Source organism: Lygodium microphyllum, chromosome 28 (genome assembly GCF_053477565.2).
Source record: "Lygodium microphyllum isolate KBCC chromosome 28, Lygodium_microphyllum_v1.1.10, whole genome shotgun sequence".
Classification (NCBI taxonomy): domain Eukaryota; kingdom Viridiplantae; phylum Streptophyta; class Polypodiopsida; order Schizaeales; family Lygodiaceae; genus Lygodium; species Lygodium microphyllum.
This window is the reverse complement of record NC_141162.1, coordinates 67,440,219-67,512,307: the sequence shown is the minus strand read 5'-3', so window position 1 is coordinate 67,512,307 and position 72,089 is coordinate 67,440,219. Positions and strand designations below refer to the sequence as shown.

The 72,089-nt window shown below is 38.1% G+C and overlaps 1 protein-coding gene across 2 annotated transcripts; it reads left to right on the top strand.

Moving 5' to 3' along the window:
- Positions 1-33,901: 33,901 nt before the first annotated feature.
- Positions 33,902-41,517, top strand: LOC148011563 (homocysteine S-methyltransferase 2-like). 2 transcript variants are annotated; one of them, XM_087670982.1, is made up of 7 exons: positions 33,902-34,344; positions 35,294-35,350; positions 35,446-35,666; positions 35,734-35,875; positions 36,081-36,284; positions 40,773-40,844; positions 41,135-41,517. In XM_087670982.1, the coding sequence occupies exons 1-7, from the start codon at positions 34,174-34,176 to the stop codon at positions 41,291-41,293; spliced, it is 1,026 nt and encodes a 341-aa protein (XP_087527108.1). In that variant the 5' UTR covers positions 33,902-34,173; the 3' UTR covers positions 41,294-41,517. The 2 variants fall into 2 exon arrangements, with proteins under 2 accessions (XP_087527108.1, XP_087527109.1); XM_087670983.1 differs by having other exon boundaries at positions 33,905-34,344; positions 35,746-35,875.
- Positions 41,518-72,089: the final 30,572 nt, after the last annotated feature.

Here is a 72,089-nt window from a genome sequence, read left to right as displayed (position 1 = left end):
TTGCTGCTGATTTACCACCTGGTTTACCATCTACACGTCCTGAAGACCATAAAATAGATTTAATCCCAGGTTCTCAACCACCATGTAAAGCACCTTATAGACACAATCAGATTGAACAAAAATAAATCCAAGCACAAGTTGAAGAATTGTTGAATCGAGGACTCATTAGGCCCAGTAGTTCTCATTTTGGTGCACATGTCCTATTAGTTAAGAAGAAAAATAATACCTATAGGATGTGCATTGATTATCGCTCCCTAAACAAAATCATTGTTAAAAATGGATATATGATCCCTAGGGTAGACGACCTCATGGATAAACTACAAGGAGCCACTATTTTTAGTAAGATAGATCTCAAATCTGGATATCATCAAGTACGTTTGGATACACCTAACATTTTTTAAGACTACATTTAGAAATCACTTTGGTCATTATGAATTTCTTCTTATGCCTTTCAATTTGACCAATCCACCATCTACATTCAATCGTATAATGAATTGTATATTTTTGAAGAATTAGAATTGTGTGATTGTTTTCTTTGATGATATTTTAGTTTTCAGTAAGGATGAGAATGAGCATTGTGAACATCTATCCTTAGTTTTCAAATTGTTGAAAGAGAATCAATTATATGCTAACCCTGACAAGAGTGAATTTTTCCAGACCCAAATTGAATACTTAGGTCACATTGTTTATTCTCTTGGTATTCGCGTTGTTCCTAAAAAGATAGAGGCAATTTTGAATTGGCTAATCCTTAAAAATGTACATGAGTTATGTTCTTTCTTAGGCCTTGCTAGCTTTTATAGAAAATTTGTGAGAAAATTTTCATTGCTTGCATTGTCTTTGACAAAATTGTTAAAAAAATGTTTTGTGTATCAATGGTCTGACAACCACCAAAAGTCTTTTGATTTGTTGAAACATGCTTTAACACATGCACTTATCTTGCAATTACTTAATTTTAATCGACCATTCTTTCTAATAATCATTGATGCTAGCGGATCGAGAATAGGAGCTGTCCTCATGCAAGATTCACATTCCATGGTCTATTCTAGTTGTAAACTTAAACCTTTTGAATTGAAGTATTCCACCTATGATAAAGAATTGTTAGCTGTAGTTCAAGCTTTACATCAATGAAAACACTATCTGATGGGATCCAAATTTATGATTAAAACTAACTAGCAAAGTAACAAACATCTCCTTAGCTAGCCACAAATTTCTGACCATCATTAAATGGACTGTTTTCATTCAAAGTTTTCATCCACTTATCCAATATCAGTCAAGAAAAGAAAATGTTGTTGTCTATGCCTTGAGTAGAAGACCAAGTATCCATGATATTTCCATTCTATTGTTTGACTCCCTTACTCCTATGAAGAATACCTATGACCATGACCCCAATTTTCAAGCTGATTGGAACAAATTAGTTACTAATAACTAGATTCCAATTGTTTTTTTGTCTTATTCTGATGGATTTATATTTTATGAGAAAAGATTGTGTGTCACTGTTCAATTTAGATCATTTGTGTTGCACAAAATTCATTATCCTCCATATCAAGGTCATAGAGATATTATTTTCACTTTAAGAACATTAGTAGAAGATTTTTACTGGTCGCAAATGGAATCTGATGTTTCTAACTTTGTTTTTGAGTGTTTAATTTGCCAAAGAGTCAAGCGACATCGTGGTGAGCAATATGGTTTGTTAATGCCTTTACCAATTCCTGACCATCCATGGGAACATATTTCAATGGATTTTATAATTGGTTTACCTAATATACAAGCTAATCATGATATGATTTGGACTATAGTAGATCGATTTAGTAAACAAGCATATTCTCTACCATGCGAGAAAACACTAAATGTATCTCAAGCTACACAATTGTTATTAAAGATTGTTTTCACTAATCATGGTTTGCCAAAAGTTATTATTTCTGATCATGATTCTAGATTTTGTAATAATTTTTGGACTACTTTGTTTGCTAATTTGGGTACTAAGATTGATTTCTCATATGCATTCCATCTTGAAACCAATGGGCAAACAGAAGCTACTAATATTACAATTCTAGATCTTTTGCATGCATACACAATTTCAAAATCACAAACATGGGACACACATTTGCATCTACTTCAATTTGCATACAATAATACAAAACACACAGCTATACATAAAGCACCTTTTGAAATTATTTATGGACATAGATTGCCTACACCTATCACATCATTATCGAATAAAGTTAAAGCTGCTGATGATATTGCCAATATGCATGCTACTATTTTTACTGAAGTTAAAGACATGATTATGAAAGACCACCAATCATACACTAAACAAGCTAATAAGAAAAAACAAGCCATGAGTTTTAATGTTGGTGATTATGTTTGGTTATGCATTAAAAAGAGAAGATTGCAAAGTGTTGAGTAATACCATGTTGTTAAATTAGCATCTAGGTTTTATGGACCTTTCAAAATAATTCACAAGATCAATGACAATGCATTTAAATTAGAACTGCCCAAACATTAGAAGATCTATAATACTTTTCATATCAATTTGCTACGACCTTTTAGAGGTCAATTACCTGTCCACCTTGTCTATCAAAATCCTCCTTTGATGGAAGAAGAAATTGAAATCCTTGAACCAGAAAATATTCTAGACATTGACTTTATGACCACTAGAACTAGTCGTAAATATTCTAGATATTTGGTTAAGTTTAAAAATCATCATATTGAAGAGGCCCAATGGATGTACACACACTACCTAAGTGCTTACCCCTCACTGCTCGCTCCACATTGAGCTAATAGTAATTGAGAACAATTGATATCCCACCTTGGGGGTATGATGCCAAGAGGCATATTCTATGGTGGATTTTGTGATTATATTTATTTTTAGGGGCTTGTACACAAGGTGGATTCCTTGTGCGAGAAGTTGACATGGACACCTATCCTTTTCGAGCGTCAGATTAATTTAATGTGCATGTGTGTGATTCTGTAAAAATACATATTCAATCAATAAGCGTTTACAAGTTTAGAGTGCACACTCGAATAAAATTAAGGTCTAGACAGAGTTCCAACCTATTTAATTATTTTGTAGAAGACTGTTAGGTATTCACTTTTGTTGGGTTTTATCTAATTATTTTCTAACAATTGTGACTGCTTCAATTGATGTGTAGACCAGGCGGTGGTGGCGTTGGGTAGCATCGGGCAATGACATGATTCCAAATGCCTACAAGAATTACTATTTTTTATGGTCGCACGTATTATCACTAAAGAAGTGGCGCCAATATTTATTTAAGTGTGTTTATTTATTAAAGCGCTTGACAAAAAAATTATTATCTTGTATGTGCATAGGTGCTCGATTAAATATTTTATTATTTGATATTTGTATTTGGGAATAGTTCACCGACTTTTGGATGCTCAAACGCCTTACTCTATATTTGGGCAAAAACATGCTATTTGTAAAGTGGACTATTTTTTTAAGATTAAAGATAAATAAATCTATAAATACATATCTTGTGAAGTGCTCACACAAGGCATGGGGGGAGATTGCACCCAATTTGTCTTTTTGTCTTATGTCGTGCAAATTCCCTTTTGGCTTTTATGAAGGTTTGTAGAGTTCTTTGTTCCTGGGGACCTTCCGACATTCGCCACGCATGCATACAGCATCCGATCTGCGCACCACAAATGAATTATAATTTTACTAAGAGAAATTTTATTATATGTCTATAATCTATTCAATACATTATTTGAAGCTTTGCCTTGGGGATCTTGAACCGACCAAAAAGCTCCTAAGACCTATGTGGCACAAGGAGAAGTAGTTTGATATTCAAGAAATAAATTATATATATTATTTAGAGCTTTGACTTAGGGATCCCAAACCAACTAGAAAGCTCCCAAGACCTATGTGGCACAAGGAGAAATCCCAAGACCTATGTGACACAAGGAGAAGTAGTTTGATATTCGAGAAATAAAGATTTTTCTTGAAGGGTGAGTGTGGTTATATTTATTCTCTCTCTCTCTCTCTCTCTCTCTCTCTCTCTCTCTCTCTCTCTCTCTCTCTCTCTCTCTCTCTCTCTCTCTCTCTCTCTCTCTCTCTCTCTCTCTCTCTCTCTCTCTCTCTCTCTCAATTCAACACACATGCATACACACTCCCTATATTTTAATTGAGCACACATACTCTCTTTCTCTTTTTTAATTGAACATAGGATATGATCATGGAAAGGGCAAAGGTTAATCTTTGAAAAAAAATGTGTATGTGTGTGTGTATTCTCTTTTCATATTTATGATTTTTTTTCCAAATTAGATATATGAATTGAATTGATATTTGAACATGTGCATGCAATGTGCACATAGTCTAAGAACATCCACATATGTACATACACTATAAAAAAAGAGTTGAAACTCTTTCTTTATTGAACACATGGGATGAGACAATATTTTTAATGGTCAAACATGTTCATGCAATGCATATATACTCTAGAACCATACACAAATGCACATACTATAAAAAGACATGAACAATATATGCACACAAACACATGTATGCATGCACATACATATGCAAAGACATACACACATATATGCATATATGCACACATGTATACATATATGTAGACATGCTCATATACACACAAATATATATGAGAGAAAAAATAGAGAGAGAGAGAGAGAGAAAGAGAGGACATACATTTGTGAGACCACATAAATAGACACACTTATACATACATACATACACATATGCACATATATATGTGTGCGTGCGTGCGTGTGTGTGTGTGTGTGTGCGTGCACATAAAGCATAGAAAAACAAGAACATGCAAAAAGAAAAAAGTATGTGTGTACACACATGTGTATCATTCATACACACATCCACACACATACCCACATACACATTGATTATGTATTAATCATTAACTTTATTAAGTAAATTATGCTTAACTTATATGTATAGTTAATATTTATATTACATATTAACACTTAATTATTATGTATAGTTATCATTTATTTATTATTTAAACTAATTATAATTACTTTATATATGATAATTATTTATATATATAATTATCACTATTATTAATATTATATATTTAAATAATTAATAGATATAATATTTAATAATAATAATGATTCATATGATATAATTGTATATTAATTCAATAATATATGTACTAATTATAGCTAAATATGTTTATACAATTGACTACATATTAATTCATAACTATTACAATGTTAATTAAAAATAGATAACATATATGTATATAATAAATAATAAAAACATATATATGTATTATGCTTTTACATTAATATACAACTATAACCTATAATATTAATTAATATATTATTATTAAGTATATGTATACTAATCTTTTATGTATTATTTGTATTAATGATAATGGTAATACAAGTACTATAATTATTAATAATTTCATGTAATCGATTGAATATTATTTAATAATTATTTATACATCAATTGATTATAAATAAAAGATATATAATTATATTTCAAGTAATGTATTATACATATATAATTATGTAGATATATTATTGATTATCGATTATGAGAGAGAGAGAGAGAGAGAGAGAGAGAGAGAGAGAGAGAGAGAGAGAGAGAGAGAGAGAGAGAGAGAGAGAGAGAGAGAGAGAGAGAGAGAGAGAGAGAGAGAGAGAGAGAGAGAGAGAAGAAAAGAAGAAGAAGAAGAAGACATAATCCTCAATATAGTTTATGGATTATCAAATTTATATGATCTTATTGGCTTAGTGTGTGAAGATAATATACATGCTATGATAGGCTCAATGTAAATAGAAATCACCATTTAATGTATTTGTCTTTGAGAAACTTTGAGAAATGGTCATAAGGTTTCATTGAGAATATAGTTTAGGCTTCATCTCATTAATGTTGGTCTTTTGCTTCATATACATTAGTCAGTGCTACATCCCCATATATTGCATTTTCATGCATCCAACATTATATTGGTCTAAGTTGCTAAAGCTTTTGAAGTTTGAATTATGTTTATCATATCAGCTTCACATGAACCTTCTTACCACATGAAATGTGCTTTCAAACACTAGTACGAAGCATTGGAAGGTCTACACACAAAGCACCATAAGAATCTAGGTATAAGCACCTAGTGTATTATTTTGGCTATGGCAAAATGAACTTTTGAACCTCCCAAATGTCTCCTAAGTCTATAGCATTATCCAAATCTATAAATTCGAATTTGAGACATCCTTTCTCTCTTTCTTTTTCTCTTTAAAACTTGATTTCACTTAATTTCTCTCTCCCCCCACACAATTGTGTGTGCGCGCGCGTGTGCATGCATGCATAAGTAGGAGCACATGGGGAAGTGTGTGGGCTAGTTGGCCACTAGCAATGCTTTCTCTCTCCCCCCCCCCCCCCCCCACACACACTCAGTTCTGTGTGTGCATGCACACATGCATACATAGGAGCACATGGGAAAGTGTGTGGACTAACTGGCTCCCAACAATGTGACTAGTGGGTAGTGGCACATAGCAATGCTTATGGTGCATAGTGGAGAAAATTGGGGGAGGGAGGAAGGAGAGAGAAAATATAAGAAAAAACAAAAAGAGAGAAAAGGGGGGAGAGAGAGAGAGAGAGAGAGGATAAAGTGAAATCAAAAAGAGAAAGAGAAAAGAAGAGAGGGGAGGAGAAGAGAGAAAACATTTAAAATGAGAGAGAGAGAGAGAGAGAGAGAGAGAGAGAGAGAGAGAGAGAGAAGAGTAAAAAGAAAAGAGAGAGGAAAGAAGAGAAAATAGGGGAAGAGAGGGGGAGAAGAGGCAAAAAAGATGAAGCGAAAAAAGAATATATAGAGAGAAAATAAGGGGGAGAGAGAGAGAGTGAGTGAGAGTGAGGATGAAGATAAAAAAGAAAAGAAGAATTTAAAAAAAAAACACACACACACACACACAAGATGAAGAAAATAAAGAAAGAGAGAAAAGATGAGAAAATAGGGGGAGGGGAAAGAGGGGGGAAAGAGGAAGAGTTGTAAGGGAGAGAAAGAGGAAGAAAAATCCTAAGATTCTAAACTCTTTTACATGGGAGAATTCACTTCTTTTGCGATAGTTCTTCATGGGAATTTCGCTATCACAAACCAACCTAGTGTTCCTTCTATGCAAAGTGCACAAGAAATGCCAATACACAATTATTTCATACACATATAATGAGCACTTGCACAAACAAAGAGGCTAAGCATACTTAATGAGCTTACGCTTCCTATAAAGACTATATTGGTGGCTTATATGCAATGTATCACTCAAAATAGAGTCTTTTATGCATATTTTCACAAAACTCCATCTCTAGTGGAATTGATCATGTCTAAGTTAGAAGAGCAAGATAAATCAATAGTAGTTACTAGTTTTATTAATAATGAATTCATATTTCTTGTTTAATTATTTTAGGAGTTTAAAATTTTATGTTTGTTAACTCATGCACATTGAATCGATTGTGGTATTCATCTATACATGACCAAGATTGTGTAGGATGCATTGTTGTGGCTACATTATGTTCATTAAGACTTTCATACACTCCATGCATTGGAGTATTTGCATCCTAACTCAATAAACCATATCTAAAACTTGGGCTTTTGTAATGAATTTATCATAATGCATCATGGATGCATGCATAGTGCTTACCTAAAGGATAAGTGTCATACAAATAATAAATAGTCCTTACAAGTATGCTATACATGAGTCAAATATGTCAAATCACATGAAAGCATAAATGATGCTTATAAAGAGGGTTATGTACGTGCCAAAGACCTTTTAATCATAGATCTAAAGATCAACACAAATACTTTAGGAGTTTTTTTTTGGTAATGCATTTGTCACCTTATGGCTATATATCTTAATGGGATTTCATCCAAACACCATCCAAAGGATGGTAGGTGCTTCTAAGACCGTGTGCAACAGTTGTGGGAGGAATTGATCTTATGACCACCAGCTGGAACTCACACACCCACCTCTACCAAGTGGGCAAGGTCTCATTGGCAAAACTACTTGAGGAGTTAAAGGTTGTACTTGTAGACATTGTGGATGAAGATGGGCCATTGGGTGGATGTACTAAGACTTAAATGTTGGTATGAGATTCTTGTCCTTTATCACTTGAATTCTAGTAAGATTGGTAACTAAGCTTTCACATTTATCATAGAATATGTTTCTTCTTTATATTCTTTAAGTGACTAAAACATATTATGCTCTCTTTCTTTTTTTACCTTGGAATGGCTAAAACATATTGTGTTTGAAAAGCAATTACTCTTGAACCATGACTAAGTAAAGAAACAAAGTTTATCTCTATGATTCCCACTTTATGTGAGCATAACTATGGAATACCTTTTTGATAGTTTAATTGTATAATGCTAGAATTACAAAGTGGTATTGATTTAACTAAAGATTCATTATTGCTTTTGGAATGCACTAATTTATAATTCACAATTATATGAAAAGATTGATAGAAACTATTCCATAATGGAGTGTCGTTTCAAACACTACATGTACAATATTCCCATAGTTTCATAGTGATGTGAAAAAGGTTGATAGAAACAATTGCATAATGGAGTGTCATTTCATATACTACATGTATGATATTCCCATTGTGCAAAATCCAAATATAGTGGAAAAGTCATGAGGTAAAGGGACCATTAGTGTGTTATTTAACAATCCCCTAGTGGATCTTTTTGTTTAGGTGCATTATATGATATGTTTTAATAGTCAAAATATTTATAATATATTGCATTTAAACTAAAAATTGTCAAATATCTCAACATCTTATCAAACAGGCTAATTATGAGAGAAGGATCCACAAAAAGGTGACAATGAGGGGCCAATAGCATGACACTCCACATAGATTGTTTTAAGGATTTACAAAATGCAATTTTTTTGAAAAACTACATTGCTTAATTATTCAACTCACATTAACACTATATGTAGCAGATAAAATATTGTGTAATAGCTTCAAATGGCAAAAAATGATGCATCTTTTGTGTAAAAAACTTACTACTTGAGGTGTTTCTTTTAATGGTGTCAAATTATTGGCCTATTTAGCATATATGGTTGCATTAAGGAATGGGGGAAGAGCACTATGAGTGTTTGCTAAAACACTAAAATTGAAAGTAATGTGTTATATGATGAGATGTATATCAAGAATACTCACATTAGAAATACCATAGCATATCACATATTATTATTTTCCTTTTTTGCATATAGAACCTTTCTACTTATTATGGCCTTATAAACATCTTTGAGACATATGTAGTTCTATATCCATACTATATTATTATTTAAACTATAGCTTCGATTACCCAAGCACCAAAATGATCGCATGCCTAGCTACCAAACTTGATTGGAAATTCCCTCCATTTCAAATTCTTCCTAAAAAAGACAATCAATGCAACACACACACACACACACATACATATCTCTCTCTCTCTCTCTCTCTCTCTCTCTCTCTCTCTCTCTCTCTCTCTCTCTCTCTCTCTCTCTCTCTCTCTCTCTCTCTCTCTCTCTCTCTCTCTCTCTCTCTCTCTCTCTCTCTCTCTCTCTCTCTCTCTCTCTCTCTCTCTCTCTCCCCCCCCACGTCAATCCCATGCCACTGTCATCCATCTGTCTCACACCACTATCCCCACCCTTGCACTGCCACCATCATTCACCTTGTAGCCCTAGCCCTCATGCCACCTGCCCTCATCCTCTAATCTCACAACCGGGCACTATCCATCTACTAAGGGGACTCTCTCTCTCTCTCCCCACGTCAATCCCACGCCACTGTCATCCATCTGTCTCACACCACTATCCCCACCCTTGCACTGCCACCATCATTCACCTTGTAGCCCTAGCCCTCATGCCACCTGCCCTCATCCTCTCATCTCACAATCGGGCACTATCCATCTACTAAGGGGAGAGAGAGAGAGAGAGAGAGAGAGAGAGAGAGAGAGATTTGATACACATAAACACATGCATGCACACACACATAGAGGGAGGGAGGGATATTCGGGTTGGGGGTTGTAGAGAGAAAGAATAAAAAATCAAGAGAGAGAATAAATTTTTAAAAGAGATTATAAAAATTTTGGGGAGAGAGAAAGAGGGAGAATATATATATATATATATATATATATATATATATATCATCATAGCCCAAATAAAAGTCTCATGTGATTATGACCATTAGTGAAGAAGAATATAAAACACGTGCATATCTAAATACATTTAACAAGCAATTAGTAAGAGCATGCAAATATGCTTAAAAACATAAAAAAGACAAACAAACATCATATGCTAATTCAAAATAAATTAGAAAATTTAAAGCTAGATATTTTCATTATTGTATACTAAATAGAAAAGCACAAACTGTTGTTAGATTGGATTAGGATTGCATTGACATATCCAATCTAAGAACATGATTGCATTGACATATCCAAAAGCTGCATCTTTTTAATATATTAAAGAAAGGTTAGGTTTGGTATTTCCAAACCAACCTCCTTGCTCCCAAGTCTATGTGGCACAATAGAAAGAAGACCAAATATAATAATAAATAAAAAAATATTTAAAAACCAAGATGAATAGATGATTTTCATAAAAAGAAGACAATATCCATTATCTATTAACAACGATATATCCTAGAATGCATATATACTTTCTTGCTTCGTTTGCAATCTTCCCCATGTCAATTGTCGAATCTTTTTTTTTTCAATTTTCAATTCAAGAGTGACCATGCCTATTTTTTCTTTTCTTGAAAAAACACATGTATCCCCCCTCTCTCATTCTTCACAATAGCATGCACACAACACCACGCACACACTCGCACTTACACACACGCACATGCACACACACACTCACACACACACACTCTCTCTCTCTCTCTCTCTCTCTCTCTCTCTCTCTCTCTCTCTCTCACTCTCTCTCACTCTCTCTCTCTCTCTCTCTCTCTCTCTCTCTCTCTCTCTCTCTCTCTCTCTCTCTCTCTCTCTCTCTCTCTCTCTCAGAGGAACAGAGTCATCAAACAGGAGATATGGCATATTTATATACAGAGGACATGGGTCAGCCCTGCACAGCCACTGCCATCGAAGATGGCACATTATTATACACAGTTCTTGAGCATATCAGAGCAAGGATTCATAGAGATTCCGAGATATATGCAGATCTATATGCCACATCGATTGAGAGTTCTTATTGGACAGCTCAGGGTATCATCACATCAGCTTATGATTGAGAGTGGCAGAGCCAGTGGCATCCCACGGGAGGAGAGGATATGCCCCCTTTGCAGATCAGAGGTGGAGAGTGAGGAGCATTTTGTTCTCAGATGCCCGGCATACTCAGAGTTGAGATCTAGATACACATTGAGCAGCTCACTTCAGGGATGTATGACTGATATGGATCAGAGATCATTTGGCCGTTTTCTGGAAGAGGCATGGCACATCAAAGAGCAGAGCACACAGCGGGTCCCAGTCAGAGAGGGGCCCACCCAGACGACTATTACACAGTTCTTTCAGACAGACAGAGTGAGAGCTACTGTACCAGCCTCCAGCCAGCCCTCCGGGCTCACACTACAGCAGGCTGAGGACCAGCATACCCGACGCCGCACGAGGATCCGTGGGTTTCGGACCCCACAGCCACACCGACAGGAGATCCAGAGGATTCTTGATCTACATCGACAGCAGACTGAGATCCGACGACACTCGACACATTGGATCTCAGATCTCCAGTTTGCTCTTTCTCCACCGCCGATGTACCACATCCTGCATCCAGGAGGGATCACCTGCTATTAGCGACTTCGACGACTGCTACTACATCCCAGGATAGTATATCTCCCTGCATCTGTTACATATACACATCGCACCACTTTATCACAGCCGACAGTTGTTCCCTTATCACAGCCGACATTTGTTCCCCTTTTGTAGCCATTATCTGGAGTACCAGAGCTACATACACACATACGCATACACGACACTTATCACACTCACATCACCGTATTTTCAGTTTCCAGTTTTTAGCTTTTCATTCAACACTTTTATTTTGGATAGCTGGACCTCATCAGTTGTATCACAGTTTGTCTCATAGGCCAGTTTTGGTCTTTAGAAGACGTTAATATAACTTTCTTTCTTTCTCTCTCTCTCTCTCTCTCTCTCTCTCTCTCTCTCTCTCTCTCTCTCTCTCTCTCTCTCTCTCTCTCTCTCTCTCTCTCTCTCTCTCTCTCTCTCTCCACATAATGTAGCTCTTCATGCAAATTTGGAGTAAATCTTTGCTACACATAGCGATATCTCTCTTGAGGACATCTCCATAGAAAATCAAAAGTGCTTAAGGGACCTCTGAATGTATGTAGTGATTGAATGGTCTAAAGCTACAAAAAGTCCTTAACATCAATATGGGCTACAAATGATACATTCACACATTTTGTAGGTGCCTAAATTTTTGACCAAGTAGGTGGTCATTCATTAGGGTTCATGTGGCTCATCTTGTTCGTGTGCTTAAGGGGCATTCCTTCCAAGAAAATTTGGAAACACCATGTCACATTCTTGTCCAAGGGGTTGGGAAGCATGATAGGTTGCAAGCTATGGGGGATACACATGCACATGGATGCAACAATAGGTGCAAATGCTGGTGGAGCTTGTGTCCCCAATTCGACAAGGATTGGGTGCCCTTCAACTATTCCTTGATGTTCACCATAGTGGTGCTACAAGCCAACCACATCAGTCTTGATCATTATTATGTTCTTGGATCTAACACCTCTCTCTCTCTCTCTCTCTCTCTCTCTCTCTCTCTCTCTCTCTCTCTCTCTCTCTCTCTCTCTCTCTCTCTCTCTCTCTCTCATGATGATTGGCCATAATGCATTGTGGTGCATTCAACTCAAGAGTGGATGACAAGGATGAGGTTGCAGGCAAGCTGGCATGGTGCAATGATATACACTCTAATGATTTGTATGCACAAATGTATCGCCATGTGATGTTATTATATGATATCTATGACTCTACTTGTGTATGTGTATGTGACAGCCTATATTGTGAATTGAATAGTCTTGAATACAAAACATTACTGTAGTTTGTATTGTCATGCCAACAAATTTAACTTGTAGGTGCCAAGCTTCAAGCTGAAGGAGGCATTCATATAAAAATGTAGTGTAGTTGAGATTAAGATCCTCTTGGGCTTGCCCACTTCTATCATGGATGCTAAGAAGCCAAGTATCTTCTAGAAACTTCTAGAAGATTTGAGAAAGTTCTAAGATCCATAGATGTTCTAGAAGACTCTTTGGAAGGTTTTAGAAGAGCGCTTACATCGGCATTTACATCAACATTGCTTATATTAGCAATGCTTATGCCTTCAATAATGTAATCATCTAGAAGCTTTCACTTACCTCCTCAATTATAGTATAAATAGGAGTATTGGGCTACAAGCCCCTCAATCTTGCCAATACCAATTGTGAGGCTCCTATGAGATAAGTGCTCTCTAGTCGAATTCAAGCCATGTATCTCTAGTTCTTGTCTTGTCTTGTCTTGTATCAAGGTCTTATTTTGTATGCATATTATATTAAGAAATACATTGTTCTTTTTCATCCTTTTGTAGTAAAGAAATAATAACAATTAAGAATAATCATCCAGTCCCCTTGATCCCGTAACTTGAACCATTAAGAATCATTATCCACTCTCTTTGATCCCATAACTCTTGGGGTGACTTGGAAGAGTAAATATATCCACAAAGATTGATATTCACAAGGCTTATAATCTTGTCATGAGAAGGTGATGAAAGAAAGACATGTTCAAATGGTAGTGTGAGAAAGCATCTAGACTAAATAGGGGTAACACACATCTTCTATGGTATGACATGAATGTATCATAATGAGGAATTGCAAAATGCATCTCAAGATGTTCATTGTGATGTTCTACATGTTTGATGTACATAGCTCCTTAAGGAAGGGATTTAAATATTTTATGATTTTGGTTCAAGACAAATGGTACTGGTATTTGGACTAAATAGGGGTACCACATATCTAACAGCCCTTGCACTATATATTTCTCTATGTTGTGAGAAGATGCATCACAAAATGCATTTCAAGACATCTCAAAATTTGAAAGTGCAAGAAAGATGCACAAGATTGAAAGGGAGATTTGACTCTCACTAGTTGAAGTATCTTGATGGTTTGATTGTAATTAAATTCTTCTAGAAAGTGGCACCCAAAAATTGGTAGTGCATGGATGACATGGAGATGCGCACTCATTTGAGAGAGAGAGAGAGAGAGAGAGAGAGAGAGAGAGAGAGAGAGAGAGAGAGAGAGAGAGAGAGAGAGAGAGAATGTCATGTTAGATTAGATGCTTGAATGGTAACATAATTTGTTACATTCTTTCCTTTGTTTAGTCCATCCACATATGCATGCTTCTTTGTGTTTGTGTGTGTGTGTGTGTGTGTGTGTGTGTGTGTGTGCGTGCGTGCGTGCGTGCGTGTGTGTGTGTGTTTGAGATAGAAAAGATAGAGTGAGTTGGCAGAGCTTGAATTCTTTAGTGCTACTAAAAGTTAGTTGAATTCCTTCTTAGCCTATAACCCATAGAAAACTAACTCTCAACCAATTTCATAGGGTTGTTGGTAGCCCATTGGATTCTCCCAAGAATTCTTTCCAATTCATTATGTGGGATGGGAGTACCTCATGAGATGTTGTAACAAAGAGAGTGCCTCAGTATTATGTATCTGCAATCCAAAAACATGTGAGGTAGAGTTCCCATTTTCTTTTTATACACAACACATGGACAACTTCCCAACCCAAGATTAGCACCCCTTTCTCTAGTCTAAACAGCTTTGTGCATAATCAACCAAACAAGGGTTGATTGTTTGGGCTAGTCCATATTGCTCAAAACCTAAAACTCCATTGGTCTTCATTCCAATTTTTTGGTGCAATCTATCATTTAACTTTTACATATATTGACAATAGAGGGAAGGTTAGATAACGCGAGTAGAGAGACATATTTCCCCCATCCAAAGGTTACATGATTGAAAGGGCCCCTCAACTACATAGAGCTCTACACTTAGAGGGGTCCCAAACAATGATCCTATCCATTACCAATTCAATCTCTCTATTCTTTCAGCCAAAATTTATATCGATTTAATTAAGGGAGAGCTAGCATTTGCTATGGAAGTCACATAGAACCCTCTGGGTCCTGGTGCCTTCCTTAAAGGTTTTGTGGGCATTGTTAAGGATGAGGCTTTTAGGGGGGGTGTTAAAACTCAACTAGCAAGAGTCTAGCCATACCCAAAGTGGGGTGTAGTTGTAGTTTTGAGACTTTTGGACAAACTCTTTACACTAGTCCTAGGCTTTCTACAAAATTTTAGGGGGGAGCATTTACTTGAGGATTTTGGTATAGAAGAATGCAATGATGATTAGATTAGATGGAGGATTCTCCATTGTTTCCTTGAAGTTGGGATGAAGTCCCTAATTCCTTTATGGGATAGAATTTCCCAATCCACATTGGGCAGCATAATACTCCTTGCTATCTACTCGGCAACCAATTTATTTGCTAAATGTTTAAGATCAGGAAGTCCCAATTCCCCTTTAGCTTTGAGTAATGTGTGAATAGACCATGCCACTTTTGAGATCAAGTTTTGCTATCATCTCCACCCCAAAGATTCTGTGCATACTTCTCTAGCTCTTTAAGAATTGACTTGGGGGGTCTCCAACAACAGAGATAGTAGATGGAAGAAGGGATGATAACGTGTTTTAATACCAATGCCTTGTCTATTGAGTTACTTTGAAAACCCTTCAGGCAATCAAGTTTTTTCCTAATCCTAGCCATGACCCACTACCATATTTACTTTTACACCGATGCCTTCTTTGTTAAGTTATTTGAAATACATTGCCATGGGGATACCTAGAAGTCTAGACACTTCGCTACAAAAATACATTGCCATCTCTAATTTTGGCTAACCGTGAAGCCCATGGGGATACCTAGAAGTCTAGACACTTCACTACAAATATCTTAGAACATGTCTTCTCTTCTTGGATTCTCTAACACAATAGAACCCCTTAAGAAACAAGGGAAAACCCTACGTCTTGATGGACTTCCAAATGAATAATCAAGTATTCAACATACAATTATTCCCCCCTTCTACAAGTATGTAAAGAATCTATTTATTATGGAGCTCTCCCTTATAGCACAAACAATGGGGTGATTAACATAATCCATTAAAGAGACTCCAAAGACTCACTAAGTAACTTGAGACCCATCATGTCCTTGCCCTCAACTTACAAGGTTTTTGCCAAAACACTAGCAAGAAGGATCTTAGATTGGCTAGATAAGTTGATCTGCGAGGAGTAGAATGGATTCATTAAAATGTAGGTATATCCTCGAGTCTATCGTTGCATTATGGGAAGGCTCCAAGCATGTTCAAGACACCAAGCAAGGCTTTGTATTTTTAAAATATACTTTTTTGACAAAGCCTATGATAGGTTGGAGTGGGATTTGATATTTCAATTATTACTATATATGGGGGTGGGTAAAATATTCTTCAACTTTGTGGGGGTTTTGTTTAGCAATGCCTCTTCAGGAGTCTTTGTTGATGGTATCATGAATCCCCCATTCATTACTAGAAGATCCATAAAGCAAGGTGTCACCCCTTGCTCCCTTGCTATTTGCAATAGCAATTGATGCATTAGGTTGGCCTTTCCATAAAGAGTTTGATTAGGGAAAGCTCAAAGGGATCACCTTGCCCCACTTAAACAAGTAAGTGGTTCTTAACCAATTTATTGATGACACAATTGGCACCATGCACAATGATGGATCATCCGTTGGAGCATTTTAGTAATGTATCTCTACCTTCTATTGTGTTGTAGGTTCTAAGCTGATTCCCACTGAACATGGATGATATTTTTTTTTAAAGTTTGTTAAAATGATATTTGAGCAGGACTCTTGGAATGCATGCCACATAGACTTAGTTTGTACCTTGTCAAATCTAGATTTAGGCTCGTTGCACATTAGCCCATACAATTGCTAAAGATAGGGTTGTCATACTAATGTGGTGAACTTTAGTTGCAAGGCAAAAGTGACTCTAGAGAAAAAAATCATCTAGTCCAAACACCTTGTCCAAGACTTCATTGAGTTGACTTTTGCAGTAGCTAACATTTCAATCAATGACCTTCCACATAGTTGTCAATCTTATTACCAATAGGCCAATCAACCTTTTATGTCATACACAATTCATTGTTTATTATATATTGTTTGTCCACTAGCTTAAAACCACCATGGCCCTTTCTTTTAGGGAGCGATTTGTCCATCTCTGGATGAATTTGAATCTGACCTTAGACTTAGTAGATTGTACAATAAGAAGGTAATATAGATGAGACAATATAGATAAAAGAGTTAAAAAGAAAGATATAAAATGTTTTTAAAAAATGCGATGCCTTTTGGCATATTTTATTTTTGTTTGATGGACTCACCCATCTTTGCTCATGTGCCTGTGAAGTACCCCCAAAGTTGGCCAGCCAAAAATCAAACTTGTGATCTCACTCAACACACCCAATATTTGTACCAATTGACATGCTTCTCCAGGGTAAAAGACAAAACATGTTAGTAAGACTTGAAAGGGTTGAGCTTAGAAGTGTAGCATCAGCTAGTTACACATTTAGCTATATGTCGTTTTTCTTTTATTCTTTTCTCAAAATTTTTGCCTAGTTTTGCAAAGTTTTTTAAAATTGAAAAAAACTAAAATTGAGTGAAACAAAATTAAAAAACAAGTTTATTTTGTCACTTCTTGTTTTCTGTGGAACGCAATACTACAACGCAAAAGCAATGTTCATGCATGTAAGCTTTGTTTGAAAGCTCAACCCTTCAACTACTTCGGTGCTTACATGTTGCTCTCCAACAAGTGACGCTTGACGTGTTACTCTTGCATGAGCGCCATGTGCAACACAATATGTGACAAGTGAGTACATGTGTGTGGTGTTGTAACGTGTGCACTTACGACTACTCTAGTGAAAGACGAACATGTTGTCAACCAACTTGGCTGCTAGCCGACAAACGAATAAAGTCATTTTTTGAGTTGTCAACATTGTCATCTTCTGCGTCTATGTGTCATTTTCTCATGCACCTATGATAGCACCTCATCAACATCCTGCATTCATTCGTCAATAATCTTCCATCACACGCATCATCTGTCTCTCTTGTCTACCAACTCGGGTTCTCCTTGATTTTCATGCTCGTCCATCATCATCCACTACAAGATATAGGCCTTATATCGACGTTAAAAGTAACGAAAATGTAAATAAAGAAATCTGCCCCCGTCGTCACAAAAAGCGTCAATATTGGCGACGCCATAGAACAGTTGGTATTACTGTCGGTATTAGCGTCGCTATTTGCATCGATATCATTGCGACGCTAAGAGTGACGCCAATAATGAGCAAGTGCAAGTAAATTTGCGACACTAATAGCAACGGTAACAGGGGGAAAAAATTTTGTGGCAGGGCAGCTAGCACTATGTGCTTTATTTGGGCCATACAAAATAGTTTCTACACTGTGTACAATGCTCGTGTAAATAAAGACAAAGTGTACTTAAATCATAACACTGATACATGAAATAAATACATAATCGCATAATGAAAGCAACTAGTACAATCATGGCAAGATATCACTACTACATAGAAAATGTGTACATAGATCAAGTGACAAAAAAAAAGGGTGTGTGAGCTCCAGGGATCCAAGGGCGAGCTATACATCCTCGCCATCTGAAAGCTCGTCCCGTTGCAAAGAAGTATCAAACGGACTCTGAAAAAAAAAAACTACACATTAGTCCACCATACAATAATGCATTCTAATTAAACATGGTAACTACGAACAAGAAAGATGAGTGACTTACAGGGCCACCGCGTCTATACAATCGGTCGATCAATGCAGTGAGACCGTGCCTCTCTACATAATGAGTCTCAAGGTCGGTTGGATAGCGATTTGTAATGGAGTGCTGCAAAGGAAACAAAATACTAATTGTTAGAAACATGATTGTCAGTACAAAGGATATTGCAAAAAAATAAGCAAGCAAAACAAAAGAAAAACTTACAAAGTCCTCCAGATATGTCCTGTGGGGGGCTGCCACTCCCAAGATGATGGACCACTCTAGCCTCTAGTCGTGGCCTCGCCACCTCCCGTTGCTGACTCCAATATCCTGGAGAATCTGTAGCCTTCTCCCTCAGTCGACGCCAGTCGTCTGCGCCTAGCCACTCAGGCTTTGCAGCCCCACTCTTGAGTGCCTTGCGTACATCCAATCGTCTGTGTGACATATATGCACACATGCACTCCATCATCCAGCCCATAGAAAATCTATCTGCTGTGGCTGGAATCGGAAACTCCTCATGCAAGGATGCTACTATGTAGTTCTTACTCCCCTCCGGTATGTTTTTCCAATGATCTAAGACATTGTGCCGAAAAACTTATTGGCACAACTCTCTCATGCGAGCCATCACCCTCCTCCCCTCATCATTCATAATGATGGCTCTTGACCTATCATCGACAAGATAGGCATACCCCTTTGGGGTATGCCTAAGATGGGTCCTCTTCCACCTGCGACCACACTCCTGGGCATATCCAGGAGACCCCTGTGCATCTAATGTACCGACCATGGTAGTATCTATCGGTGTAGCATCCATAGGGGTGCCACCTACGGACAGTTGAGCAAAAGCTAGAGTAACTGGAGTAGATGTCTCCACAGGTATGACAAATCCTGGAGGTGACACAACTCCAGCAAAATGACGAGACAGAGACACCGCGTCTGTGCCTCCACAACAACCACCTAAGCCATGCTCTCTAGAACCACCACAAGAGCGAGGAGTAGCACATGTACCCCATGCCGCCCACAAGCTCACTGCCTCTATATCTCTGCAGCATCCCCCTGACCCTAAAGCACTCTCTCCCTCTGGCCCAAGTCTAGAGCGTTGACCTCGTCTACTCGAAGCTAAAGCATCTGATCGCGCCGAAGTAGATTTAATAGAGCGGCATGACAATGTCTGAGACAGCTCCTGGTCCGCCATGTCTCTAAATCTCTCCATTTGATCTAGAGACATGCGCGTGAAGATATCCTGCAACTCCTCATCGCTCATCCCTCGACTCATCCTGATGATCTAAGTATCCACAAAGGTCACCTGCACAGACAAAAAATGATGTTAGCATAATCAATTTAAATCATACAAAGCATAGTAATATAAATCCTTAAAAAATGATCTCACTTAAAATGCATATCTTATTTATCCTTATAAGCGATTAGTCAACGAATTGAGTAAGTGGATGCTCCAAGTATGAAGTATCCTATGGTCCCATGTCAATCTCCTAACACAACTCGGCATACACTGGAAGGTCGATAGACATGTCACCACAAAAGGATGAGTCCACCTCATTCTCAAAGAATTCTTGGACTCTTGTATTTCCATCATTGTTACCTGATGCTAGCTCCTCTACATGCTCCAAGTTTTTGGTGGCCTCCACCCCTTGCAATATCGATCCCTCTATTTGCATATTTTCCTCATCTATGCTCGGAACATCGCTTTAATCATATGCTCTCGCACTTCGGGGAGCTGAAGGTATAACATACCACCATCGAGGTTGTCGGGGGTTTGGATAGAAGATTACATGTTCACAAACACATACAAGAGAGATTAAACTATTGTGACATATACCATGTCGTAATACAATTAACAAACAAATGAGTTCATGCACCTGTTCACAATGGGCCAGCAACACAAAGGTGTCGTGCAAGTCCATCCATTTTTTTTAAAATCTATTTCGAGAAATCCAGATGAACATCGTCGAACTGTTGCTCCAGCTTCTTCAAGTACCACTTTGAACTTCTGCACATCGAATAGTATCATGGAGAAGCTACGATAATCCACCATAGCAATACTTTGCAAGTTCCCAAAATACTCCATCTCATCTATAATCGTGTTTGGATCCGTTGCTCATCGTCGGCTCTTTTGCTCAAACCTTGCCATGATACCACAGTCTGTTGTGGAGCGCATTTTGTTAATACGCTCCACACGAAAATACCGTCCGCGCGACCATGCTGCACTATATATTTTGTACTGTACATTGAAACACTCAAATTAATTGTCACATATAAAATATAGATATGACAAATCCTAAACATATCATCACCTTTGGACTACATCCCCTTGAGAATTCTCACTCCTCGATTGAGACCTCCGCCCCTTCGCGAGACGTTGTGATCAAAACTCCATGCAACCATCATGTTCACATGAACCGTGACATCTCCTCCATGCCCTCGGGATATCGAATCGGTCGATGACATGTACTACGTCGAGATTCAGATTGCGCTTCCTCTCGATCTTGCCTAGCTTGCTGGTATCTGGAGAGTCACATCTCCATAGAGGCATGGTGCAACATACAAAAGCGATTCACCCTCTCCTCCATTGCAGCATCCATTCTTTTTTCTACCCCATTTCCAACCACCATATCTCCGGTTAGTCTATCATCATCCTTCAGCGACCATAGCATATTGTTGTCTGAATCCACCGTTGGTAGCCATTATGAAATATGCACTAGCGCCTCAAACACCAACCAACCTTCAGCCATGCTACCTTTTGGCCGAGCTCATTGTCGCACAAAGCCTTTCAAGGTTTTCATGAAGTGCTCCAAGAAGAACATCCATCGCGTATGGACATGTCCAGCAATCTCCACTTCATCTACAAGATGCACAAGAAGGTGGATTTGTATCGTGAGCATGCTGATAGGCAGGTATTTCTCAGACAGACCATCTTCACTGCTCTCTGCCTCGCGGATTCAATAGAGGACGTCTTAATCTCCTTCTGTGAGATCCAGTACACTAAAGTCAACAACTTGTAAATGGCCCTGCGTATTTTTGGAGTAAAGCATCCTACGATCGTAATCGGTAGTACAAATTGCCACAAATGAGAAAGCATTATGAACAATGACTACACTCCAAATAGCAAAATGTGCATGTCAATTACAATCCATTCATAGTACAAACCTAACATATCTTATGCTAATCATGGGATTTTAGCCCTGATAATTGGCCGTCTTTAGAAAACGCAGACATAGAGAACGCATCATACCCATCGGAGTGCGGATAGACTTGGCTATTTGCTTCACAATGCACTCTTCTTTAGTGGACAAAACCCAAAGAGTGCGAGGTAGCTATACACGACCATCAACACTCGACTGTGGCCAAAGCATCTCCATCTTGCCTACCTCCTTCAAATCCATTTGTGCCCCTATAGTGTCTCTCTTTCCTGTGATATGGTCCCATAGCAAGCTGCTCATGTTCTTGAAAATATGCATGGGATCCAACAAGTGGTTGATCTGTAAGTGGGTCCAATATGGCAACTCATAGAAAACCGAGAACCGTCGCATTCTGTTTGGATATGACTCCATGTGGATCATTTTCAGCTCTTACTAGATTGCAGCATTCATACGTGTTGGAGGTCATCGAAGAAAACCTCCTGAGTTAATGATCCTCTGGCAAGAAAGCAGCATGTCCTTGATATATCATCTTCTTCATGGTTCATGACCTTCGGGAGTCTAACTGTGGCTCACACAATGGACATGCATGATAACCTGAGGTAACCAAACCTATTCCAACACCTCTATCCAATGAATACAAACTTGAATGAGATATGATAGATATTACCAATGAGAACAGAAGCCTATTTACCTGAGCACTCTCTGAACCTTGGAAAGTCATGCATCGTCCACATGAGAATGGCTCGAATATTAGTGGATTGTTGATCATCACGCTTGCTCATATCTTGCACGGTGACCCTCTCCTCCCACAAAATCTTAAGCTCATGGACTAATGGACGAAGATACACATCCATATTTTTGACTTTGTAGCGTCCGGGGACGAGTAAGCTAAGGATGAGATGTTCTTTCTTCGTAGAAAGCCATAGAGGGATATTGTAGTTGATAAGGACTATAGGCCACACACTGTAAGAAGTTGAGCGCAGACCAAATGGTTCACGCCATCCATTGCAAGATCGAGCCGAAGATTCCTTGGCTCTCAGGCAAAGCCTGGGAAGGTAGAGTCAATGTGGCTCCATGTGTGTAAATCCGCTGACATTCGTTGAACTCCATTTGTGGACCTATTCTGCGCATGCCACATTGTCAAGCTCGCCATGCCGGACATACGAAACATGTGGTTTATGCAGGGGATAAGCGGAAAGTGTCTAAGAGCTTTTTGAGAGATGGTTTGCCCTTGCAAGTCCTGTCGATACCTGTGAGCACCACACTTTGGACATGTCTCCATAGTCTCGCATTCTCCTCGAAACAGTATGCAATCGTTGATACATGCATAGATGCTGTTGTAGTCCATGCCAAGCTTTCGTAAAACATGTCGTGCATCATTACGAGACTCATGCATGATATTTACAGGTGGTAATATATGATATTTCAGTAACCTGAAAAAAATCATAAAACACCTTGAAAAAGCATAAATATTTTTAATGATAGTGCCGAAAAGAAATCAATGAAGTGTACGTACAAGGTATCTGAACAACTCGGTCACACTCACATCGCTCCACCCGTATTTTGCTTGCATACTTAGGAGTACAAGCCGTGTCTTCAGGCAAGATACTTGGCACCCATCATATAATGGTATGGATGCTTCCTTTCTAAGCGGATCAGAAGTCTCGACATCCATGGGAATCAATGCATTGATCATTGCCTCCATCTTAGGCTCCAAGATTGTAGGTAGGTTTGAAAGGCTACTTGTTTCCTCTGGTATTGACAGTATAGATTGGGTAGTACCTTCCAAGTGGTGGATTGGCTCAGGTACTCCATCCATCACATGCCCACGAACTCTTCTAATTGGCCGCAAAGGGTGTACTCCTCCTTGGGATGAGACATCACCTCCCTGGATAGAAAATTTGCCAGACACACCCAATCTTCTTGTATATGGTATTCAATTAGCTTGCGAGTACAATGCATGATTGATATTAACTTTTCTTACCGTTTGTTGAAAATCCAAGATCACCTGATCAATGATCTCAGATTGAAACTCGCCGAAGCGTCGTACGTGTTCTATAGACAATCGACATTTTCGTCTAATTGCCAGCTTGCATTGAGAATAAGGACATGGGAGACGCTGATTAAGATACGCCTCGCGATCTTGAACATCAAGGCCTTCATCGTTTTCCATTTTGTCTATGTTACGACAAACCATTTGTTTTTGTTATCATTCTTTTTTTCTTTCTTAAATTGTTTGAGAAGGGATTTATTCTCTTATAACTCAGCAAAAATTAACGTATGTAAAGTCTCCACCCACCCACAAATTAACGTATATATGTCCGAGTGTTTCCCATCTCATGGTGTTGCACCGGACCTCGCCACCACTCTCTCTTTGTTTTTTATCCATTCATTATCTCCTCTCCTTCCATCTCTCTCTCTTTTTTTCTTTCTTTATTATGTTGTATGTTTGTTCCCTCTCTCTCATTCCTTCTTCTTTTTTTTCTTCCTCCCCCTCTCTCATTTTCTTTAACAAAAAATATATATCTCTCTACTGCAACTACTACTACTACTACTACTACTACTACTACTACTACTACTACTACTACTACTACTACTATCTCTCATTTTCTTTAACAAAAAATATATATCTCTCTACTGCAACAACAACAACAACAACTACTACTACTACCACTACTACCACCACTACCACCACTACTACCACTACTACCACTACTACTACAAACAAGAAAATTTAAAAAAAACTACTATTACTACCACTGCTACAACAACAACAACAAATAAGAAAACTAGACAACAATAAACAAGAAAACAAAAAAAACCATTACTACAACAACAACAACAACAAACAAGAAAACCACTACAACCACAACTACGATGACTATGACTATAATCACGACCACGACTACCACTACCACTACCAGTATAATAAACAAGAAAAGAAGAAAAAACAACAACAACTACTACTACTACTACTACCACTATCACTACCACTATAATAAACAAAAGAATAAGAAAAAAAAAACTACTACTACAACAATAAACAAGAAAAGAAGAAAAAAAATACTACTACTACTACTACAACAATAAACAAGAAAAGAAGAAAAAACTACTACTACTACTACAAAAAACAAGAAAACTAAACAACAATAAACAAGAAAAGAAAAAAAACTACTACTACTACAACAACAACAACAAACAAGAAAACAACAACCTCTCCCTCCTTCTCTCTCTCCCTCCCTCTCCCTCTTTCCCTATTATGTTTAATGTTCTCTCTCTCTCTCTCTCTCTCTCTCTCTCTCTCTCTCTCTCTCTCTCTCTCTCTCTCTCTCTCTCTCTCTCTTTCCTTTTCTCTCTTCCTCTCCCTCCCTCTCCCTCTTCCTCTCTTTCTCTCTTTCCCTATTATGTTTAATGTTTCCCTCTCTCCCTCTCCCTCTCCCTCTCCCTCTCTCAATGCACACGAATTATACCAAAAACAAGTAAAAGAGAGAGAGAGAAAACACAAAAGTAAAGCAAGAATGAACAATGCACTCATTGTAAAGGCTCAAAGAAGGGTTTGGCGGCTCCTCTTCGCCCTCCGTACACCTCCTCCTCTTCTTCGTGAGAACGGCGGTGGTGGTAGTGAGAAGCCTTCTTTCTCCATATTTCTCTCCCTCTCCCTCTCAAATGTAAGATGTTCGCTCTCCCTTTCGCTCTCTCTTTCGTGTATGCGCAAAATAATGCGCTCGGGTTTCAGCCCGCGTTTTTTTCGTCGGAGTACTGTCGCTATTACGCAAATAGTGACGCCGCTATATTACGTCACAAATCACCGTCGCTATACCTCCATATCCTTGTCGTGATCATTTAACATTGTGCCGTCAACTAGCTGCCATCCACCAAGCCCATCAAGCATATCGTCAACATTGACCATCATGCTCCGTATGCTATCAATTGCCGTTGTGGCATGCCATCGATATTCATTGGTTTCAAGGTTAGTGGTTTTATCATTTTAAGGTTAGTTTAGAGAGAGAGAGAGACCTGATGATCGATACATCAACCTACAAACAAGAGATGCAAGAGAGAGACCCGATGATTGAGATATTGATATGCAAGCAAGAGACATAGGTACCTTGTGACATTCCCTTCTCATGCTTATACTCAATACATTGTCCTTCTCATGTTTTCACTTAACACATCTAATTAATGATTAATTAATCATATCATAGATTAGTTGTGTTGTCATGGCATATTGATCATGTTGTCATAGCATAATGATTAGTTGTGATTATATCGTTGCATCAACTAGTTTACATTTACTAATTTATTATGTTTTAGATAATCAATTAGTTAAAAGATAAAATATTTATTAATTTATTAGTTTATGTTTAAGTAGTATTAGTTAATTAGTTAGACTTATGTAGTAGTAGTAGTAGTTAATAGTTAATTAGTAGTGAAATGAAAGGAAAAGAAAACTATCTTTTGAACGTATGGAAAAAACGAAAGCGTAACGATCTTTTAAACGTATTGAAAAAATGAAACTATGCTTCTTTTGAACAAATGACATATTTTGAATGGATGAGAAAATGGCACCCTCCCCTATAATTATTTAAATATGAAGAGACATGTGCTAACTCTTCGATATGCTATATAATATGTTTTTATTTATTTATTTTTTGAAGTATTATTAATATTTTTATTTTAATATTTATTTATTTATTTTATATTATTATTAATAAAAAAATTAAAAACATCATTCTTGCATGTAAAAGAGATAAATTAGCTTTTTTATTTTTAAAAAAGTATATAATCACAAAGTGTAGCATTTTGTTTTCATGAATAAGTGTAGTATAGTTGAATGATAAAAATGTATTGTTTTCATCGGCATCAATGGGGACGCTACACAAAAACAAAGTCACAGGGCATCCTTCAGGACTTTTAGAAAAAGGAAAACTATGGCTTGTAGAAAAATATAATTAAAACCCTATGTTGTAACTTGGTACAACATAGACAAATTCGAATCATCTTGGGCAACAGAATATGAAAGAATCATTGGAACACTAATAATGTGCGCATCCTTTGGTATAGTCACAATGCAACAACATGTCATCATCTCACAAAGAAATGATGCATCTATAGAAGAAATACAAGTAACAACGGCATTGTCAAGCACTAATTTCATCCTTACATTCCAATAATATGGAGTCAACATGATGATAATGAAATGCCGACCATGTATTGCAAATAAAGACAGGAACAAATACGTGGTCTTACTGTTACCAGACTACACAAAACAAGAGCTGAATACAAAGCGATTATAGCTTCAACTCTTGAGCATCATTGATACATCCATCTCGGTCTCCAAAATGACAACAGCGATTGCAAATGGACCCTTGCACCATCGATCAATTCTCAACAATCCTCTAGTCTCTTGGAATGATGCATCGCTTTCATGGCCATCTACTAGAATTAACTTAACTACATACGATATTATGGATGTGTTCGCTTCAACATGCTACACAATCCATTGATCTAGAAGTACATGGCTATAGCAAAATATCCACATCCAAGGATAGAGCTTTGCATCCTTAGCAGCTAGGCAATCCATCGAAAGGATTCTAGAGCTCCATTGTGAAAGCTCTCCATTCGACCCAATGCTCCAAGCAGAATATGAGAATGAAAGAGGTTACAATTTGCTCGACAATATAGATAGGCATTCCAAAGAGCCGATCGATGCAAGTTTGCATGCATCATATTATGAAATAATAACTGTCTCGTAGAAATAACAATAACGTTTAGGACAGACGACTTGCATGCAAGAAGCTCACCTTGCCTAGATATCACCTTAGAAAATGCAATGTTTTCGTTCCTATTCCCACTTGGCCATGGTGCCTATGATGGCAACATCTATCTTAGTGAATACATCAAGATGCATGCATCAATACTATCCTCTATGTACACCTTACACAAGCCTTATATCTTTGTACAAGCTAAAACAAGCTGCCTTGATCGCGAATAGCACAAGCACAAGCACAACTTGCTTACAAGAAGTGCACAAACAAGAATAGTTCCAATGAGGAGATTGTTAGGCACATCCTCTGCTACAGTATTTCCACTTCAATACCAGGATCCCCATCTTGGACCAGCGTAACTTGAATGACCTCATCACAATGGTCAGTATCTAGCACATGCTTCATTTCTTCCTTATGTTCACTTAAATTTTTCCTTATGTTGAAGTTGGAATGCATTGCAAAGGAGTTCAATCATGAATTCTCATGGAAATACTGCCCCATCAAGTGTACCATCCTCTTCCACACCAAGTTCCACCTTTTCTTCAACCAGTATATTCTTAGTAGAGCTTCTTGCATTGGGTGCTTCTAGCACCATGTCATTAGCTATGAGATCCAACATAGGGGCTCCTTACATGCACATGTGATCCTATGGTTACATGAGGTAGACGTTGCAAATATAATAAACGAGATATCACGTACATTTCATCCAATGATGATCGGTGCAGTTCAACAAGAAAACTAAGAGTCCTTGTCATGGCAAAGCAAATTCATATGTGTCGTCATGCCTGCTATATAAGCAAAAGTAACGACCATGGTAAATGTAAGTATAGATTTTTATATATCTCAAGTGACAATCTAGAACCAACTATAGACCTTGAAACTCAATGATACATCTACTACTATCCTAAAGATGAGCACTGGAATGTTGTGCTACATCACCCAACACTACTACTCCTTTGGGGAGTGTACATGAATATTCAACGAGTAACAAACTCTTCCATCTCTTACTACCTACTCAAGTACACAATGAAGGCAGAGCTGATCTGAAAGTTAAACATCCAGATAGAAGATGTTAAGAGACTAAGACTGTGAAACTTGGACTTAAACAAGCAAAAAGTAATTTCCGTTGCAATATTGTATTGCATGTAGATCCTGACAGTCACATGAAGTGAGCCTGTCGAGTACATTGACAGCTCACAAGGATAGGGGATATCATCATGCACCCTATAGACCTTTATTGTGCTCGGCTATTAAGTGTAGAGCATGTAACATTTTATGACTACCACAAAAACTGCATCATTACCAAAACCACCACTACATCTGATCTCGATCCACTCTTTGCGACGCTTATGGCAATATGCTCGAGCAGCATATTAGGCTAGTACAATTTACCAATTTTCAACTAGGCCACCAAAATGAAGGTTTCTTCTTTAACACATTACTGCAACAAACAAGCTTTAGGTCAGAGAGTGAACTCATAAGTGTTGAGAACTTGGCACAATCATACTACATTTACTTCACCATAGGTGCAGTAAATAGTGTGATGTGTAAGATCAACCGTAATGACACATCAAATAACAAAATGGTATCAAGAATCCAAGTCACGATCCAGTCACAAACGAACCAACAGCTCACCTTGTAGTACAACAAGCACCAACGCAAGGCATTGACTAGCAAGTGGTACCATAAATCCATGTTCTCATTGACACTTACATATGCAATCATCGATCACAAATCGCAAGGAGCCATAGTCAACCAAAAAACACTTCTATACACAAGAAGCATGTTTACACTCGGACTAGTCTACATAATGCTCTCCCACATAATCGAAAGAATAAATTTATGTATTGTCGGCCTTCTAGATCCATCTGCCTTTGCTTTGACACCTCTCCTAACAACATGACTCAACTAGAGAAACAACATAGCTTTAAAAAAAAAAACAAAGATTAAACATAACATATTCTATCACACAACAATCTTGTATGCTCCTTGTAGCAAGTAATAAAGCAATCTTCTAAACCTTCTTTCAAACATTGTTTGTTAATATACTAATGTGTTTCATCTACAACATACGATGTAAGAAAATGACAAGGAGTATGTAGGAAAAACTCCCAACATCAAGAAAAGAATCCAACAACAATAAAGAAATTCAGTCAAGAAAATGAAGAAAGATATAGAAACATTCTAGCCGTTCAAGGATAACTTCAAGGTTAACATAGAAGCAATAGTTGATAAGCATAAAAAAGGCTAGGAATTTTAAGCAGGCCACCATCCATAAGAGAAATGCAACCATAAAAGTGTACAACAACCTATGTGGACACCTAACAAGATGTAAACAATATTATTTTTTGAAGAGAAGAAACTTCATTTAACATACAAAAAAAATGTGAACGTCCAAACTCACAATCATTGACTTGAACTATATAATTATAATATTCTCCTTTCGAGATTCTATATGTATTTATCTACAAATATACTTCACTTTAAAACACGTCACATGTATAAATACTATTGGTAAAATTACTACATAACAAACATGCAAGAATTGCATATCGAACTTCATACTCCTTTACTTAACTGAACGTGTCAACTTAGTTAACTCCGAAGCTACAATATTAACAAAATGCCCTACAAAAAAGAAGAAGACGAGAGGATTAGAAAAGCGAACAAACACAATGAACATATGGTTGTAGCAGACAAAAACTAATACATGGGAGATTTGGTAGCCCAATACTTATATATAATATATACATACATGGGCTCGATGTTTATATATAATATACTAGCGCGCATGGAATGCTAAGCCGCTTCACAGCAACTTTGCTGCCCCGAAGCAGCAAGTGAAGTTATCGTGCTATCACATAGTAACTTCACTCAACAATCCATTTCTCATCGTTCTCTCTCCTCTTTTCCCTCTCTGTTTCTAATTTTTTTAACTCTCTCACTCTCTCCCCCCCCCCAAATTCCCTATATCTATCTCTCTCTCTCTCTCTCTCTCTTTCTCTGCTATCTATTTTAGTTTTTTTTTCTCTCCTAGTTCTCTCTCTATCTCTTTCTCTCCCCACTTTTCTTCTCTCTCTCTCTCTCTCTCTTTCTCTGCTATCTATTTTAGTTTATTTTTTTCTCTCTCCTAGTTCTCTCTCTATCTCTTTCTCTCCCCACTTTTCTTCTCTCTCTCTCTCTCTCTCCTTTTATTCTTTCCTCTCTCTTCTCTCTCACTCTCCTTTTTTTTCCTTTTTCCTTCTTCTTCTTCTTGTTCTCTCTCTCTCTCTCCTCTATTTTCATTCTCTTTCTACTCTATTTTTTACTTTCTCTCTCTCTCTCTCTCTCTTTAAATTTTAATTTTTCTCTCTATATGTTCACTCACACACACACACACACACACACTCTCTCTCTCTCTCTCTCTCTCTCTTTAAATTTTAATTTTTCTCTCTATATGTTCACACACACACACACACACACACTCTCTCTCTCTCTCTCTCTCTCTCTCTCTCTCTTCTTCGTCTTCTTCTTTCACTTTATTTCTCCCCCCCCAGTCTCTCTTAAAGTATGTAAATTTTATCTTTTCCTTATATAGAATTCTCTCTTCTTCTCCTCTCTCTCTTTCTCTCCGTCTCCTTTCTCCTAATTTTTTTTAATTCTCTCCCTCTCTCTCTTTTAAATTTTATATTTTCTCTCTCTCTCCCTTCATTTTTCTCTCAAAAAATATTGAAATTATTATTTTTTTCTTTTTTTCCCCATCTCTCTTCCTCTTTCTTTTTCTTCTTCTTCTTCTTCTCTCTCTCTCCTCTCACTTTTCTTCTCTCTCCTATTTTTTCCATTTTTAAATTCTTCTATATTTCTTTTAAATTTTGTCATTCCTCTCTCTATAATTCTCTCTCTTCTTCTTTTCTCTCTTTGTCTCTCCCCCTTTTATTCTCCCCCCTCTTCCTCTCTTTTTCTTTTTTATTTTCCTCTCTCTCTCTCTCTCATTTTATATTTCTCATCTCTATAATTCTCTCTCTCAGTTCCCCCTCTCCTCTTCTTTCTTTTTTGCTCTTTGTATAATTCTCTCTCTCTCTTTCCCCTTATTTTTCTTTTCCTCTCTCTCTTTCAAGTTTTTTTCTCTTGCTCTCTTTTCTATCTATATATATTTTCTTCTCTCTCTATTTTTCTATTTTCTCTCTTTTCCTTTCTCTCCCCTTGTTTTCTCTCTCTTTCAAATTATATATTCTCTCTTTGCCTTTCTCTCTAAGTCAAAAACTCTATAAAAAATGGTTTAATTTAAAAAAGACTATTCTCTTTTCTCTTTCCCCCCTCCCCTCTCTTCGTATTTTTCTCTTTCTTCTTCTTTTATCTCATTCTCAAAATGTGTAAAAAACTGTCAAAAAAATTAAATTAATTTTTAAAAAATATTTAATAAAAAAGTTTAAATTAAAAGGTTAATCTAACTGAGAGAGAGAGAGAGAGAGAGAGAGAGAGCCTGGGCCCTACACATGAGAGAGAGGGGGGAGGGAGATAATAAAAATATTTAATATAAAATAGACTCTTTCCCCCTTCTTCTTCTTCTTCTTCTTCTTCTCTCTCTCTCTCTCTCTTCTTATGTCTTCCTCTCAAAGTGTGTGAAAAACTATGTTTAAAAAAATTTAAATTTAAAAACTTTTAAAAATATTTAATTAAAAATTAAATTAAAGAAAATTAATCTAAGAGAGGGGAGGAGAGATAAATTTAATTAAAAAGGGGAGGGAAAAAAGAAAAAGAGAGATTATAAGTGAAAAAAAGCGAAGGGGTTTTAATTTAAAAAAGGGAGTATGGGGGGGGGGGGGGGAGGGCTTTAATAAAAAAAAGAAGGGGGAAGTGAAAATGTGAGATTGCAGGTGAGAAAGAGGGGAGGGAAAGGGAGGAGGTTTTGATTGAAAAAGGGAGTTTTGGAAAAGACTCTCTCTTTCAAATTATATATTTCCTAGGTCTTTCTCTTAAGTCGAAAACTATATAAAAAATGGTTTAACTTAAAAAAGACTATTCTCTTTTCTCTTTCTTCTTCTTCTTCTTTCTTTTATTCTTCTCCTTCTTCTTTTGTCTCCCTCTCAAAAAGTGCGAAAACTATGTCAAAAAACTTTAAATTAAAAAAACTTTTAAAAATATATAATTAAAAAGATTAAAATAAAAGTTTAATCTAATCGAGAGAGAACCTAGGCCCTACATATGAGAGAGAGGGGGAGGGAGATAATAAAAATGTTTAATATAAAATAGACTATTCTCTTTCCTCTTTTCCCCCTCCTCTCTCCATCTTCTTCTTCTTTCTCTTTTTTTAAATCTTCCTCTCAAAGTGTGTGAAAAACTATGTTAAAAAGTTGTAAATTATTTTTAAAAAATATAATTAAAAATTTTAATCTAACTGAGAGAGAGAGAGAGAGAGAGAGAGAGAGAGAGAAAACCTAGGCCTTACATATGAGAAAGAGAGGGGGGAAGAATTTAATTAAAAAGGGGAAGGGGGAGGAATTTAATTAAAAAGAGGAAGGGGAAAAAAAGAGAGATTGTAAGTGAGAGAAAGGGGAAGGGGGTTTTAATTTTAAAAAGGGATGGGGGGACTTTAATAAAAAGAAGAAGGGGGAAGAGAAAACGAGAGATTGGATATGAGAAAGAGGGGAGGGAAGGGGATGAGGTTTTGATTGGAAAATGGAAGTTTGAAAAAGGGGGTAGGTTTGGGAAGCCTTCTAAAAATTCGAGTTTTTCGAACTTATATAAAAAATAATATAGTAGTAAGATTTTAATTAGAGAGAGAGAGAGAGAGAGAGAAAGAGAGAGAGAGTAAGCCCTACACATGAGAGAGAGAGAGGGGAGGAGGAATTTAATTAAAAAAAGGAGAGGGAAAAAAAAGGGAGAGATTCTAAGTGAGAGAAAGAGAAAAGGGTTTTAATTTAAAAAGGATAAGTTGGAGAGCTTTAATTAAAAAGAAAAAAAGAGAGATTGTAAGTGAAAAAGAGGGGAAAGAAAATGAGAGGGTTTTGATTAAAAAAAGAAGTTAGGAAAAAAAGGTACATTCTAGAAGTCCTCTAGAGGTTGATGCTTTTCGAACCTACAACAAAAAATAATACAGTAATACAATAAAAAATAATATAATAATAAAATATACAATATTACACACACACCCCAAATAAATAAATATATTTCATATATGCGCAGATAAATTGCGAGAGCCGGGAAAACTTGCGTTATACATATTACAACTCAAATATACACATGTACACGATATAGCGTCTCTCGAGTCTCGTCTGTTGTTCGCGCGCTCTCTCTCTCTCTCTCTCTCTCTCTCTCTCTCTCTCAGACAGGGCCAGACAGACAGACAGAGAGCAAACACGCACATACACATTCATTCGTTCATTAGTTCGTCCATTCATCCGTCCATAGCTTGCCTGCCCCCGCTCTATCTCTTCCCCTGTTTTGATTGCCCTGGAACCTTCTTCTGTGGACGCATATCCATGAAGGACCCCGTCGCGCACAGTCGTCTCCAGCAGCTCCTTCATGACTCCGGCGGATGTGCTGTCATCGATGGCGGACTCGCCACGCACCTCGAGCACCTTGGTGCCGACATCAACGACCCACTCTGGAGTGCTCTGTGCCTGCTCAAGATGCCCGACTTGATCCGAAAGGTAGTGCACACACTCGTCCTTGTGCATAGACTGTTCTTTCCTGTTTCATGCATTCTGAGTTTCGAAGAGAGGATTGCTGCTGCTTTTTCTTCTTAATTTTCCAGTCAAGGAGCTCCGATGTCATATTTTTACTGCATGCATGCGTCAGCCATTCTTCATGTATTGAGAGATCAATGCTAGAATTATCCTTGCAGGGCTCAACTTTGAAAGTTGCACTATCCTTAACAAGAAGGATAGAAACTAATTTGCCCTTCAAATTAGGATATACTTAGGATAAGAAGAGAAGTACAGCCTTCCAATCTCCACAACGGAAATTGAGGTTTTATTATACTAACCTCCTTCAAATGAATTATTGGGCTAATGGGGGATCTCTGGCTACTTAAGCATGGCATATGTTATGACTAGTATTGGAATTCTTGGTCGGAGAGATTAGCTATGTCTGGATATGGTTGGGATATTTTGAAGTTTTGTGAGAAAATCACATTATTGTGGATATGGCTTTAGGAGTAGCAGGAACAAGTTCTTACTCGAAATGGATTCTTTAGCATGAGTCTCCAATGAACTCCTGCATCAAATCCTCTCTCCTTATGAGCATTTGGGTGTGTGTGTTATCCAAAAGAAGAAGAAAAAGAAAAAAGAACAAATCTGTTTTCATTGTGAGTGATCCTGACTTTGTTCTGGTTCTTCCCATATAGTGGAATAGCTTTGATCTCCTTTATCCCGGGATTACCCAAAAGCACATCACAATCTCCAGTGGTCCAAAGAATGGGTGTGCTTGCGCTTGCCACCCCACAAAATCCTACCTTCAGTAGTAGGTTACCCCTATGTCTTTATTTGATGTTAATTGTTAGTGCTTGTAGTGGTTCATTTGTGTGCAGTGGACATACTTAACGTATAAACCTCACACTGTACAAATCACATTTTGGTGTTTTTAATTTATGTCGCGTAGGTGCACTTGGACTACTTAAATGCAGGTGCAAAAGTGATAATCACAGCGTCATACCAGGTGTGTTTTACTTTCCTGGAACTGCAGTTAGTTGCTCTTTTTCTTTTTCTATTTTGACTCTTATTTTTTATTTTTGTCTATGCATCTGTTAATAGGCAACAATACCTGGTTTTCAAATGAAAGGATTGAGTATTGCTGAAGCAGAGTCACTCTTAAGGCAAAGTGTAGAACTTGCTCGTGAGGCAAGAGATTCTTTTTGGAGGGAGTGCCAAGACAGGGTAGAAGATGGTGCAACTGCAGAGCTAAATCAGCCCGTGCTTATAGCTGCTTCAATTGGGAGTTATGGGGCATATTTAGCAGATGGCTCTGAATACAGGTATCACTCCCAGTTTTTTCATGGACTCATGCACAATGTTTCTCATAATCATTAAATTTCATTCAAGGTGTGTTTATAGTGGCAATTATGGACCTGAGATGACACTTGAAAAGCTGAAGGAATTCCATCGACGACGCATACAAGTTTTAGCAGAAGCTGGGCCTGATTTGATGGCGTTTGAGACAACACCAAATAAGCTTGAGGCTCAGGTAACTTAGTTGTCTGGTTGGTTATATTTTGCAGAGTTTTGAGGAGAAAAGTTTCTTTGTTCTTATCTGGCGATGTTGTATTTTGTGTTTTCTGATTAATACATAACTTCTCCACTTGAAGAATTATTAAATCAAGAAACTCATTTTTGTGGACTTTTGTACTAAGAATTTCTCTCAGCATCATAAAAGACAAATTATGGTGCAGGCATACATTGATCTATTACAAGAGGAAAACATTAATATACCGTCATGGATTACCTTCAATTCAAAGGATGGTGTCAATGTTGTGAGTGGAGATTCATTTGATGAATGTGTACAATTAGCAGATTCATGCCAGCAAGTTGTGGCTGTTGGTATAAACTGCACACCCCCACGGTTTATTCATGGCCTTATCCTTTCCATCCAAAAGGTAAAGTGCACTGCAATATTTGAGAGTGTGTTCATGTTATTTACTTGGGATTTGGGTTTTCAAAGAGCACATGTTTCTTGCCTATCTTTACTCAGCATGTTCGAAGGAACATTTTTAAATAAAGTTTACATGCTCAATCATGGCTGTTTCTGTTGGTTGGATTGTTTGTGCTTGTGACGTAGAACAATGTTTAGCATCCCAAAACCAAGCAAGGAATGGAGCTGGCCAAGGTCTGTCAATCTTGATATTACTATTAGAAATCTGCATTGAATGTGCTAACGATGCCTCTTGAAATGATTCTGAAGCTTGACAGAAGGAGTGATCTATCTGCTAGTAATAAGCCTTGGGGGCATGCATCAGCCTGTACAGAGCATTATGCAATTGCTACTCATGTTCTTCCTGGTCTTGGGACAGTAGTTCTAGCTTGACTCAGTCCTCCTGTAAGACCCCATTTAGGTTGGCTGTTTTTCACAACCAGTAGTTGTGATTGGCATCCAAAGGGGGATGATGATGACATTATCTTTCATTAGCACTATACTTGGTCTTACAGACCCATCTTAGTGATGCCTCTTGAGAGGTCCCAAGTTTATTTTGTTCAGTGGAATCTAACTCCTCATGCATACTTGGGGCCTCACCACTGAAAGGTGCTTTGTTCTCCGTAGTCCTGTGCATCGAGGGATGGATTATATGCAGGAAGTCCACATTCCTTGTTTCTGATAATACTACTAGACTTTGAGAGGTTCAGAGTAACAAGAATGAACACTTGATCTGTGCATATGTGACTTATGGAACTTGGATTGGGTTGGTTGAATAGCTGGTTGCTGCTTCTAATTATGTTTATAAGGAACACTACCAACTGCACCCTTACTCTTGCAAGACATGGAAGTGGGGCTGGGGTAGGTGGCTAGAGAATGCAAATGTGGTGGGCATTGGGGATGCATGAATGGTAAGGTGTTGTTACCCATTAGAGGAACCTAGGACTGAAGAAGTCTGAAGCGGCACTAAGATGATGAAGCAGCAGTAGAAGTGGGGCAACCATCTTGTAAGATGATATATGTGACTGACTTGTAGATGAGAAAATGACCATACATGCATACGTGCACATGAGACGAGTAGTGGTAAGTTGTAAGATTCAAGAGGGCAATGCAGGGACTGTTGGTAGAAGCTGGCTTTCTGAAAATGCAAGAAATGTGACGATAGTGGCTAGTGGAGCAAGTGGTTGGCAGGGTATTTGATTGGGCAGGCTGGACCGGCAAACCATGAAAGATTTTTGGGCCAGTGTGAAAGGTGAAAGAACTGACACAGGCTGAAATGTTATGGCTGGCCTGCAACATGCCTTGTTTCACTTGTTTTGCTTGTGTATTTTCTCTTCCCCTGACAATCCATGAATCTACTGTGCTTGCTTATTTTCTCTCCTCGAACTCTTTTGGGTTAACAAGTATGTTGGTTGATTTTGAGAGAGATATAGAGTGGAATGGTCTAGAGCAACAAAAGCAAAAAATTCAAGCTGTTGTAAATACAAAGAACTAAAACACATTAACTCAAAGATAACGAACCTGGGAAATTGAATCTATATATCGAGGCACAAGAGTGTGTACTAATGCATAGGTTGTAGGCAACTGGGAGAATGCTCTCGGTCTCCCTCTCTCCAAAAGATGCATTGTGCTTGTATTAGATGAATGTGAAGTGGAGGAGGGGATGCCTTAAATAGGTAGCAATAATACAAAATAAAAAGCTAGTCACCTTGCATTAATGTCGTCAATAAATAGGCTAGCGAGCATTGTATGTGCACTCTCAAAAATGAAATGCACTTTGCCTATGAGTTTGTACATATCTCGTTAATATTTTTCTTGGATCATGGTTGATGACTACAATAGAATATATAATAAAATATATAATAATGAATGGTACATCATAGTATATACATCAATGACAATCGAATAGGAGCATGGGTTATATTTAGCTCCAAATGTTTGTTGGCTAAAGGGCCACTTGAATTTCTTGAAATTGTCCCAATTTTTATGATTGAAATTCAAGTCTCTAGGCCTTCATTTTTGAGCATGCTTCTCGAGGTGATGGTCAAATTCTAATTTTTACGGTAAATTAGGGTTTACTAGTGTAGTCAAAATCTCCATCTCCAATGGTCGATTTTGATGAAAATTGTTGAGGAAGAATGGGAATAGGTTGGAGGATGAAAAAGAATGTTGAGAGGAGAGAAAATTCTAATATCTATTGCAAGAAACGAGAGATAATTAGTTGCTACCTTGTCCAGATAGCCATGGAAGCTATCATAGACTGCCAAAGCCTCCAAAAACTGCTAGCACCTAGGGCCAAATGTTGTCACCTACATCCATAGGGCTGTAGGCTGTAGTTGTATGATTCGAAAGTCTCCCATGACGGTTTATAAATGCCGTTTGATTCCTAGTGCTTGCTACAAACAACTCCATTGATTCTCCACCTTTAGTACACACACACGCACACACACATACACATTCTCTCTCTCTCTCTCTCCTTCCTTTCAATAGTCTCCAAAAACGTTTTTTCCACTTGCATGGGCGAGTTTTGCCAAGTGGTAGCTTTCCAAAAACAGTTATTAGCATTATCTAGTTTTATTAAATTATTTTTCAAAAGATTAATGTTGAAAATTAATTTAATAAATTTTTATGGCTATGAAAAATAATCTAACTGGCCAATAATTAAATTGGCTAGGGTAATTTATCACCCAAGTGAGCTCATTACCTTGAAATTGGCATTATTAATTAATGCTAATTTTCTAGTGTCACCATTGTCACTTAGGGCCAATTAAATAACCTAGGCCATATTGTGATACTAGGTATCATCTAGTACTTGTCCAATATAACTTGTTACAACTTTTACTTTTGTCACTATTTTATATCTCGGGGTCCTAGGTTTCACATTGTGAAATAATTGACCTATACTTCACATGTGCAAATCATATTTGCACATTTGATTAACTTCTAATCAAGTGCTAAGCAAAGCATCAAAATTTCACATGTTCATAACATAAGATTATTTGCTAGTGCTAATAAATTTGTTGAAAAGAAGGCATTGTAAGATGCAAAGAAATGCTATGTTTGTGAACACAAGAGGCCCGGGCATATAGCACAAAACAAGTCATTATAGTACTATGGGCTATGTCCTCTCTTCTTGTTTGAGATCTCAAGCCTAATGGACTTTTTGGGCAACTTTGTTGTGAATTCTTATAGTTTCAATGTGAGAAATCTGTGTGCTTGTGAGAGGATCAGTGTGGAATCGCATAGGACGCTTCGTGAAATTGGGTCCAAGTGTTGGCCCTAGTTTTTAGGGTTTGGCATGTTGAAGTGTTCATTTGCATCTTTGAATACTCTATAGTTGGTTGGAGGCCAACATTGAAGGTAACAAGGTTATTGTATACTTGTGGATGAGTTGTCTTGTGAGAATTTGTTGAAACATAGCCACTTGTAACCAATTTCGAGCATACATCAATAATCTAAGGAAATATTGGAAGGGGCGTCAAGCTTTGGGGCCAATAGGTGTCATCTGTGGTAAATGAGCATTCTAGCTTCAGTTATGTGTGGATTTTTCTTGCTGAATTTACTGTTAAGACAAATTAAGTGTTTGCTAAAATATTGTCTGCTGCACTTTGGGCTTTGGAAGGCTGGTTTCATAATGATATGGTCTTGTGGGCTGATGCCCTTTGTGTTCAGCCATACATAAAGTTTCTAGCTGAACATCCAAGGGTTTAAGAATCCATGTCAGGCACAGTAAAGGGAGGATGGCTGTCCCAGCATCCTGGGATTTGTGATACTATCCCCTGACAGATTTGTTGGAGGGAATGCTAGATGGGGATGGGGAATGCCCCCTATCCTCTCCCCAAGAGCCATCTAGGCCATCCCTTGCTGCATCCCCTTGTGAAGGATGGCTGACAGGGAACCCTTTTTCTGGAGTTTTGAAAATTTTTGAGGAGCAAACAAGCAGCATGAAAAGTGAAGGCATTGTACGAAACATCAATAGATGAAATGAACAGCTGGAGTACGATAAGCCCCTGCATGTGATGTATGTGCTCTGCAAGTGAGGGTGTTCACTGCTGAGTAAGAAGGAATGTCAAGATGGAAATTATTGACAAAAACAACAAATCCAAAAAAAGGGATGGCTCAAATAGATTGTTTAGTGGATTGAAACAAAGGCCTTCTAGTAAGAGCTCTTAAGGTAGCATATTGTGATTTGTGAATTTACTGAGCACCATATTGTGTTTGCTAGCCATTTGAGCTGAGTTGATCTATGTTGGTTTGTGTAATTCTTCAATGTGCAAAACATACATGTGCATAGACATACCTCACTTGTTACCTAGGTTGAGATTTTTTATGGCTTTAATGTGTCTTATCCTTCCTTCGGTACTTGAACCTGAATTGCTCTTGTTTATATTTATATCTTCACTATGTCATCTGCTGTTGGGCCGATATCTGAATTGAGATTTTTACGATGCAGGCAACAAGCAAACCTATCGTTGTCTACCCAAACAGTGGAGAAACATGGGATGGAGAAAAGAAAGAGTGGATTGTAAGTTTTCTGTGTACTTCTGACTTTTTCTGTGCCCAAACTCTCGCGTATGAAATTGGGCAGGCAATGAGGCTTTCCACTATAGTTTGTCTTGTTGGTTAATGCCTTCACATTGTCTCTTGGTAGAGTGACCCCAGGATCTGATTTGGTATAAGTTTCTGAACGTGATTTTGTAAGCCTTTCACCTCACGTTTCATTACAAGATGACAGTTGGAAGCATATTTCTTCCTCTATTTCTTCTACTTGTTGAATTGCGTGCTCACTCTAACTTCTGTTTTTGACACCTGCAGCCATCTACTAGAGTCTCAGACTGTGATTTTGTATCATATGTACATAAATGGCGAGAAGCAGGTGCCTCTCTGATAGGGGGTTGCTGTCGAACTACTCCAAACACAATACAAACCATTTCAGAAGCTTTAAGGAAGAGCAAACCCACTGCTTCTGCATAATATTAATAGAATTGCAGTATTTCTTTGGAGACATATCACGGGTAAAAGCCAAACTGGTGAAATGAGCTGTTTGGTGGAGTTCCCCTCACTGGTTAAATGATGTATGTGACTTGAAGAGTGCACACTAGTTAAAAGTGATGGTTGATGGTGATGGCATTTGTAGTGACTGATGCGATGTTCTACATGCAATTTCAATGTTGAAGACATTATTCTTACTTCGTTAATGCCATCTTAGTATGCTGATCACAACAACCCTTATGTGTATTTTCTCTTTGATCTTGGTTTATGGAAATCTGAAGTGCTACTCATTGGATGAAAAATGGATGGATTACCTGTTGGAATTGGTGCTTTTCTAATTTATCTAAGGAATATCCAAGAATGGAGTTTCCTTGTTTGTTATATCTGTTATTACATTGATGGGTCATGCTTGCTGCTTTCACCTGTGTAGATATAACCACCTAATCAAAGCAAAGTTTCCATCAATAGCCACATTACTCTTTATCAACCACTTCATCTGCCACCAGCTACACTAACTATTGGTTTAAAAAAAATGCAAGCCTATTTTTGACGAGGACAGTCCATTGCTGGAGGATGGTATCGTATTTACATTCACTTGTGAAGCCAAGCTTCAACCAGCTGGGCTATGTCCCTGATCTCACCATTCATTGAATTTGAGCTAACCATCTCTTAGATAGCAACTCAGGTATTCCACAGAAGTCAATCATGTAACCTAAGGGGACATGTTCATGATCGATCAATTGAATTTGAGCTAACCATCTCTTAGGTAGCAACTCAGGTATTCCACAGAAGTCAATCATGTAACCTAAGGGGACATGTTCATGATCGATCAATTGATATGGTGATGATTGATCAAGTTTTAGGGTTGCCTATTTAAGAACTAGGGTAAGTGGGCAGTTATGTAAAGGATATCAATTGATATGCTGATAATTTATCAAGCTTTGGGTGCCAATTTAAAAACTAGGGTAAGCGGGCAGTTATTTTAAGGCCCCTAGTAATGTTACGTACAGTTGGCTCTAGTGGTGGTTATCTTAACAACAATCATGAAACCAGTCACCAAACAGGGGTGGTGCTGTAAGGCAATGATGTGGCCACTCCCTGGCTTCCTGGCAGATGTGTTGGATTATTGGTGCTTTCAGGCTTCTTTTTTGAGGTGTAAAAATGTAAAGCTTCTGGTGCTTGATTTTTTAAATACTTGCGTTCAAATTGTGCTCTTGCTTTCTGTTGAAACAGTAGTGTAAGCTTCAGAACTTGCTTGGATTCTTTCTTCTGTCAGTGTGCAGTTATACCTTCCTATGGAGTTTCCTTGTCACCATCCATGAATCCAAAAGGCTTTTACTTAGCTGTTCCTCTACTGGCCCCTGTATCCTATATATCAGCACATCATGTATTTGGTGGTGGTCTCAAAAGCATAACAGATGTAGGGCTGCTTTATAATGTGAATCACTTAACTGTAGGATCAGGTTCAGTCTTGAACTGTCAAATGATATTTTGAGAATTTATCATGATGTTTTTGCGATGCTCAAACAAGGAAGTAAACCTCATGTTCAATTGAAAACTATTTGGTGGATACTTTGATGTTGAGTTTATGGAAATCTGGTTTGTCATAGGATAAAACGACAGCTTGAGGCCATCAGTAGATTGTAATAGATATCTCTGTTTACCTACAATTGGAGTTGAAGAATTTGTTTGGAGTCACATAATATCATTTACTAATATCAGCGAGTGAAAGTCTGTATGTTCATTCATTGAAGAACAAGTATTACTTGTTCTATAAACAAGAAAAGGTTCACAATGTCAGACTCTAAATAGTTATGAGAAATATTATGGGTTGTCATACAATTGACTTGTGAGTAAAAGAGTTTATACTAGGAATGAAGGGAGGGGTAGGAAGGTGGTAGTACGATTATTTTCCAAGAAGTGATAATGTTATAAAGCTTGTTTTTTTTGCTGCAATGGTGAATTGCAAACAAATGATTGGACGATACAAATTCTATTTGTTTACAAATTGTCTAGAAGACGGCCATAGCATAGCTTGAGAAATCACATTTGAAAGTATTGGCTTGAAGCAAGATCATCACCTAGAAATGGTGATTTCAAAATAGTGAAACTCAGAATTTAATCAAGAGAGTATTCTTAAAAATAATTAAGCATCATTTTGAGAAATATCTTCATGAATGTAGTAGGATGATAATTCTACAACAAAAGAGGCAAAACTTTTGACAACATTGTCGATGAATAAGTTAGCATCATTTAAAAAATTCTCATAAGTTTTATTATGTTGTAATTCTATGGAAGTAATAGAAGAATACTAGAACATTTTTGAAAAATGAACACATTCTTAGAATATATAATTTACATATGTAAATTTGGGGAAGCTAGGAAAAACCAAGAAAGGAGTTGAAGACCTTTAGATGGAGAACAAAGCCATCTACTTAGCTCTACTTGTTGAAAGCAAACTTAGTAGCTCTAATCTTTCAGATTCCTTTGATATGGGCTTCTTTATTTTCTTGGACTTGTCTTTTGTCATGAAATGGGAATCTTGGGCTTGATAAACTTGATAAACTAGAACTGTACCTAAGAAGGCTGCATGCCTTGTAAAAAATTGAGGTTGAGAGAGAGAGAGAGAGAGAGAGAGAAAGAGAGAGAGAGTCTTAATGTCCTTTGAGACACCTCAAAGTTGTATAGTGCAAATAGACACATCAAGGTTTTAGTTGCAATCCACTTTGGGATGGCTTATTGCTTAGGCTTTTTGAACTCTTGTATGACTTTGCTACCTTGATAAAGTATTTGCCCTCCTTTTTAACTTCCTTCACCTTGGCAATTTCATTTGGTTGTGCTTTGAGTTGTGTTGGTGTAAGCTCCTTTGTGATCCATATTTTGGTTTCTTTGGAAACTTTCGATTACTTTAATACTTCCACTTACCTCCAATGCTTGCAAATCCAAAGTTGCTTGACGATTTTCCATGGTATCATTCACTTGAACCCTTTTTCTCCCAAAATTTGCCTTACTTTGGGTCTCTAGCATGTATGCCTTTAAACATCCTTTGTGCTCTTCATTAGCTAGTTTCTTGTGTGTTCATGCCATCCCTTAAGGAGGCCTCCTAAATGTGCCACATGGATGGCAACCTTCATTGACAATTGAAAAGATAGTCTATCATACATTGTTGTTCTTTCACCTTGTTTTGATTTCCTAATATACTCTCTTGCTCTTTGGTCATTATTTCCTTGATTTCATCCTTAATCTTCTTTTTGGTTGTAGTTGCTTCTTGAAAAAATTTCCCAATTTGTAGGTTGCCATGGCTAGATTGGATTATATTTTCCACTCAAGCTTCTTGATTTCTTCAATCTCTAACTCTTCTGTTGCTCTACACCTACTCAACATCAAGCATCTTCATCAAGGAGCAAAGTTTTGAAGGATTGGAGGACTTTCTTCATTGCATTAAACCCTCTTCATCAAATTGGGGAAAATCCATCAAAGCTTGTATAAATGGATAGTTGATGGGGTTCTATTTCACTATGGGGAGCTTCATAAATTGGAGAAGAAGCTCAAAAAATGTGTCATAAAAAGAATTGAAGCCTTATGATAAACATTAGTTTTTAAAAAAATCTTGAACAAGAGGTAGATCATCACTTTAGCCTTCAAAAATTGCTTCATCCTTTATTAATCTCAATCATAGAGTGAGCAAGGGTCTAGTGCTTTAATTCAAGCTTCATTTCCATGCTCTCAATCAAATTAGAGTATAGAGCTCTCTTCTTTCCAAAGCATTGACAATATGCTTGCCCTTAATCTTCTCTTTATGTAATGGCATATGTATAAAGTACCTTGCATAGAATAGGTAAATGAAGTATTAATCCATGTGTATAATTGGACAAGTAATTGCAAGTGCTCTCATTGTCACTTCCTAAATGTGTTGTTGAAAAAGCATAATGTGAATTTGTGGAATATTACACTTGTTGTATAAAAGAATGATCCCTCTATATGTTTCCAAATTATCGAAATTCCTCTTCAAGATTTAGCTTAATGGAATAATTCAATAATGGAAAGTGTTGCACATTTGGATGGATGTAATGTTACAACCACATTGGGCTTTGGAAGGCAATGGTCAATGAATTGTACTTGGAATTCAAGAAACAATGTGGTTTGATGCTATGGATAAATGTGCATAACTTTAGATTCATTCTTGAATGTATTGGAAGCAATTGATGCTTGTCCATGGTAAGCTGCCACCTACGGAATAGAAACCTCTACTATTGATGCAAAATTGAGCAAAGCTATTGGAAAATCGTGCATACTAAGTGATGGCTAATGTCTTGAACAATTTTGGAGAACCAAACTATTTTGTACAACATATTTGTGAAACTCCACTTTACTACAATAGGAATACAGAGAATGACCGAAGTCATTCCCCCTCATGTTGGTAAGGGAAAAAAAGTTATGGAAAATACTAGTGTCCATACCCTAATGAGTGAACATCAAAGGGTTCCAACTTCCTTCCTCTTACGAGGATGTGGATTAAAATATACCTAATGTAGAGGGACAAAGTGATGATGGAGAAAGTGGTTCAAGGAAGGGGATTGACATCTTCAAGGATGCGAATCATACACAACGCATAAGGTTTTGAGCCCAAACACTCACAATGGCTTCCACCTTGAAGGAAGTATTTGATAAACTCAAGGATGTGCTCTGCATAGATGCTAAGGACCTTTGAGATGCGATGAGATGCAATGCCATCAATGTTGATAACCTCATGTCCATCTTTAAACAATATTTGATACAAGTCATCAATGAGTCACATGCTAAGGAAGCAAACAAAGGGGATGATGCACCCAATGTAAATGAAAAATGTAAAAAAATCATATTCCTTATGTGACCTTTGAGCACGGAGAGCCTTCTCTCTCAAAGCATATGGGATCGTATTTTCAAAAGAAATACATGTTTGATATGCTTCCATCTTTTGATGAAGAAATACATGTTTGATCTTTTGATGAAGATTTGGATGACACCCTAAGATCTCTAATGGGAATAATGGGGGAAATATTAAGAATTATCAAGAGAGGTGAAGGACTTGATTTCCCTCTTATGAGTAATGCTACCCCCATTGAACTTAAGGAGTGGATCAACAAGATTGAGACTTACTTCTAACTTCTTTCATGAAATGATGATGATAACAAAATGTTCAGCGCTCCACCTTGATAATAACACACACATGGTGGCACCACCTTGCCAAAAAAGAATAGAAGTTTGAGTCATGAAATGCAATTAAGAAAGATGGGGCCAAAAATATGTGTCTATTATTGAATCAAGTAATTTGTCTAGAAAATGATATGGGCTTGCATGAAGTGATTTGAGTATTAGACAATGTATGGGGTCAATTTTTACACCACCTAATTTATTTTGAGTGAATCGATACACTTTGGATTGGATCAACCCTAATGTAGGAGAAACAAAGTGCAAGCAAGCTACAAGAGTTCAATGCAATGAGAACATGATATATCTCTCACCATGATAGCCATGAAAAGGAACAAAATAGGAAAAGAGGAGTACAGTGGAATGTAAAGGGAGAAGAGCACTCAAGATAGATGCACATAATAGAGAGTTAAAGTGCACAATAAGGAGCATTTTACTTCTAACTCACTACCGTAGCTATGAGCCTAAAAAGAAGAGAATAGGGAGGCAAAAGTGAAAAGAGGCATACTTTGACACAAAACAACAAAGTATAGAAGAGAACAAACTACAATGTGGAATCCCTTTCATTATATTCTTTTCACATAATACCTACACTTGTAATTAGCGCACAAATTCTAGCTTGGATTACAATTTGGCATCCCTTTTCTTTATTTTCTTCAAAGAATATACATGTTGTTGGGTCACAACTTTACCACACTTGGAAAAGTTCATATTACAAGGCTTGTAGTTATTGAAGGGGCCACTTTTGAGAGTTTACTTTGCTATAGAATCCTTGGTGCTTGGGGCTAGTAATTATAAAAAATCCATATGTTTGTGACGTATTTAATCTCAACCAATCGGGTATAATTTGGGCTAATGAAGTTTCCCTCTTGATGATCATAAGGTGCATAGATTGAGATTCTTTATGGTGTAGGTGATACACTTGTTATGTAACGCAAAGACTTGGGCATGTGGGGGAAATTATGGCATCTTGCTCATTCTCACAATCCTTCAAATTGTAAGTAGAGAAAAGGTAAAGTGATAAAATAAGTAATGAGATAAGTTTTTAGAGTTGGTGGCCCTTGATAAAATCAAATACCAATAATTGATTCATGTTTTGTTAGCTATTATTCAAAATGCAATAGGATTGTAGTGTGAATCATAGACACAGTACTTGCATAATTTAGACAAAGATCGTGAATTTCAAGGTTGAAGTGGAGGTATTGTATCTTGCAATGGAACATAGGGCCAATTGTATGCTACTTATATTGTCATAATGAATGTCAATATTTGTACCTCCAAATCAGCCAATAAATTTTGCAACCATACCATCTCACATATTTCACCTTAGAAGTACCCTTGTACTCAACCCTCTATTCTAGATAAAGCAACTATAGGTTGCTTTTTGCTACTTAGTGATTGCTCTTACCAAGTGGAAACATGAATCCACTAGTAGTATTTGATATACTACCAACCTAATCTACATCTATGTATACAAATACATGTATATCCATATTGGCCTTATAAAAAAGTCCATAGCACAAATTGGACTTCAAATATCTCAATACATGTTTGACTATATTCAAATAAGGCTTCCTAGGTACTTGCATAGATTGACTAACAAGCCCAATATCATAATAGTCTAGCCTTGTGAAAGTTGTGTAAACCAAACTCCCTATTATTCGCTTGAATATAGTAGGGTCTTGCATCTTATCTCTAATGTTAGTACTCATCTTTACATTCTGCTCCAATGAGATTGAAATAGGCTTAGATGTTGTCATACCATACTTGGGCAACATACCCAAGCCATTCTATCTTTGAGATAGTCAAATAACGTCAACATATCCAATCACTCAATACCAAGAAATTGCCTTAGATTACCAAGATCATTTAGCTCAAATTTTTGCTTCTAATTGCTCTTGACATCAACAATCCCACTACCACTACCACTTATAATAATCTTATCATCCAAATCTATGACTATGATGACCAAACTTACACCCTCCTTTCTCACCTAGAGTACGATCCACATTGGAGACATAGGATGAAATGTTGAAAATGTAGTATTCAATCAAATGGCTCTTAACATCAACAATCCCATTGTCACTATCACTTGAAATAATCTTGTCATCCACATTGATGAGATTGGTGACCAAACTTGCATCCTCCTTTCTCACATATATCAAGTGATCCACATTAGAAACATGGAAATCAATTTTGAAAAGTTACTCTCTAGACTATGCTTTAGGTGCTTGCTTTAGCCCACAGAGCATCTTTTTTAACTCGCGTACATATGTGGGATGCTACAAATCCTCATAACCTCTAGACTTCTCCACATGTACTTCTTGCAAATCACCATGCAAGAAGACACTATGATGAACAAACATGCATCCTTCTTTGTCACATAGAGTGCATGATACACATTAGAAACTTAGAATCCACTATTGATGATATATGCTCTAATCTTGTGAGACCATGCTTTAGGTGCTTGCTTTAGCCCATAGATGTAATGTACCCGCCTTGATTTCTTGACGGATAATGTTTTAGTAGTTGCCTAGAGTTTACCTTCTAGCCATCACTTTCCATACTCTAATCAGAATGATCTAGCTAGTTAACCCTAGGTCTACCCTGTAAGAGAAGTATCTTGTCGTTACCCATGGAGGACCGACTTGAAGGTTCCTAATTGACCTAACAGTCACCTATCAACAACTAACTCACATCTGGAGGTGTCTTTCGAGAGGCTTCTTGTTTGGAAGGAGCGACTGCCATTACCCTTGGTTCATGGAGTACAACGCTTTTTTCCAGTAGCAGACTAAGGATTTATGAAATCCCTCGCAATGTAGAGCATAGCTGCCGTACCTTTTCCCTAAGATAATTTACAGTTCGGGTTTTGAGACCAAACCCTAAGTAAGTCAGCGAATTAGCCCTTCCTAGAGTTTCTTATACTAGTGTTTGTTTTTGGGGAAACCTCTTGGCCCCTCTATGGAATTTCTTAGTTATCTAATTACCTACCACATTACGTGAAACATATAAAAACAGCTTCATTAATTAAAATCCTTCTATGCACAATTGTTCGTTTACGTAATTTACTATGGACATACAATCATAATAAAACAATTTCATTGATTATATTCCATAATGTGTGTTCTGCCGCCCATACAAGAGAAAAATTACAATTTCACGTGCTACCTCATCCAACGCATCTGCACATCACCAAGATCAAATCCACCTATAGCTAGCGTTTATAGGTGTCCCAAGTAGAACTCGGGCTATACGGGGGACCAAATAGTTTCTAGGTGCGAAAAAGGGATTTACTGGCTAGAGCCCCCTTGGCACCCTATCCACCTCCTACTTAATACGATCCCTGCTGGGAGACCTCTCGCCATCGGAATCGGTCCATGCTTTCGCGGTGGTAAAAACATCTCCTCTTGGTATGGGGATTCAACACCTATCCTTGGGGGAGGTATAGGGCTCCTCAATTTTTATCTATTCCAATACTTAATTCAATCAGGATCGAATCTAGAAGATCACAAACAAGATTGATGTTTGCAAGGAGTTATGACTTCAATCAATCATGCAACTTTCAAGTGATGCTTAATTCTAGTAGCAATCGACACTTGAGTTTCACATAATGAAATCTTCCCCTTGGAATTTAACTTGGGTTATCTAGATTTTGGGGTCTCTAACTTCCCAGTTCTTGTAACCAAGTTTCTTGGCCTTAAGCCAGTATTTCTCAAGAGACTTATCTTATTTGAAAAGAATTTTTTTAGAAAAACTTGTGGTATCGCGATTGGTAAAGGGTTGTTATCCGTGCCCATGACTCCATTAATAACTCCTGTGTGGTCGCAATTCCAATTGTTGCTTCCACGATAGTAGGGTCATTCACGATTTTTGCTTTTGAATTCTTTTTCTTTGGGGCCATGACGGAAATATAATTCGTAGAAGAAGAAGAAGAAAAACACGGCAATAATACCGGTTGGCAACAAGGGTGTAAGACTCTCGATGATGATGATGGATATTGTGGTATTCAATGATGTAGGCCTCGTGGATGATTCTTCTTGCCTCGTGGAAAGCAATACTTCACTCTCTCTAGTAGATGGAATAGAGATGAGAGTAGAGGTATGATAGAATAGGATAGAGTTCTTTAGTACCTTCTCTTCTTGGATCAGAGTAGAATAGGATGAGAGACCTTCAGCGTATCCCCTTCCTTGGGTTGAATGGAATGATGTCTCTTTGTCTCATGGAATAGAGTCTCCTCCTTGATCATCGTCTCATTCCGTCAAGATTGCTCTCTAGAGAGGGAGATCCATTTTTGTAGCGTGAAGATAAAAATTTACAAATCTATCAGTGAATAGCACCGTGCGGTGCGTCATCGGGTGGCCGTCACTCCAAGACTCATGACTAAGGTGGTGATCAAGGCATATACCTTGGCATCTTGGACTTGGAATACTTGGCAACGGGCTACGAAGGCTTCGTTGGTGCCATTGGCTGCACGCGTGCGAGAAGCTCCCACTAGCTTGTAGGAAAATCTTCTCGGGAGGTCATCCATCCCAGTAGTGTGGTTACCCAAGTGCGCTTAACTGACATGTGACTATCCACTAGGCTAGTTCTTTTTTTGATGTTCTATACTACAAACATAGTTTTAATAAGCTAGTCTTGGGACGGTCTCTTAAGTCTTTTTTCCATGAATTGGCATATAATACCTCATTAATTATCTTCATAATGAGAGTTAGTTTCATAATTAGAGCTAGTATTTTTTTTAAAAAAAATGTGTGACATGAATCAACTTTCTTTGGAATGAATACACACATTAAAATAAACTAAGTAATGGGGACATTACAATAGACCATTTTCTTTAACTTTCATGCATATATGGGATACTCCGAACCCTCATAACCTATTGCTCCTCCATATGCACCTCTTCTTGCAAATGTTCATGTAAGAAGGCATTCATTACATTTATTGCTATATGGTTTCTCCCAAAGAAATCACACATTTAATAATTGTTTTCCTAGCAATTAAAGTGAATGTCTCTTCACAATCTATACAACATGTTTGAGTATAGTCCTTAGCTAACAACCTTGCCTTAAACTTGCTAGTTGAAACCATATGCATTATATGTAATCTTATAGATCCACTTAAAATCAATAGCTTTCTTTCCCTTAGGCAATGACACTAGATCCCAAGTTTGTTGGCCTCTAATACATCCATATCCTCATCCATTGTTGCATCCCAATGTGCATAACCAATAGCTTCCTTAAAACAAGTGGGCTCTATATCCTTAACTACCTTGAGCTACATAACCCTTAAAAGTGAATCTTTTAACATGTTATCTAAGCCCGATAGACTTGTGTATCATTGGATTAATCAATGGAGCTCATCATCCAAACTCTTTGATCCACTAGAATCTCTTTGACAATGGGAATACCAAGCTCATCATCCAAACTCTTTGATCCATTAGAATCTCTATGAAGGAATGAATGGCTAGTAAATGTATACTTACCATTTGTTGAGACTTTCTTATTCCCTTTGTTAGCAGTAGTAGCTAAGCTTTTCCATTACTTGCAACACTACTAAATGCACTACATGGGGCACTGATTAGTGCATATTCCTAGACCAAGTAGATTTGCTATCAAAGGACATTTTGGTCCAATAAAAGTGTGTTTCTTGCCTTTTTTTTTTTGCAAATGATTGCCACAATGATCATCATTTTCCAATGCATTGCCATTAGATGTATATCCATGACCCTCATCTTATAAAAAAATGATATCCTTGTTCACTCTACACTCACCAATGATAGGGTTGTAAAATTATACAATTTTTGCTCAGTAAAGTATTTAATGAAAATGCATTTTTAGCCTTTGGATCAAGTTTCTTCCTCAACTCATTAGGCACATGAATGTAGGTAATATAATCAAAGACATTATAGTAGTGTAATACATTAGGCTTTTTGCATGTAAATAATTTCTCAGGTGTCATACCATGAACTGTTGTGGGAGTTCCATTCATTATATATAGAATAATATGAAAAGCCATAGACCAGAAATACTTTGGAAATATCCGTTCCAACCATCAAGGCTCATAAAATTTATGTTATTTTCCCTTTTTGCAACCACATTTTTCTATGGGATATAAGTGAAATGGTGTTTCATGCCATGAAATCTCAAAAAGTCACTCAACTCATTATGGAGATATTCTCGTCCTCGATATGACTTCAAATACTTAATTTTCAGACTTGTTTCTATTTCAATAGTAGCCTTAAAAATTTGAAAGTGCTAAAAAATTTTACTATTTTCTTTATATAATACATCCACAAATTTCTAGAATGATAATCAACAAATGTAACAAAGTACTTAATACCACTAGGATACACATTTTGTGCAACACTCTAGACATCTTTATGAGCAACATCAACTATGTTTCTGCTTACATTTTTGTCATGTACAAAATGTTATCTTGCTTGCTTCCCAAATTGACATGTTTCACAAACTTTATGCAACTATGCAACTTTAAATGCATATAAATATGAAACCAACCCTTTTGACCATATTGATTTCACTTTGTATTTGCAAGACTAATATAGAATACATTTGTGCCATATTTCAAAATTTGCACCTACACCTATGCCTTTAGCATACATAATAGCGCTAGTGACCCAAATATGTTGGCTTTTACAAAGTATGGTGCATTAATTACTGAAGTCCTCAATAAAACAACCGTTTGGATTGAATTTGACTTGCAACCCTTGATCTACTATCTGACCAATAACAATTATTTGTAATGGATGGCATATGCAGTACATGAAACATTTTTTTAAACACCAATTAATCACATTCCCAATGTGTGAAATTGGGTGGCATGAATCATCATCCATCTCCAATAACCTAGGATTTTCTAAATCCTACATCTCTCCAAACCATTCAACATGGCTAGTCATATAGTTTGATGTGATTAAGTCCACATACCAAAGCATGTGTCCCTTTCCTACAGTATCATTCATCATATGTTGCATGACAAAAATATACTCATTTTTTCATCATTTTACCTTAATAGCAACACATAATTTCCTTGCAACAATTTATGACTTTTGACATATCTTTCTTGGCATTCACAATGGGCTATAATATGACCAATTCTTCCATAATAATGACAAAGAATGCCAAGGTTAGTAGAACCTCTATTCTAACCTCCACCTCTTTCTTTATAGTCATCTTACCTTTAGAGTTACCATGGCATCTTGAAATTTGCATATCACCAACAAATGATTGACAACCTATTTGATGGTTACCACTAGCATATCTCATATCACAAGCTTTTGAAGAGGACCTACCTTGTCCTCTTTCCAAACTTGAATTAAATGCTTGGTCTTGTTTACTACTTCTTTCTGAAGGTTCACCTTGCATGTTGTCTCTCTTTTGCAATCATGAGAGAGACTAACTCATCAAATTTAGGTTTCACATATATATGTCAGAGAGAGAACTAGGGAGAGAGAAAGAGGAGAGAGAAAGACTGCAGAGGAGAGAGAAAGACTGCAGGAAGAGAGAGAAATAGAGTGACGAGGAGAGAGAAAGACTAGAATTGGAGAGAGAAAGACATGAAAGGTGAAGAAGCCATGGAAGCTTGGAGCAAGAAGGGAGAGAAAGATTGTAATTGTATTGATATGTCAAAAAGATGTGAAAAATTACAACTTCTCTCCTTATATACCAGTGTCAGTGTGACATGGCATATTATTAACATTCTAAGTATTCCCAGCTTCTTACAATCCATCCCTTCCCAAAAGTTTTTGTCCCCAAAAACAAAACTAGAAAGAGCTAAAGAAAAGATGGATAGAACAGAGTACTACTCTGTTTTACAGCTTAACAAATAGGGAATGAATGAAGAATTTATCATTACAAGGGCTGAATTTGAAGTACGAAAAGTGGACCCTGCTATATACATGATTTGAAGAACCTTAGAAGCCATTGGAGCCATAGAATCTTCAACAAATAGTTCCAGAAGAAAGTAGACAGCTTGCTGGAATAACAGTCCCTGCTGGACCAAATCAGCCATAACTTTTGATAGAAGTGTCCAAATGAAGTGTACCACATATCAAAACGAAGCTCTTGAAGAGTACTTTAAGCTCATGTAGATAGCTCAATTCTGAAAATGAAGTACGACAAAAACTGTTCTAAAACAGCGTGCTGTCCTGAACCAGTCTGCACCAATACTAGCTCCATAAGCAATAGGCTTCAACCACTAATGTATCCTTCAAGTATGGATACTCATCCAATATTGAATCAGGTCTCCAAGAAGCCTCTTCAAAGGGTAAACCTCTCCATTTAATCAAATATTCCACAATAGAACGTGATCGAAGCTTCTTTTCACGCTGACCTATAACAGCCTCTGGGATGTACTGAACAATACCATCTTCATCAATAGGTGGCAGCTCATCAACTAAATCCACTGGATCACCATAATAGGGCTTGAGCTGACTAACATGGAAGACGTTATGAATCTTTGTAGAAGAGGGAAGCTCTAGTCTGTAAGCCAAATCTCCAATCCGCTTAAGGATCCTGTAAGGGCCATAGAATCTGTGGGCAAGCTTATTACTGGATCCATCTTTCAATGTAGAATACTTGGATTTGGGCACCTTCAACAAAACCAGCTCTCCTTCCTGGAACTCTAAAGGCCTCCTCTTCTCATCAGCATACATCTTCATCTGATCTTGAGCCTTCCTTAGATTCACCTTGCATTGCTGAAGAAGGGTCTGCATTCTATCCAACTCTTCCTTCCCATGAGGGTTGATCTTTTCGTTAAAAATGACTGTGGGTAGGGGCACCTTGTAACCATACAAAGCCTCAAAGGGTGAAACTCCTATGCTCGCATGAGTGGAATTATTATAAGCAAACTCAGCCAGGTGTAACCAAGAATCCCATGAGGTTTGGACATCATAGCAAAAATGGCGAAGATAAGTCTCCAACCATTTATTAACTCTCTCTGTCTGTCCATCAGTTTGGGGATGATAAGCCGTAGATGGAGCCAACTTGGTACCCATAGATGTAAATACCGCTTGCCAAAAGTTACTCATAAACTTTGAGTCCCTATCATGGACAATCACCTGCGGTAATCCATGCAATCTGAAAATATGCTCCATAAACTGGTTGGCCACCTGAGAAGCAGTAAACTGAATTTTTGTTGGGATAAAATGAGCTGCTTTGGTGAGTCTGTCAACCACCACATAAATGCTATTCCACCCCTTCTTGGTAGTAGGTAAGCCAGTGATAAAGTCCATAGTAATATGAGTCCATTTACCCGTAGGAATAGGCAATGGCTGCAATAAACCTCCTGGCTTATGGGTGCTATCCTTATTTTGCTGACAAGGCATACACTTCATAACGAAGTCCTTGACATCTTTCCACAGTCCTTTCCAATAAAAGCTCTTGCTGATCCTGTCATAAGTCTTGAAAACTCCCAAGTGTCCAGCTAAAGGCGAAGAATGCATCTCCTCCATAATTTTTCGCTTGAAAGAAGAAGTAGAGGGAATAACAATCTTGCCCTTCCACCAAATAAGACCATTTTTAAGCTGGTAGTGCGAGTTTTCTTCCATGAGACCTTGCTGTAATTTCTGAAAGATTTGGCTGAATTCCTCATCTAAGAGATATGCCTCTTGTAGCTCTTCAATCCAATCACTATGTAATTCCGTCATGGCTGATACTTTGCAGGCCCACATACGAGAGAGAGAATCAGCCACTATGTTATCTTTGCCCCTTGTATGAGTGATGTCAAAGTCATAATTTTGTAATGTTGCTACCCATCGTCGTTGCTTTGGAGTAAGATTTGACTGAGTAAGGAAATACTTGAGTACGCGATGATCACTATGCACTCTGAATCGGCTGCCATATAAGTAATGGTGCCATTTCTTGATTGCATGCAGAATAGCCAACATTTCCTGATCATAAACATTCATGGCCATCTCCTTATCAGTAAGCTTACGGCTTTCAAATGCAATTACTCCATGCTCCTGAAGCAAAACAGCCCCAATGCCACGGCCACTAGCATCACATTGTATAGTAAACTCTTTAGAGAAATCCGGGCATACAAGAATAGGAGCGGAGGTAAGTAATTCCTTTAACTGGTTGAAGCTGCTATCTGCAAGAGAATCCCAAAAGAAAGCCTCTTTCTTCAACCTGTCAGTTAAAGGGGCTGCAATTGCCGCATAATGCTTTATAAATCTGCGATAGAATGAAGAGAGACCAAGAAAACCTCTAAGAGAGGTAGTAGTAGTAGGCGTTGGCCAATCTTTTATGCATTGCACCTTCTTGGGATCAGCCTGTATTCCTTTTTCACTGACTATATGTCCCAAGTATTCCACTTCAGTCTGCATGAAAGAACACTTCTTCTCCTTAGCAAAAAGCCTATGATGTCTCAACACATCAAAAACCCTCCTCATATGCGACAAATGATCCTGAAAAGTCTTGCTGTAGATCAAAATGTCGTCGAAGAATACCAAGACAAACTGAAAGAGGAAAGGTTGTAGAATCTTATTCATCAAGCTTTGAAAGGTAGCTGGAGCGTTTGTAAGGCCGAATGGCATCACCAAGAAATGGTAAAGCCCACGATCAGTCCTAAAAGCAGTCTTGACCTCATCACCCTCTCTCATGCGAATCTGATGATACCCTGATCTCAAATCAATCTTCGTGAAGAATCGAGCCCCCTTAAGCTCATCAAGCAAATCATCTATCCTGGGTATAGGATACCTGTTCTTCACTGTTATCTTGTTAAGATCCCTGTAGTCAATGCACATTCTGAAAGATCCATCTTTCTTTTTGACTAACAGGACTGGGGATGCATACGGTGAAGAACTTGGTTCAATGAATCCCATTTCAAGAAGCTCTTTGATTTGCTTGGCTACTTCCTCTCGTTCACATTTTGATAGTCTGTAAGGTGGCTTATTGATCGTCTTTGAGTTGGGTTCCAAATCAATGGGGTGATCCACCGCTCTCTTAGGAGGCAATGAAGTAGGTACTTCAAATAGATCTCTGTACTCCTCAAGAAGAGCTGTCAAGGCTGGATGGTTTGCTGAATTATTGGGCTGATCCTGTGTTTCTTTGTTCAAATGCAATACAAATATCTGTGAGCGCTTCTTGTACTCTTTCTTGAGTTGTTGAATGGTGATAAGCTGAAAATCAGATCTACTAGGGATTCCCTGTAAACGGATGAGCTGTCCATTGGAGAAAAACTCCATATATAAATGTGAGAAATCCATAGTAATCCTGCCTAAGGTCATCAACCAGTCACAACCAAGTACAATATCTATGGGCCCCATTTCCAAAGTGATCAGGTTTACTTTGACTTCAAAATTTTCAGCCATCAGCAAAGAAACCTGTGGACAAATCTGTGTGCTGATTTCCTCTTCACCATTAGCCACTTGTACTCTAATGGGCTGCTGTAAGTCGGTGGGAACACAATTCAACTTGTACAAAATGGATTTATTGACAAAACTGTGGGTACTGCCACTATCTATCAGGATGAACACTGGCTTTCCACATATGCTTCCCTTCATACGAAGTGTATTAGGGTTCTTAGATCCCGTCCAAGCATCCATAGAGATAGAACAATTAGTGGCAGCAGGCAACTCATTACAAAATCCACCAGGATCAAATGGAATATCACCGCCTGGATCAAAAGGAAAAGAGTCAGATGGATCATAGAAGTACTCCTGTCCACCATCATCCTCGAAATCTTCATTTTCAGCATTGATTGGGACTGCATTAACTTCATCTATGTCATTTTCAAGGTCCTCAAGAACTAGCATACTCTGAATTTTTGGTTTGGCATTTTTGTATACACACTTTGAAGCATGGTCAGGAGTATACTTTTCTCCACACTTGAAGCATAAGCCTTTGTCCTTTCTTTCCTTGTAAAGATCCATGGGAATATTTCTAGAATTTGTATTGGCTGAAGTAGACTTAGGCTTATTGTCACCTTGCTTAAATTCAACCTTTGGACTGTTTGCTGTCCTGAAATTGCCTTGAAGCCTAGAAGCATTAAATGGGGGATAAGTTGGTATCCGTAAGCTCCCACTAGGCATATGGTTGCTGCCATAATTGTTACCAACTTGCCCTTGCTTTAAAACAGTCCTTGGCTGTCCATAACTTGGCTGAAATGAAGACTCTTTCCTATACTTCCTTCCAAAGCGCTCTGCAAGCTCAATAGCCTTGAAAAGTGAAGTAGGATTTTGCGCCATAACATCAGCTGACAAGGATGGTTCCAAACCATACATGAACTTGTGTAACTTGGCCTCATCACTGATGTTTTCCACATACATGGTCAAGTTGAGGAATTGGTTTGTATATTCCCTTACACTTAGGCTCCTTTGTTCCAAGTTGTACCATCTTCGTTCTAACTTCTCTTTCTCAAGAGGTGAAACAAAGACTTCAGCCATAAGTGCCTTGAAAGCTTCCCAATTCTCAATAAGTACATTCTCTTTCTTGATATACCTCCACCAAGTGTGAGCAAATCCTTCTAAGTGCAAGGAGGCAAAGTGTATCTTCATAACATCAGTTTTAGGAAATATATCAAAATAAGACTCCATCTTAGAGGTCCATTCCTCTAATTCTGATGGTGAAGATGACTGGCCATTGAATTTGGATAAAACAATTTTGTCCTTGAATTCTCTATCATGGAAGGGTTGCTGTCCCAAAACTGGCTGATCAGAATTTCCAAGTATAGAACCCCCAAAATGAGATTGAAATCTTCCAACAGGTGGCTGAGAATTACCCTGTAATCTTCCTGTTGGTAAAGCACCCCTAGAATGCTGTGTATGCAGTCCAAAAGCTTGAGTATTGGCACCGTTCAAACTGCCCAAATAGTCATCATGCCTTTGTGAAGCTTCTCCCACTTCATATTGACTATTGGGTATGCCTCTTCTTCCTATGATTCCATCTCCATGACCATTTTGGTTGGATGGCTGAAGTGGAACTGAAGGATCAGTATTTGAACATGCCTTTTCATTAGCTTCTTTTGATGCCACTTGTAATTGTAAAAGTTTAGAGACTTGTGCCATGAGTAGTTCATTGGACATTACCAATCTATCAATGGAAGCCTTAGTCTGATCAGTAGATTGAACCATCTGATCCATTCTTGATAGCATGGCCTCATGTCGCTCTCTATGCCTTAGTTCATGGGCACACAAAGTATCATTGAGCATGCTAATTTCTCCTTGTTGAGGCTCTTCAGGGTTCTCTTGAAATGTGCTTTCCATCATAGAATCCCTGATTTGCTGTGCATAGTCCTCCTGGACCTTATTTTTGCCTTTATGCCCTGCCATAATAGTGCAGTCCTGCAGTACCCCCTGTCAGTAAAACGGCTATAACTTTGGCTAGAAAACTCCGATTGCAAAACTTTTTTGTGCGAATCGAAGCTTACAATGCCCTCTTCGAGATGAGCTATAGCACGCTATGACAGGTTTAGGACAGAAAATTCTGTAACTGACTTTCAGAGTCTGAACTGTCCAGTCCTGCACCCTGTTTAGACCTGTAAGTGCCCTGTTTTGACCCTGTAATGCAAGAAAGTAACCTCCAAAGGCTACCAAACCCTGCAAAGGGGTATATAGGACCTGTGGGTACCCTGTAGTACCTGCACCTGTACTTCAGTATCAAAGGGTGTACCTGTATCCACCTGTAAATACCCTGTGGGTAACCTGAAAATGCCCTGTTTTACCCTGTTTTACTCCAATAGGTACTTGAGTCGTTGGAAAGTCTTCAATCTTCAATTCTCCACTCGCTGTACCTGTGTGAGGGATAAAACGGCAGGACGGGCTCCCTACACGGGCTCCGAATCACCGGGAGGTGGGCAAAGTTCCCCCCGGGTCGGTTGGTTGCACCCCTTCGGGATCTTCGATAGTGAGGGAGGGTCACCTCTCTTTTGTCCCACTATCTCCCCCGGCATCCACCTTTTTCCTCGGTGGGAATATCAACATGGCAGAGGCTAGTGTACTAAGCAATCAGCATGATATGCATTTGGAAAATATTCATTCAGCCTTTCATGAGATGCAATTGATTGAGATAAAAGAACTTGAGATGGGAGAAGGGTTTTACCTATGCAATTCAGTGACTCACTGATTGCTAGTACTTACCCTTTACAATTTTCCAATTTAGGCAAAAGAGAATCAACCAATCAATTGGATTAGAGTAAGCAAAGGAATCAATCAATGTATTCAGTCCATAGGATTCAAATGTTATGCTGAAATCTCAGATTAAGGCCCTTCATTCACTGATTGAAACTAATATGCATTAGACAAGCATTGCATTCATGAATATATGGATTCAAGCAAAGGTTGGCTGAGAATTTGATGAAAATGTTCAATTCTTTAATCTCTCAGTCAAATGGCTTAAGCTCAGCAATTGGATTAATGAGAGAGATTAAAAATTGAAGAGAAATACCTTGACATGGCTGAAAATAACTTGCCAAATGCTTGATAGGGCTCCCGGTTGTCCAATGTTAGCAAAATAATCCAAGAAGCTTGCTTATCTGATGGTAGAGACCAATCTTGAAGCTTCAAATGCTTGAAATTGAAGCATTAAACCCGTTTCCCCCAAATTTTTGCTCCATAGAAGCTCTTGATCTTCAATCTTAAGCCATCCCGTGCTTAATCCTTGCAATTTGTTGAAGAATCCTTGCTGAAATGATTCCACGGGCCAAAAGGATGAAGAATCTTCAAGAAATTGTCAAGAAATGGAAGCTTGGGCTGAAGCTTTCATGGCTGCCCATGGACTGTTCATGTAGGGTTTCAAGAGAGTGAAAAGCTGAGAAATATGGTTCTATTTTGGAGTAAACACACCAAAACCTTGAAGGAATCACTGCCAATGATGAATTAGAAGCACCATAGCTGAAGATTGGCTGAGAACTGGAGGAGAACAGGGCTGGAAAAATCAGCGCAAATTTCGGGCTGCTGTCCAGGCCACGTGGCAGCTTCTACAGGGCATGATTGGTACTCCACTTGTTGCATTTGATGTCTAGAGTGCCATTATGCAGGCCATTGTTGATGGAGAGCAAAGATCAGTGAGAAAAGAAGAGATCTCAGCCAGCAAACTCCATGAAAGCTTGGGCAGAGCTTGAGGAAAGAGGAAAGGAAGACCTCTTTTGAAAAGTAACTGTAGTTTAGTCTCTAACTAAGCCCGGTTAACCATTCTTTACCCTAGTTACCTCCATTTTTGCATAAAATTTGATGACGTCCAGCCATTTAAGCCTTTACCCGCCATATCTGACCTTGAATAACTCCAGATGTAGTCATTGCTAACTGTAGTTGTCCTGCAGCACTCCACTAGTCACTGTCTTGTACCATTTTTGTCTGAAATTGGTTTTGAAATAGGAAAATAGGAGTGAAAATGGAAGAGAATAATGGATCAAAGACTGAAGCTCTGATACCACTTGTCAGAGAGAGAACTAGGGAGAGAGAAAGAGGAGAGAGAAAGACTGCAGAGGAGAGAGAAAGACTGCAGGAAGAGAGAGAAATAGAGTGACGAGGAGAGAGAAAGACTAGAATTGGAGAGAGAAAGACAGGAAAGGTGAAGAAGCCATGGAAGCTTGGAGCAAGAAGGGAGAGAAAGATTGTAATTGTATTGATATGTCAAAAAGATGTGAAAAATTACAACTTCTCTCCTTATATACCAGTGTCAGTGTGACATGGCATATTATTAACATTCTAAGTATTCCCAGCTTCTTACAATATATAAAAGTAACAAATTATATGAGTCACTCATAAGATCTTGGTCATTCATAGAAAGGCAACCCCATAGACTACCCTCAAGCCAACAACAGTGGAATCAATGAACAACATCATGATAAAATTCTTTACCAAAAGTACATTTGTGTTTAGGATGAACATTGATTAATATGGGTATACTGAATGGTGAATAAGAGGGTTGAAACAAGATAACCCAAAATTAGAAAATGGGGAAGTTCTAGAAAGGGCAAGGAAAAGGTAGCAAAGAAACCTCCCTCAACAATTACCAAAGTGAGCTTCAATAGCTCTTTGCAATAGTGTAGGTAATGTAGAATGAGACGATTCAGTTAAAGAAGAGGAAAGATATAGAAAAAGTAACAATCACATCTTGAATAGAAGGGCTTGCTAGATCAACCACAATGATTCATGGAAATGATCCAACAAGATGACATGCACCTCTCGAGAGGATCTCTATGCTAGAAAACCTATATGAGGAACTCAGTTAAGACAAGGACCAAGTAGTTAAGGAGAGGCAAGAGTTCCAGATGCAACTAGATGATGAAAAGGTAGTTCACTAGGAGCATGTATAACAGTCAACACAAAAACTCCTAGAACACAAGCACAATTAGAGGAAATAAACAAATAAACAAATGAGATGAAAGCTAAGGTGACATAAATGGAAGAAATGCATATAATATATGAAGAATTTAGAGACTCTTTGACAAATCTGAGAATTTAGACAAAGTAAGAAAAAGCAAAAACTAATGCTTTGACAAAGAAGTTTAGCACATGGATAGTTTTGAAGGTAGCCTTCATAGTCTTACTGACCACCATCAACTCTACCTTAAGAGAGTAGAAAAAATTTAGAGAAAGAAGAAATGAGTGCAATGGGAGAAATAGGAGTTCATTTGGAAATGGTCTCAGACTTATCAAGTGCATTATAGGGAGAGAGAAACCACAAGGAGTTCATTAGGAAAGAAGAGTTCATTATAGGGAGAAAGAGGAGTTCATTAGGAAAATGGTCTCACACCTAACAAGTGCATTATAGGGAGAGAGACATCATAAGGATCATTTTGTAGCTTGCAAACACATTATATCCCTCTACAACATGAGCTATATCTAGATGCCATCCTCTTAACCACCATGCCATCCATAGATTATGTAGAAGAGCTAAAGGTAGCTTGGACTAGCCACCACTTTCTTGTAGCATGACTTGGCTGGAAAATCAAGACACCTACATATGAGGAAGATAAAGAAGGGTTATTAGAATATTTGTGAATCATTGGCTATGGTAATCAAGAACTAAAACAAATGGGGTCCTACCTCTTCTCAAAAATTGTCCACATCGAGCATCCATCTACGTGATTCAAAAGAAGGTGCAACTATAGCCTTGGAGCTACCAAAGATCATGGTTGCACTTACAAATGATATCAAAACAATTGTTGCATTAGCCTTGCCAACAACAATTGTATATTCCTATCTCAATTACTTTGGTAAGTACATCCAATTGACTCTAGTACTACTACCTATCAATATATTACAAAATCCCCATGGCATGGAGAATGCAATGTGACTAGCATTACATTATCTTATATAGAGGTAGATGAATAGGCATGGCTTGCATCCTACTTCCATCTCCCAACAAAGGGATTTCCATACTTTATTACCCATATTCGAGGAGGAAACAACATGGCTACAATTCTAAGGAGTAGGGAAAATACAACTTTCCCAATATTCCCAATGTGCGTGTCCATGATACACAAAAGATATAGCTATTTTGACTTGGGTATTTGAAGGAGTCATTTCCTAGCTTTGTTACAAAAGTTAGCAATTGCACTAACCCTATTTTCATAATTACTTGTAAGAATTTATAGTTAGCTTTGTTACAAAAGTTAGCAATTGCACTAACCCTATTTTCATAATTACTTGTAAGAATTTATAGTTGTTGAGTGGCATATTTTCTTTGATGGGCATGACCATGTAATTGCCATGTGAATTTCTAGCACTATGCTTGGCTTAGCTTGATCCTTATCACCCTAGAACTATATCCAATCCATTTTACTATATATCCATAATTTTTAAAACAATCATCCTAGTAATGCAATTGCAATTGCATTCGTCTATCACATAAACTCCTACCTTGTTTGATATAAAATCCATATCCTATACACATCCGCATGCCATAAATTATGGGAAAACGTGATGGAGGATATTGCACTTTATGCCATGTGAATCTTTGGCACAATTTATGGCATATGGATGTGTATATGGTATGGTTTTTATATTGAACAAGGTAGTTGTAAAAATTACATGGTGTAGCAGACAAAATCCGAGCAAGGAGTAGAGAATACATAGTAAATATGAGAAGAACAAAAACTACTTTAATTTCAAATGAACTGATACAAAGATAACTATGTCTAGCCGTGTGCTTTTGCTATGAAGCTTAGATGGCGATCTAGATAAATGATAGGTGAAGAGTTTAAGGGTAGCTAGAAAGAGCTCTGATTGGGTGAAAGATAGATTAGTGATGGATTTGGAGGAGTCTTCCTTTTATAGCATGGGAAGGTAGTCTAGTCAGCATGTCTAACGATATTATGAATCTTTCTTAGTTGACCAAGGAATATTCCTACACCCCATAACTCGATGCATTATGTTTGGAGTCGCTATCAACATAACCACTCTATTTAACCCAAAGTTAGATCCACAAAGCTCATCTTTTTTACCATCTAGCCACATAGACCTCATTTGACATACAAGTCATGACCCAACCTTGGGCTCACACATGGATTCTCCTCATAATGGAAGCCTTACAACTTAGAGCACCATGGATCATTGGTGGCAACTTATGAGGTTGGGCATTGAGCATATCTAACACTCCCCTTGAATGTCCACCCACAGAGATGAACCACATTCTTGGAGTCCAATGCCAAGTCTCTGAAGATGGACTCAAACCAGATCCTTCATAAGAGCTTTGATGAAAACATATATTCCATTCTCTCTTGTTGAGACAAGTTCTATATCCCATCCTTGATCAAGTTCCACACATAGTGATACTAGATCTCAATGTATTTGGTGTGTATATGAAAAAAATGAAATTTTGGCAATGGTGATGTAACTCTAATTGTCACATCTTAGCATTTTTTGGCAATGTTGGATCTTCATCCTATACTCCCATATGCCATAGGATTCTCCTTAACCATACTACTTCACATGTAGCAAACTAAGCTACCTTGTACTCCTGAATTCAAAGAGTAACAATATCTAGAAATTGATTTCTTGGAATCACTATCACCTGTTCAATTTGAGCCATAGTTCTCCAAAAGAGGAATTTCAGAATTATATGTGATACCATACCAGGGATTTCTCTTCAAACATTTGAGCACCTGCATCCTAGCTTTCCAACGACTTTCTCATGGTTTTTGAGAACCTGCTCAAACCACAAAAAAGAAAAACTAATATTTGGCTTGGTGTTGCACAAATAGATGAGATTGCCAACGAACCTCCTATACCTCTCAATGTCTACTAGTGTTGACGTATCCTCAACAGATAGCTTCACATTGACGTCCATATGTGTAACTATCCCCTTACACTTGATCAAGCCAAATACTTTCAAGATCTCCCATGCATACTACTTCTGAGAGATGAAGAAATTTCCATGCTCTTGCTAGACTTCAATCCCCAAACAACAGTGTAACAAGCCAAGTCTATTATTTCAAACTCTGACTTCAAAGCCTTTCAGGTTTGATGGATCATATCTTTGTAGTCACATGTAATAAGACGGTTGTTAACATATAGGACAATCATTGCAGACTTCTCACCATTCCTATAAACATACAAGCTAGTATCTGAGGTGCATCTTTTGAAATTTAAGCAAAAAAAGAATTTATTTATCCACTAGTACTATGCTTTAGGGCTTGTTTTAGTCCATCTAATACATTTTTTAGCTTATAACCTTTGTTTTTAGAATGGGAACCTCAAACCCTAGTGCTGAGCCACATACATCTCCTCCTTGAGATAACCATTCAAGAACAAGGATTTAACATCCATTTGGTAAATTGGCTAATTTTGGTGAGCAGCCACTTCAAGTACTGTGTGAATTAGTGGACATTCATGTAGTTAAAGCAAATAACTCTTAGAAATAAAATCCTTCAACTTGTGAAATCCATGTGCAACTTATATGGCTTTGTACTTTTCTAAGATGCCATTAGCATTGTACTTCATCTTCTAGACCCACTTGGTGCCAATAATCTTCCTCTTTTCTGGCCAATCCACTAGCTCCCCAGTGTCATTCTTCATTATGTTGTCATACATAGCTTGCATAGCTACTCTCTATATTAGATCGGCAAGTGCTTCTTCCAAGTTTGTTTGGCTCCTTTAATTCTCTCATAATCTTAGCCATTAAGGGCATATTGACTATATGAGCAGAAGCCTTCCTTTACTCCTCTATTCTTTTAGACCTCCATGCAGCAATGGCTTTTTCAGTGGTGTGATTAGAAGTTGGTGAACTTTCTCCTCATCATCCGAAGATGATGCTTCCTCGTCCTTAAGGGTAGATACATCACTTGGAACAAGTTCATAGTGGACTAATTTGTCATTGGATGATAAAGTGGAAGAAATTGTATTCTTCTCCTTCCCTATTTATGGTTGCTTCTTGAACATCACATCATGGCTCGCTATGATCATAATTTGTAAGCCTTTGGTTGATTGCAATTGGGGTTGACCCAATGCGGTCCAGTGTTCATGTGTTAAGATATTGGTGTCGGCTCCCTCATCAATCAATGTTTGGGAGGTCACGGTGATCCACAAGTAGGCTGGTGCTTTTGATTCCTCACATGCATCCTCGATCTTTGTGATGGTTGCAACCCTCACATTCAACAGTGGGTACATTATCGAAGGTTCATGAAGTGGATGTGATGGGGAGTAGTACTTTTTGATGTGGCTTCCGTTGAAGAAACCTATACTCTATTCTTCTAAGGTTTCTAGTTCCACATTTCCCATTTTACTAGTAGTACAAACTTTGAAAGGTCCCAATCCCCTAAAATTCATTTTCTGCTTGTTTCCTTTGACAAAGTATAGCAAGACTAAATTTCCTTGCCCAAAGTCTCATTGCTTGAAATATTTTTCAAACTAACGCTTGCGGCATGCCTTTTCACATATTAGAGCATGGGCTGCAATGAGCCAGGTCTCAAAGAGGCATTCTAGCTCCACTGGGTAATTTGTCCATGCTTCTTGGCCCTCCCATTGCTCTTGGCTGCTATTCTCAAGCTAGGAACAAAGAATTCCACTGGCAAAACAACTTCAGTTATGTAGGTCAACTTGAATGGAGTTTGCCCTCTGTGGCTATTTTGTAGACCATTTAGTATGCCCATAAAGTTGCCATAAATTTGTTGTCCCAATCATTCCGTGAGGAGGTAAAGATGACTTTCATTAGAATACCCACCAAGATCTTGTTTGTCGATTCGGCTTGACCATTGGCCTATGGATAGTATGGAGAAAACTTCATATGGCTTATGAGGAAGGTGGCTAACAAGTGAGAGATCATTGATAAAGTGTGTGCCTTGATCACTAACCAAATCTATGGGGTAGCCAAACCGTGAGATCACTTGCTCCTAAAGAGACTTGGCTGTGGTCCTTGCATCATTTTTGCGAGTTGCTTGAGCTTCTGTCCACTTAGTGTCGATGGCAAAAATGATGTATTTGGCTCGGGAGTATTGAGCTACAGGGCTGCTGGGCCAATGAAATCAATTTCCCACTTCTTGAATGGTTGGCGTGTGATCAGTAGGATCAACTCCATTTTGTCCTTATGAGTAGGGAATTTAGTCCATTGGAACTCATCACATTGCTTTACAAACTTAGCTGCATCGCAGAATAACATTAGCCACCACAATTGGGACTTATACATTTCATGTTCGCATATACATCTCCTTACAAGCTCATCTTGTCCTACCTGATACACTTGACTTGCAATCAATTGATATGGTTGGGTCTTTAAGATGAGTCTTTTCAATCTAGCTTTCTCTATTGGCCATCTGGTAGTCTATTCTTGAGTATGTGGACTATGTCTTCTGCCTAATACAATGTGAAGTTTGCTGTAAACAATTCTCATTCATTGGACATTTTAAAAAGGTGTGCGTCTGGTAGGTTTTCCTCACTGATTCCTTATCCAATAGCCTCTCCTGTGGGTATGCACGACATATGATCTACCATATAATGTTGTTTGCCCTTGTGTAAAATCATTGAGAAGTCAAATTCCAAGAGCAAAAGTAACTCCCATTTTGGAAGGTTTATTCACAAGATAAAGCAATGCTTGATGGTCCACAAAGAAAGGGTGTCGATAGAAGATAGTGTCTGAACTTCTTTATGGAAAACACCATGGCTGACCCTTTTCTCTCTCTGTCATGGAGTAGTTCATTTTCTATCTTCGTGAGCTATCTGCTAGCAAAACTCACTAGATAGTCTAGGTTATGTTTGCTAGGTTGGCACAACACTGCTCCCATGACAAATCTTGATGCATCAATGTGTATGTGAAATGTGATGGACCAATCTAAGGCTCTTAAGATAGGAGCTGAAGTTGGAGCCTCTTTAAGCCATTCATAGGCCTGTTGACATTCTTGGGTCCACTTGAATACTATCAGTAGCTTGTACAAAGGTCTAGCAATCAATGCATAGTTCAATACAAATCGTCGGTAGTATCTTGTGTTCCCTAAGAAACATTGAACTCCCTTAAATTTGGTTGGAGGGGGGAGGTCTATAATCACCTTAACTTTAGAAAAGTTTGTGGATATCCCATTCTTTGACATGAGGTGCCCTAAGATGCAACCATACTTTACCCAAAACTAGCACTTTAAGGGGTTCAATGAGAGACCATTTTGCCTACACTGTTCAAAGATTATTCACAGCTTTTCCAAGTGCTCTTTCTAGTTGGCATGGATGCATAGGCCATCAACAAATACTTCCAACCATTTCTTGAGCATGTCCTTGAAAATGGCACACATGAGGCGCTAGAAGGTAGCATGAGCATTAGTCAATCCAAATGGCATGACTATGTAGGTAAACACCCCCCATTCGGTGGTGAATGTTGTTTTGTGCCTATCATTTGGATGGAGTTGCACTTGGTTATAGCTTGAGAAGCCATCCAGAAAGTTGTAAGATTCCTTTCCTGCCACTCTCTCTAGCATGTATTTCGTGTATGGTAGTGGATAATTGTCTTACTTGGTGGATGTGTTGACTTTCTTATAGTTTATGCACACTCAAATCTTCCCATTCTTTTTTGTGACTATGACTATCTATGGGTGACATCCATTTCGTATGCTCTATCTCATAAAATCCTACCTTTAATAGCTTATCGATCTCCTCCTTTATGGAGTGTGCCTACTTAGGATTCATTGAGTATGGTCATTGCTTGACTGCTGCTGCATCGGGGATCATGGGAATGTTATGAGTCACGATACTTGGATCTATTCCCTTCAATTTATCTAAAGACCATGCAAACACATCAGTGAACTTCCTTAGGAGATGTATGAGATCATGCTCTTTCTTCTCGGTTAGGTCGTTTGCTATGTACATGGGTTGAGGCTTGTCCTCTCCTCTTGCCAAGTTGACCTCCTTAACCTTGGATGGTCCTTCAATGGGTTCACTTGCTTTCCCTTTTTGTTTGGCTCCTACCAACACCATGATTCTATCACCCTTTTTATACATCGTGAAGCACTTGGGCAGGTCCTAGGATTTCTTCTGTGGTTTAGCTTTTGACGATTGTGACTGTTTCCTTTTTTCCTCCTTTAACTTCCTATTTCTTAGGTCGACTGGAAGGTCCCCCTTTGTGGGATGGGTCCCAGGTGGTCGAGGTATCTCGGGGTCACTATTGGAGCTAGCCTCTAACTCAGAATTGTACTCATGCTCCTCACTGGAAAAAGCTGTCTCCCCTAGAGCTTGCAACTCTGAAGCTATCTCAACTCCAAATAGTGGTGGGGGGCAAGGATGAGATAGTCCTACTTACTCAAGATTTACCACCTCAAGACATTCTAGCCAAGCTCGATTGTAGTCTACCTTGGTAACTCCTTTGCTCAATAGAAACCTGTTTATCTCTCAGGGTTTAAAATCTACTCTGATTTGTTCAATTATTATTCCTTGTGTATCGTATTCTATGGTCTCTGTACTTCCTCTTTTCTATTCTCACTGGTGGAGCAATAGTCCTCGTACGTGTAGTCAAAATTTTTAGATTAGGATAGTAGGTTGCTTGTAGGGTTTCTACTTCCAGGTGCGGTCTCACTTGTCATGAGAGCTTAGTTATACGAAAAATTTAGGTCGTGCACCTTGGTCCATTACCACTCTCTGCTTCCCATAAGATCCTTGAGGGGCTTCAAGTTGGTGGTTGGGTTACCCGCAAGCTTTCTTGACAACTGCTCAAGGATTTCACGAAGTTCAACTTTGTTTGCTGGGACATGATAGGCAATTGATGCTGGTTGGCCCATGGGGCTTTTCGGCCATCATGCACATAGGTACTATGGGTAGCTTAGAAGTGATGGCACTCTTAGGGTTGCTAGCAGAGTCTACAACGCTTGCCTTTATTCATCCTCTTCCTCTAAGAATGGGAGATCAATGGTTGCCAATACGTGCATCCAATCTTGCTCATCCTCAAGGCAAGGAATGTACTTTGTTAGAGGTCCATAATCTCTTCTCAATTTTGAGTCTCCCTTCAACAAGTTAGAGATGACATCTAAATCCACGAGTGAGGTCTTCTAAGTATCCATTTCTACTCAAACTCCTTCAGATCTATTGCCCATGAATATTAGGCCATTACCCTATTCCTTTATCACCCTAGAATTTCTCATCCATGGCCTCCCTAGTAGGATGTCATAATGTACCCTTCATGACTATGAAGTTCACTGAGAATTGGATTCCCACAATCTTTAGTGGCCAATCCTTTAGGACTTCAAAGGGTCTAACGTTCATCCCATTTGATAGGGTAACATTGAACCTTATGGTTTCCACTAGTGGGTTTCCCTAAGTTTGCAAGACTAAAAGACTAAGTACACTAACCCTTGTTCCTATGTCCACTATCCCCTTTCATGTAGTATCTCCTAGGGTGATGATAGGTGAGACTGCGTGCATCTCAATGCCCTCCCAAAAGGCATTTATTTGTGGGGACTTGGACATGGGGTTCAGTGCTAGGCTTGGTATGTGTGCCATGACATCCTGGTTTAGAAAATCTTGTGGCTTATGGTCATTACTATGTTCTACCCATTGCTTCAATCCTTGCCAAAGTGTAGGATTTTGTTTAAGCAGTTCTTCTAATGACAATGTCACAGGAGTTGTTATGAGTGTGGCTGGCAAGCTGCCATCCCTCTTTCCCTCAGCTTCACCGTTCTTTGACAAGTTCTTGAACTATTTGTGTATTCTTGATCTTCTCATTTTGCCCATATAGTTGTTCACGTGGTGGTGTTGTCTCTCTTGCCCTCAAACATGTGGGTGAGACTAGTGGGCTCATGGTTGAGAATTCCTAAACCTCTTCCTTAGTTATAGGTTCGACATCTTGAAGGTGAACATGCGCTTCTTTTATCCACTTCTTGACCTTATCTACAACCTTCAACTACTAGTTGGGGTCAGGGTACTCTCCAATCTTGGCGCTTTCCTTCTCTCTCATCTTAGGAGCAGATGTTTCTACTTCCACATCCATAACTTTCTTTCCTTTGGTTAATTTGGTTTCATTCTTGGTATTGAGCATTTTTTTTGCCTCGGTTCTCTTTTTCCTTCATCATTGATTCTTCTTCCCTATGGAGGATGCATCCAAGTTGTTAGGATTGGGTAATGAGATACCGGCTTGCTTCATTTGAGCTTGTGTCATGACTTTTAGGGAAATATGTGTAGTATCATTGTCGTGCGATTTGGCACAAAAGAGCTTGA

What these genes read in the sequence shown, in the direction of transcription:
- LOC148011563 (XM_087670982.1), top strand. Translation starts at nt 34,174, where the DNA reads ATGAAGGACCCCGTCGCGCACAGTCGTCTCCAGCAGCTCCTTCATGAC. An exon ending in TTATCCTTTCCATCCAAAAG is followed by an intron (nt 36,285 to 40,772) that starts GTAAAGTGCACT and finishes TTTACGATGCAG; the next exon opens with GCAACAAGCAAACCTATCGT. An exon ending in GAGAAAAGAAAGAGTGGATT is followed by an intron (nt 40,845 to 41,134) that starts GTAAGTTTTCTG and finishes TGACACCTGCAG; the next exon opens with CCATCTACTAGAGTCTCAGA.